Source organism: Rhinatrema bivittatum, unplaced genomic scaffold (assembly GCF_901001135.1).
Source record: "Rhinatrema bivittatum unplaced genomic scaffold, aRhiBiv1.1, whole genome shotgun sequence".
Classification (NCBI taxonomy): domain Eukaryota; kingdom Metazoa; phylum Chordata; class Amphibia; order Gymnophiona; family Rhinatrematidae; genus Rhinatrema; species Rhinatrema bivittatum.
Window position 1 is genome coordinate 1 of NW_021820259.1, and position 53,754 is coordinate 53,754.

Below are 53,754 nucleotides of genomic sequence, written 5' to 3' on the forward strand. Positions count from 1 at the left end.
AACATTGTAAAGAGCAAGATGAAATAGTCACGGTGGATCGGTATTTTGAAAGCATGCTCATACTTTAGCAATGTTATAAAGGAAGAACTGCCATGCTTTAAATGTGCGAAGAGAAGGAAATAGAGGCATCAACAGGAGGATGAAAACACCATCCACAGAAATAGAAATGAGTCTTTGTAGAATACCCTATTGTGTTTCGAAGTCTTTTGAGTTTTGCCCTTTGCACCATCACCACTGTTTTGTTGTTTTTTTTTTGGAACAATTACTGTTCTTGAAAATAAACAGGATAGTAACAATTAACAGTAGCTTTTGAAGTCTGACCAAACTTACGGCAGAAAGATTCACTCCTCCAAGGTTGGATGGTGATGTCTGCAGCCTGGCATGCAGTCACATAGCTCTGGATGTTATGGCACAGTATTTTGTTGTCTCCATTGCCCATGCAGAGATCATAGATGCAGTTGTTGTAATAGAAATCAGGGCTAACTGTGGCGTAGCAGGCACTGAAGGAGCCATTCGATCTTTTAAGAATGCCGCAAAAGTTGTCATTCCGGAAGACTTCCTTCTTCTTGTCCTCACAGACAGGGCAGGCATTGCCAGGTGCTCCACAGCCATGGTCACAGGTCACCCCGGCAATCTGGACTTTCCAGGCAGAGCCAAATGTGGTGGCATCAGCAGCCAGTGTCTTATCAGGCAGCTGAAACTCATCTTTCTTGTCCCCATCATAGTTCCCACACAAGCCACCCAACTGGTTCTTGTAGTTCCCTGGGACAGTGACCAGAACGAAGTAGATCAAGTCATAGCTCAGTTCCAGGTTAAAATTGGTTCTCACAATGATGTTGTTACCATGCTGATAAGCACGGATCTTTCCATCTTGAATGGTACGGGGGAGATTATTGAGCACCCCATTCACCTAAAACAGAGAGAACATTTTGGTTGCTATTTTTTGAGCTGTGACATGTGCTCAGTAGTGAAAAGGCATAAAGAGAGATGCTCAGTCCACTGTCGAAGCCCTGGTGAATACCCTGAGATCATCTATGGATTGTATTTCTTATTGCTCTACCAGAATAAATTGCATGTTGTTGGATATTTTTTATTATAATTATTCAGGCATGTGTTCCCAGTGATTAGGTTCTTTCTAAGATCTGCAATAGCAGAAAGATTCAGCACTACATTAATAGCAGGGGGATTTGTCACATCTAGGACTATGGAGAAAAGAAGTGGGTCACCCATTGAGCAACTGAAAAAAAAAAAGGTTTGTTAAGAGGAAAGATTTTTTTAGAGGCAATTTTAAAACTTTTAACAATGGGACAAAGATCAAATCTACTTTTTATCTGTGGGATTTGCACCAGTTCTTAAAGTGGAAATCTGAGCATACAGATACAAAGTACAGAGGATCACTTGCACCTGCTTTTAGTGAGGACAATTTTCAAAGTGTTTATGCTAATAAAAAGCATTTGGCCACATTCAGTGTTAAAAGGCCATGTGTAGTTGCAATGCACAGACCTTTAGGGCGTGTTTAGGTTGGAGATGGAAAAGCACGTGCACAGATTGCACTTTCAAATCTGTACACTTACTTTTTCAAGTCAACTTCTATTTGCATGAACAGCAAGTGCAAGGAACTGCGTGGGCTTTGTAACTGTGCCAATTTTCAGAGTGGCCATGCTTGGATAATTTATCTTTGAAAATTAGAACAAAGGCTGCGGATTGAAAATTGCCCCCTCTGTGAGACTTTCCTGCCTCTGACCTGAGCAGACTCTTCTCAATGTACAATCATTGGGGAACAACGTGCAAACCTTTAGCTGATTTAAGGAAAGGCTATCTCCAGACAGCCGAGTAACACGGCTAAAATGCTTTATTCCCAAATAAATTGCTTTGAAAATGGATGGCTTTGTGCTGGGACTGATTTAAATTATGGAATAGGCAGTTTCAGAGGCATCTTTAATATGTAATCTGGATAGGACCTTAGATCAATGCCTCACCCAAAAGCCCAGCATCCTCAGTGGACTCTATCATTATGATGGCTCTTTGGTTGAGTTCTGACTCAGCAGGAAAACTGTTCCCACTGAGTAAGCAAAAACAGCTCATAAACTCTTAGGGGCGGATTTTCAGAGCCCTGCTCGCGTAAATCCGCCCAAAACCGGACAGATTTACGCGAGCAGGGCCCTGCGCGCCGGGAAGCCTATTTTACATAGGCCTCCCGGCGCGCGCAGAGCCCCGGGACTCGCGTAAGTCCCGGGGTTCTCGGAGGGGGGCGTGTCGGGGGGCGGGCCCGGTCGTCGCGGCGTTCCGGGGGCGTGTCGGCAGCGTTTTGGGGGCGGGTACGGGGGCGTGGCTACGGCCCGGGGGCGTGGCCGCGCCCTCCGTACCCGCCCCCAGGTCGCGGCCCGGCGCGCAGCAGGCCCGCTGGCGCGCGGGGATTTACGTCTCCCTCCGGGAGGCGTAAATCCCCCGACAAAGGTAAGGGGGGGGTGTAGACAGGGCCGGGTGGGTGGGTTAGGTAGGGGAAGGGAGGGTAAGGTGAGGGGAGGGCAAAGGAAAGTTCCCTCCGAGGCCGCTCCGATTTCGGAGCGGCCTTGGAGGGAACGGGGGGAGGCAGCGCGGCTCGGCGCGCGCAGGCTATACAAAATCGATAGCCTTGCGCGCGCCGATCCAGGATTTTAGTGGATACGCGCGGCTCTGCGCGTATCTACTAAAATCCAGCGTACTCTTGCTTGAGTCTGATGCGCAAGCAAAAGTAGGCTGATCGCGCTTCTTTTAAAATCTACCCCTTAGAATAATAGGGCCAGTGGGGCACTCCAGAGGGAATTTGGTCCATAGCCCTGCCTCCAGGCAGGATCCATTTGCCTCAGCCCAAAGGGCATCCTTTTCATAGCTTACCAAGATGAACCCTTTCTTGTTCTGAAGGAGACTGATTCTGTAACCATAAACGTCAATGGATACCAGCTTGTTGACTGCTACTTGACCATTACCATACTTCTCATTTTCCACATTGATAGCAAAGGGCACCAGGTTGCTGCTCTCAGTGATTGTCTTTGTTAGCGTGTACGTACAGGTGCCTTGGAAATCATAGGCCAGACCATCGTATGTCAAGTAATGTGGGTCACCAGCAGCTTGGCACTTCGCTGAGCCAATTGGTTGGCATTTCTGGATGCCATCTATCACTTTGCACTCCTCGTTGGGTCCACAGGAGAAGGCCTTACATTCAACGACTCCACCAGCCTTGCAGGTGCATTGCTGACTGCACAAGCCATTGGGAAAGAACTGCTCTCCGGATGTGTAGTAAATACCATTGTAGGCACATCCACACTGGGCCATGGGAACACATTGGCCACCACTAAAGACAAACCCTTCGTCACATGTGCATCCTTCTTTGCAGACAGCACTGCATGCAACTGGGACCAATAAGCTGGCACATGAGGGGGCACAGCCACTTGGGCATATTTCATAATGGCTGTTTTTAGGGCAGCTTCGACCTGAAATTAAATAATAAAGACATTATACGCATGACTAAAGTACTTTCACCAGCAGATCATGGCTGTATCTTGGACAGAACATATGCTATTAGGATGCGGAAGATAAACCATGTATGTGAGTACTTTCAATTTTCAAAAACATGGCATGTAAATGTTCATATGAAGATGTACACCTGCTTCCTAGCCTTTGCCGCACAAGCCTATGCACAGTCCTCTCATTTTCAGCTCACGTAAGGTCTGCTTTGAACGTTTGGGCTGAAGTCCGCTTGTACTTTATATGCGGGGACCTTCGGCCCTAAGCTTGCTGTTATAAATTGGCCTCTAATTGTGTAGCTATGGTAGAGATGTTGGGCGTCTGGTTTCCATATAAATAAACTGAATTATAATCTAGATTAACATCTGGCACCAGTGTGATCGATGCCTCTTTCTCAAAACAGTGTTTTTGTGCATTTTTAGTAATTGCTCTGTGAGCAATAAATTGTGGATATTTTTGTGAGTGGTCATATAATTGTGATTGGCTATACGTTGATAGAAACTGACAAACCATATTTTCTTATTATAAAAGGGCTTTTCATGATGCATACTTTTATTGGTTACCTGGCTAAATCAAATCCATTTGAAAAATGTCCTTCTTATGTATCTTGGTAAAAATAAGATCTTTGGGTTAACTATGTGTGGGTAAGCACTGACTTCCATGTCAAATCTCTTAAGTGCACTGAATATAATTTTAATTTTAATCAAATTAAAATTAAAAAAATTAAAAAATTAAAAAAATTAAAAAATAAATAAATAAATAAATCTATTTTGAAAATACACAGCTATGTCATATTCACATTTGAAAATTGCATAACTGCCCTTCCAAATTCTAGCCCTCAAAAAGGACTGTGACTGTATCAACACCAAAGCAAAAGAGTAAAACAACAGAAGTCACCTGCTAATTGATAGGCTAGTCTATTATATACCATGAGAATGTACCTTCCAGCTTTTCTTTCATTATGGGAATCCTATGATATCACAGAAGGAAAAATGCAACAAAGAAATTATGGTTTAAAACCAGAAGGGAGCTTGCAAAATATCTGTGGACCTGCAAGCAAATTTGTAAACTTTGTGTCTGCTTTATAGCAGGTGTAAAATATGCATGGAATATTATGGGTGAAGTTTCAAAATGAAAGCCTCTATCTCCCCGACCTCTCCCACAGCTTTTACTGTACTAAATTTAGCTTCATTGTGAAATTTGGTGGCTGTATTTAGCTGCTGAGAGGAGAGAAAATTTCATTGAAAATGGTCTTTTCCCATGGCGTCTTATCAAAAATGTTTTTTATTACAAAGCACTTTAACAGCAGAAGGTGTAATTAATATTAGGCTGAAGCTCTTGTTCACTGAAGATTTCTCTCCTCTAAACTAATATTGTTTGACACAGCGAATATAAAGAAAGCTATCATAATAGACTACTCACTGCAAAGTTTGGCAGACCTCCATGCATAGACAGTGGCACCAGCGTCTTGGCAAGCTGCGGAATAGCTGGAAATGACTTTGCATATAGCATCTTGACGACCTTTGTAGAAGCAATAGTCATACACACAGTCTTTGAAAGAGCCCTGGGGATTAATTTTGGCATGACACTCCCTAAAGGGGCCATCCTTGTCCAAGAGGATTCCACACTCTCCTTTGCTTTCTCTCTGGCGGCTTTCGACTGAGGCCCTATCAGAGCAGTCTCCCTTGTCTTCCTCTGAGCATCCACGGACATCTTTCATCTTCCAGCTCTTCCCAAAGACAGTCGCATCTGTTGTGGTCATGCCGTTCTTCATGATCAGGTCATTGCCTGGGTCTCCATTGAAGTCTCCACAGAGACCACCAACAGCCCCGGCGTAAGTGCTTGGGATGGTTACTGAAACTCGAGAATCATAGTTGAAGGTTGTTCTGAATCCAAAGTTAGTCAGGATTATTGCATCAAAGCCTTGTTTGTAGATCATGATTTCCCCATTGTTGATGCTGTATGGCAGATTAATCAGCAGCCCTTTCACCTGTAGAAAATAGCATTGAAAAACGAAGTCAATCATCATATAGGGCTGTGCAATGACATACTAAGGACGTTTTCCAGAATCCAGAAATAGCAAAAAACTGTTCTTTTTTTTCAGACTAGTGATTTTCGTGTTTGTGATGTTGTGTGTATTGGTTTTATGTTGTTTTAAATTGTGAATGTTCTTTGTTTTGTAAGCTGCCTTTAGACGTGTGAAGAGCGGCATATCAATAAGAGAAATAAAATCAATTGGGGAATAAACACTCTTTTATGTTTATGGTTTTCTAATTCATAGACTGGCGGGGTAATTTTGTATTTCTAAAAAGGGAGCAATGGCTGAACAAATTTTGTTATACTGATATATCTCAATGTATCTTATTTCTTATTTCAGACTTCAAACAAATGTCATACACAAAACTGTTTACCACAAAAACTCTTGTCACTTAGATTTTTTAATTTAAATTTTTTTGTGGTAAGGGCATCAAACGGACCAGTCCAAGGACTACTTCAAACCTTTGACTTCCTGTCCTGACCATCATCACAAGCCCTTATGTCCCAATTTTCTTTGTATCTTTTCTTCAATGATACTTCAAATTTTTCAAAAGCAATATGTGCCCAACACTTCTGTGGAATCATTCTGAAATCAATGTATAATGTCTTGAAACAACCGAATAGAAAGCTGTACCTATCGGGTTTTTCTTGTTTCTTGCACAATTCGCTACGTTGCAAACACCTTCGGTGTTTCAGCTGGAGCTGCATTAGGGGACATTTAAGCGGAACACATTGCAAGAAACCTGGATGGCCCATCCCTGCCCCCCGGCCCTCCCATTTGTCAGGGTCCAGGCACTTATGCACGTATGGCTACTTCCACGTGTGGCTGGGCCTTTTTTAAAATGCGTGCAGCGTGTGCAGGGCCCGGCGGTGTGCGTAAGAGGCAATGTCTACGCACGTGGTCGATTTAAAATCCGGCCGTATGTGCATAGATCTGTTTTGCAAATTATCCTGGCAAAACTATGCTTACACATTTGATAGCAATGACTTATGTTCCACATTAGCTCTATCATTCAATGTTAAACCATTGGACAGGCTCATTCAGCACGCATTTTTAGGTTATATAACTGTATCATTCCAGCCACGTTAAGAAAATTGTCCGGAGCTCCTTTTATAAATTTCGCCTATTATTAGATTAAAACCTAATGATTTTTGAACCAGGATAAATGTGCTTGTTAACAATGGTATTGCTTATTGTAGTTTGGTATGTATTAGTGGCCTAATTTATCTCTAGAAGCGCTACAATTATTTCAAAATGCAGCAGTGCAGTTACTAGTAGGGGCTTCTTTCCATGAGTATATTACACCGATTTGAAATCTCTGCACTGGCTTCCAATTGTTTGGTAGTGTTGCATTTGGTGGTCCATAGGCTCCTTCCACGAACCGTCACACTCACCCTTCAGGCTGGGCTTTTCCCCTTATGCCAGGGTGCGGCCAAGCTGCTTGAGCTTTCAAAGCAGCAGGATGCAGCTGGAGATCCTCGCAGCAGGATGCCACTGTCACAGCCGGGTTCCGCTCTTATTCTTAAAAGACCAGAGGCAGGAAAATCCACTTGGCACCCTCTGATGACATCACACTCCCTGATCTATATAAGGCCCCTGCAGACATCACTTAATGCCTCAGAAGCAGGTCTCCCTATTGCCTAGTAGTGTGAGTTGCCTCAGCGGTTTTGTTCCTGTGTTGTCCAGTTCCTAAGCCTCTGTCCTTGAGTTCCAGTGTCCTTCAGTTTCAGTGTGCTTCTTGGTATTCCTCCGCAGTACACGGACTTCAAGGATATTTTCTCCAAACGAAAAGCTTAGACTGCTCCCTCACCGGTCATTTAACTGGGAGATTAAGCTCCTTCCAGATGCTATGCCCCTTCCAGATGTCACTTTCCAAGGCTCAAGCCATGACTGACTATCAGAGAAAACTTACAGCTTGGTTTCATCTGCCCGTGTTCCTCCCTGGCTAGAGCTGGATTCTTCTTTGCTGGCAAAGAAGGACATCTCCCGTAGGCCATGTATTGATTATCAGTGCTTGAACATGATCACAATGATGGACCCCTTTCTCTTACCATTGATATCAGAGTTCTTCGACCACCTCCAAGGCGTGAAAATCTTCACCAAATTGGATCTCAGAGGTGCATACAACTTCGTACGAATCAAGGTGGGTGACAAGTGGAAAATGGCTTTTAACACTCAGGATGGCCACTCCGAGTATTTAGTCATGCCCTTTGGCTTTTGCAATGCTCCAGGAGTTTCAAAAAGATGGTTAGCATCATCTAGGTTCACTATACATGTGTAGTCGTGTAACTAGATGACACACTAATATTCTCTCAAGACCTCCGCACAGTCCTGCAACACCTGCAAGAGAACAACTTGTTTGCTAAGCTGGAGAAATGTGTTTTCTTGTGTACATCGTCTCACATAACAGATTCCACATAGATCCTGACAAAGTAAAAGCAGAGATTGGCCTCGTCCAGTAGGTGACCGAGATCTCTTGGCCGTGAAACTGGCTCTTGAAGACTGTTGGCATTTACTTAAAAGATCTCAACACTCTTTCACAATATAGACAGACCATAAAAACTTCAAACATCTTCACCAAACTCAACAATTAAATGCCTGCTTTGACTTCAAACTACGGTACCGCCCCATGCTCAAGAACCAACGTGCAACTGCTCTCTCTCACTCCTTCCAGGCTGAGGATACTTCAGAACATTCCAGGCATATAATTCACCCTGCCAAGATACTCCTAGCTACCTCCATGACCATCCCTATAGGGAAGACGGTAATTTGTAAAATGGGACTCTTGTCTCTCAGATCACCCTGGATGTCTTGGACCTTTGAGATGCTTCAGCACTACTACTGGTGACCTCAAATGAAGCAAAACATCAAAGCCTATGTTGATTCATGCCTAACCTGTCTGCAACGAAGAGACTGGATTGCTGACGCTGGGGGCTGTTACAGTTGTTGCCAGCCCCCAGGGAACCCTGGATCCACTTGTCATGGATTTTCATTATAGACCTTCCCCTCTCAAATGGTGCCACCATGATCTGTGTAGTCATAGATCATTTCTCTACTTTATCCCACTACCAGGCCTCCCATCTGCACTCAAGTTTGCATGCATCTTTACTCTTCATGTCTTCTATCTGCATGGCATAAACAAGCATATCCTGTCACAGAGGAGTACAATTTACGGAAAAATACTGGCGTTGCCTATGCAAGAAATTTGGCCTTATGCTAGATTTCATGATTACATAAGGAAATGGGCAAGTGCAGTGTACCAACCGTACTCTCAAGGCATTTTTTCATTCATCCATCAATGAGCACCAGGAAAATTGGGCCACTGTCTTACTCTGGACTGAGTTTGCCCACAATTCCCATAGAAACATAGAATCATAGAAATGACGGCAGAAGAAGACCAAACGGCCCATCCAGTCTGCCCAGCAAGCTTCACATTTTTTTCTCATACTTATCTGTTTCTCTTAGCTCTTTGGTTCTATTTCCCTTCCACCCCCACCATTAATGTAGAGAGCAGTGATGGAGCTGCAACCAAGTGAAATATCAAGCTTGATTAGTTATGGGTAGTAGGGGAAGTAGGGGAAGTAACCGCCGCAATAAGCAAGCTACACCCATGCCCATCTGCTTTACCCAGACCGTGCCATTCAGCCCTTATTGGTTGTTTTTCTTCTCCCCTGCCGTTGAAGCAGGGAGCTATGCTGGATATGTGTGAAGTATCAATTTTTCTTCTCCCCTGCCGTTGAAGCAGGATATGCATTGAAAGTGAAGTATCAGGCTTATTTGGTTTGGGGTAGTAACCGCCGTAACAAGCCAGCTACTCCCCGCTTTGTGAGTGCGAATCCTTTTTTCTTCTCCCCTGCTGTTGAAGCAGAGAGCTATGCTGGATATGCGTGAAGTATCAGTTTTTCTTCTCCCCTGCCGTTGAAGCAGAGAGCTATGCTATCGGATCCTCTCTCTCTTTGCTGGTCTACAGGAAACAACCACTGCCTCTGCTTCCACTGCTGGAAACCGTGCCTTTGCCAGCGGGCCAATGGTCGGCCCACTGATTGCAAGAACTATGGGTATGAGCCACCCTCCTAATCCAGAAGGTTGGCAGGTGCCCACAGAAGACCAGCTCTGCAGTTTAAAACAGGAGAGAAAGTGTGCCTCAGTACATATCATCTATACTTGCGAGTACCCTCCATGAGCCTTGCTCCATGCTACATTAGCCCCGTCCAGTACTGCAAGAATTACTAATCAATTGAAGCTGCCAGCAACTCTCAAAATGAACAATGTATTCCATTTCCCATTACTTATGCCCTTGATACTCTCTTGGCTCTTTAGGAATTTACCAGAACCTCAAGAGCTAACCATTGATCGGGAAACAATATACGAGGTCAAGGAGATCCTGGACTCCCACCGCAAGGGTAAGAAACTTGAATATCTCATCATTTGGAAGGATTACGGCCCAGAGGAGAACTCCTAGAAGCCATTTCCAACATTCTGGACCGTAACCTACTGAAGGAGTTCCATCTACACTACCCCAAGAAATCCCGAGCCTCAACGGGGGTCTTAAGAAGGGAGAAACTATTGCATTTGTCAGTCTGTAGGCTCCTAATGTGAACCGTCACACTCGCTTTTCAGGCTGGACCTTTCCACTTATGCTAGGATACCGGCAAGCCGCCTCAGCTTCCAGTATGGCAGGATGCTGCTAGAGATCCCCACAGCAAGACGCCGAAGACAAAGTCGGGCTCCGCTCCTCCTAAGGCACACGCACGTCCACTCTAGGAAACAGAGGGTGCCAGTATGGCCATTTTACTAGGGCCTACAATGTTCAAGGGGCCTACTTTTGTTGGGAAAAACTTTAAAAAAAGCTAAATATATCTATTTCTAACATGAATGAATAAAAATTTCAATTGTAATTGAAGAATTTGCTAACAAAAAAGCTCGTAAAGCCTTTTTAAATAAATAAAATTTATTTGGGAAATTTAGAAAACGATTTCTCTTATTAAGTATCACATCAGAACCTTACATAGGGGCCTACTTTTCTTAGCTGGCACGGGCCTAATTCCAGCTATGTTCGGCCCTGCGTGCAACCGACGCCCCTATTCTTAAAGGGTCAGCAATGGGAAAACCCAGCAGGCGCCCTCTGATAACATCACATTCCTTGGATTATATAACGCCACGGAAGACATCTTTCCGTTGCCTCTGCATCAGATCTCCCTACAGCCTATTAGGGTGAGTTGCCTTAGTGGTCCTGTTCCTGTATTCTCCAGTTTCTGAACCTCTGTCCTTCAGTTCCAGTGTCTTTGGTCCCAGTGTCTTCGTTATCCTGCTCTTGTGGTCCTCGTCTCATTCATCAGCCCCCATGCTCAGTTCTCCAGTATGCCTTGCCTCCTGTGCTGTTTCTTGCTTTCCTGTCTTGCCTCTCTGCCCTGCTTTTTCTATGGACAGACTCCCAGTATTGACCTTGGCCTTTCCTCTGTACCTCCTCGAATGCCACCTGCCTCTGACCATTGCTTGCCTCCTGGACCTCTTTGCATGCTGTCTGACACTGACCCCAACCTGCTTCTAGATTCACCTGCAATATCCATCAACCTTGATGGATCCTCCAATCAGCAGCAGAGGCCCCTACCTAAGACCTGCTGACTTGGCACCCAAAGGCTCAACTCAAGGGGATTGTGGGCTGGTATAGGTGAAGCTCCAGTTAGGGGCCTGCCTCCTCCAACTCCGCATGCCGATGGTGGGGACCTGCAGGGTTCCTCCCTGTAATTTGTGCCAACTCCACCTGAGTCCAAGGGTCCACGATTCCAACAGGTAGATAAAGTTAAAATCTTACTGTTTAAATTTCTATACTGTAAAGTCCTCTCTGTATTTATTTATTTAGTTATCTAGAGCTTTTTTATACCGGTATTGGTAGTTACATCATACCGGTTTACATCATAACTGCAGGTTGAAATTACATTAAATAGGTGCAGGGTATGGGACTAGAAGGAACAAGAGTGATAGCGAGGAGCTAACAAACAAGTGCAGAAACAAATGCAAAGACAAGTGATTTACGAGCCTGCTCATCAATTAAGATCACATCTTTCTGGGGATCTTGCCTATGTGAGACGAGAGGTGTGTTCACAGTAGCAAGTTAAACAATTTGCAGCTCATTGCTGGAAGAACTGCGACTAGAAGTATGCATCAAAACGTTCAGGAAAAAAGTGAAGTTCTGATTTATGCAGGCATATAAAGAGTAGTGGAATGAAAAGGATATTTGATTAATAGACATTTGCAAATTAGAGCACAATGTTGGAAGGCCGCTTGAATAATTTTGCTATGTCTTTTGTTGCTTTACATTTTTGGTTAAGGAGCCAACTCATCCTCATATAGGAGTGGGGAAGCCACAACCAGGGAGTGCTCCAGCTCTAAATCTCAAGGCTGGGTCAGGGAGAGACAGGTTAGGCTAAGGGTTGGCTGTTATCACAATATAAGTGTGGGTCAGCCCACCCAGCAGCCTCTTCTTTGGGGCACGGTAGGGCACGGGTAGGGCACAGTGGCAGTGGCAGAATACCAAACAGTCGTAGCTACTGCGGTGGGGTTGACTATGTCCAGGGGCACAGCAAGGAATGAAAAGTGTTAAAAGCTGGTCGGGCAGGAAATAGCAAGTAACCAGACTTCCTGTCCTTACGTTGCATGGGTGGGTGAGAGCTGAGTCTAGTTACCTGTCACGTCTTTGGCTTTGACAGGTGGAAATGGTCTAATCACCACCTGGAGATCATGTTGCATATTCATAAATGACTCCTGCGATGTCATTGCACTGCAAATAATGTTTTACCTGGTAATCAAGGATCAAAATGCAGGATAACTTGAGATTCAAGGTTTTGATGGCTCTGCATCCCAGACAGCGAAATGCTGGAATGGGGGTTGGCTTCAACGGTCAACCCTGTGGCAGCATGATGCTTATTGTTTGTGAAGTGAAATTTCAGCAGATGAGGGTGTGGTCACCCTATGGTTATTTGAGACGTTGCTGGAATATTTGATTATATTCAGTGATTAGTATCACAGTAACATAGTGAATGACGGCAGATAAAGACCACAACGATCCATCTACTCTGCCCAGCAAGTTTTTTATTTTATTTTTAATTTAATTTTGTTTTTTAAGGATAGTTGCAACTGCTGCTCTTTGCAGGGTAACCCCAAGCCTTCTGTTAAGGGTAGCAGCAACAAAAACATTTCACCAAATTATTGAATTATTGTATGTAATTGACCTATGCTGCGACCATATATCTCCAATAAAAATCATCTTTCACGAATAGTGGTGCAATATAGAGATCTTTCCTAGGACCATTTGAAAACAGAGGTAGAGGGGGGAGGAAGACTGGGAGAGGATGCAAGTAGTACCTGTCATAGCAATCTCACCTAGGATCAGAGATAGCATCGGTTAAAATTATTTAAATAAACGAGAAAATTAATACATACAACTACACAACAATTGATATTTCTAACTTACCATCACTTTGTCAGGATTCGCTCTGCTGAGTATGAAGTCATAATTGAAAACTTGAATTTGAACAAGAGTGGTATAGGACACAGCTTTATTGCCTCGGTTGTCATTCTGGACATAGACTTGAAAGTCATTCAAGTCTTCACTCTTTCTCAATAGCCCAGTAAGAAGGTAGATGCATGTACCTTGAAAGTCATATTTACGATTGTCAAAGGTGACATAGTGAGGGTCTCCTGAAGCTGAGCAGGGGTACCGTAGGTCATAGGATAACAATCTTGGATGCCTTTAACCACATCACATTTCTGGTTGGCTTTGCATTTGGTGGCCATGCATTCGACTTGCCTGGTCGATGGGTTACAGATGCATTGTTTCTCACACTTCTTATCTCCCCAGAATTTCTCATTGGCTTCATAGAGTCGGCCCTCAAAGATGCAGCCGCAGATGCTCTTAGGAGCACATTTCCCCTCATCCAGCACAAAGCCATCGTTGCATTCACAGGTTTCCACACAAGGCTCAGTGCATTTGACTGCATCATCATTACAAGTGGTCGGGCATGCACTACCACAGATCTTGTACTGGCTGTTCTCAGGACATTGCATTGCTAGGAAAGAAGAATCAAAAGAGGTTCTTGTGAACAAGATGTCTTCTCAATCATTTTAGACAGGGCAAAACTAACCAGATTAATACATCTCCATCAGTTTCACTACCTTTGACTATATCCCCAGAAGAATCTTAAGTCAGAATTCTTACTTATGTACAGCAAGGCTGAACAAAAAAACCATAAATTCATTGTGAGATTTCCCCATTCTATTCACCAAAGTTTACACAGCTGGGTGTGAATGGTGATATGCTTGGGAGGAACAAGTCTTGGTTTCCCACACATTTCTCCATGTCTTACAATCTCCCTTAGCTGTGGTGTCATGAGAAGACTAGACCTCACACAAGGTGAAAAGATTGGAATATAACCTATCAGAAAATGCAGAAAGATACATCCATGCTTTATGCCTTCAGACTGCGTTAGAATAGCATATCTGAGTGGAGAAAAGGTAGACACAATTTTATATGACTGAACGCTACCATTTAGTCTTTGCCTTGTGCAGCAAGTAATCATACATTTAAAATGCTTGAAGAAATTAAAGTACAGGAATTTTGAATTCATTTCTTCTATCCCTAATTCATTGTGGTCTGCACTGTTTTTATTTACCAGTGCCATTTTGTATTATTGGACCAAATTAAAAGGAACTATTTCAAAAGCTACAAATCTCTGTAAGAAAATTATTCAAGAGAAGAGGAAAAGGGAACCGATCTGATTCTCAAAGCAGTTGGCGAATAAAATAAAAGCAAAAAGAATGGCATCTGGTGAAACTGAGAGAAACAAGGAAAGCAAAAGGACAAGTGGAATAAAGGATTGCGAAAGAGGTAAAGTGAGGTGACATAACAGTTTTCAGATATATTAGTAAAAGGAGGAAGACCCAAGGTGGTCGAGTAAAACTGAAAGGACACAAGGAGCAATGTGTGAAGAAAGATGATGAAATGGAAATATGGGCCAGGTCACTGCTGAGAGATGGCAGCGTGAGACGGGCTCCCTGACCTTATTCAGAATCCAGTTGTTTCTTCACATATTCCCTGTTTAGAACTGTAGGAAAATGTCTAAAGATGGGTGTAAGAAATCGCTGCCTGATTGTAGGCTGATAAACCTTCAAAAAGTCCAAGGTTGAACTGTTCTCAAATGCTGGGTAAAAATTCTCAAGGAGGAGACTCCATTTTGGAGGAGGATTGGCCCATACCAGCGACTCCTTTAGAAACTACAAAGATCAATCAAGACATGTTTGAGAAGTTTTCTACCAAGCTTACCTCAGACATCACCACTAAATTAGCAGTGGTGGTGGAGAAAGTGGATCAACTCGTTGCTACAGCACAGGATAATTTGGCGCGCATTTCAGAGACTGCCGGCCTCGTGGAGGAGGTGGAGCTCTCCCTGAGGCCAACAAAAAATAGATGGACTTGAGCGCAATCTTAATGGTTTTTAGGAAAAATGACATAAAAAAACAGTCAGTGAAAAAATGTGCGCATAGTGGTCCTCCTGGTGTTATCATAGGTTAAAGATGCAGTTTCCTTCTTCTCCACTTCGATTCCAAAAGAGCTGAATTTAAATGGTAAGGGAGGCCACATAAGAATTGAACAAGCATATTGGGTCTTGGCTCCTCTGCCTATTTCAGGAGGTAGGCACCGCAAGTTAATCCTTAAATTACACATCTATCTAGACAAAGCTTGGGTCATAGATAGGGCAAGGCAAGTATCCACAATATTCTACGATCAACAGCAAGTTATTTTCTTCCAAGAGTTTTCACAAGTTGTTCAGAAGAGGTGCCCAAGTTATGCAGAGGTCAAACAAGTGTCGAAACAGTGAGGCATACCGTGTAACTTGCTAAATTCAGCTCGTCTCAAGATTACTATCAACAATAAAAATCATGTATTTGGCCAGAATTTCTACAATGAGAGGAGAGGGTCACCTTGCTGGTGGCTGAAAGGAATCAGTAAGTCTTTGCTTTGGACATTGTCTTTTTAAAAGTATTCGGGCAAAGTTAACTATTTGAGAATATTATTTAGTGCGTTTGTGTGCGTGTGCTTTTAATAGTCAGAAAGGCAGGGAATAAACAAGTTAGACTGTTTGTATTTTTAAATAGTCAGTCAATAAGCTAGCTAGTAAGCAGTAGGTAGTGTCTTAAGTTTTAAAAGTCTGCAGAACTGAGTGCTCTGCAGACTTTTAAAGAACTGAGTGTTTGTATTTAAAAAAAAAAAAAAAAAACCCCCCCCCCCCCCCAAAAAAAAACAAAACAAAAAACCCCAAAAAGTAGCCAGAAGCTAGAAATAAGCTAGGAGCAGTGTATATCTAAAAAGGTTGAAAGATTCAGCTCAGTTACTCACCTGTTAAAGGTGTTGAGATAGTGTGATTGGGTGAATAGGTATCAACATTTGTTAATCAAGAGAGCAGTAAGTCACACTGGCTAACTAACTGAAGTTAGACTGTTTGTATTTCCCAATCCTCCCACCCCTAGCTCATCCCTTAATTTATAGGCAGGTGCCACTTTCACAAAAAAAAGAAACCCATCAACAAAAACTTTATTGAGAATTCGATCAGACCCCGGTAGGCCACTACCAGACATATAGTTAATTAATTAATACATTTAAAGGACGTTAGACACATTCCTACTCCCATAGCATCCTAAAACTTTAGGAACTGATCAAAATTGAGATGAAGGCAGCAGTCCTGCAGCAAGAGGGGGGCTTCCCAGTCTTTTGCATCGAGTGTCACATGTATGATTTTTTACCCACCGGTGAGAAGTTGTACATGTGCATGCGATGCAAAGAGCTCCTGGTTCTCAGAGAACGAGTCCGATCTCTGGAGGCTAGAGTGGCAGACCTGGAGGAGCTGAGGCAGACAGAGAGGTATATAGATGAGACCTTCAGGGACATAGTAGCCAAGTCCCAACTTCAGACTGGCAGCTCTGGTGCTGCCTTGGAGGAAGAAGGTCTCATGATGGGAAAGCATCAACCGGGTGCTGCAGGAAAGGATCCTGCAGTGAGGACCTCCTTTCCAGGTGATGCATTGTCCTTTCGCACTGAGGATATCTCCCCAAGGCCTACTGCCCAGGAGGGAAGGGTTAGGTCGGCCGTCATAGTTGGTGATTCAATTATTAGGAATGTAGATAGCTGGGTGGCTGGTGGGCATGAGGATCGCCTGGTAACATGCCTACCTTGTGTGAAGGTGGCGGACCTCACGTGTCACCTAGATAGGATTTTAGACAGTGCTGGGGAGGAGCCGGCTGTCGTGGTACACGTGGGCACCAACGACATAGGAAAATGTGGGAGGGAGGTTCTGGAAGCCAAATTTAGGTTCTTAGGTAGAAAGCTTAAATCCAGAACCTCCAGGGTAGCATTCTCTGAAATGCTCCCTGTTCCACGCGCAGGTCTCCAGAGGCAGGCAGAGCTCCGGAGTCTCAATGCATGGATGAGACAATGGTGCAAGGAAGAGGGATTCAGTTTTGTTAGGAACTGGGGAGCCTTTTGGGGAAGGGGGAGTCTCTTCCGAAGGGATGGGCTCCTCCGTAACCAGGGTGGAACCAGACTGCTGGCGCTAACCTTTAAAAAGGAGAGCAGCTTTTAAACTAGAACAAAGGGGAAAGCCGACAGTCGCTCAGCAGTGCATGGTGCGGAGAGAGGTATCTTCAAAGGATACTAATGATGTATTAGAATTAGGGCATCCCGACAGTGAGGTTCAAATAATAAGAAAAGTAGTCCAAGTGCCTGTAACTGAAAACTCGCCCGAGCTAAAAAATTCTAACTTATCCCTATCAATTAAAAAGCAGAATGAAAATACAAACAAAAAACAAACTTTGAAATGTTTGTATGCTAATCCCAGAAGTCTAAGAAGTAAGATGGGAGAATTAGAATGTATAGCAGTAAATGATGACATAGACTTAATTGGCATCTCAGAGACATGGTGGAAAGAGGATAACCAATGGGACAGTGCTGTACCGGGGTACAAATTATATCGCAATTACAGAGAGGAGCACCCGGGAGGAGGTGTGGCGCTTTATGTCTGGGATGGCATAGAGTCCAACAGGATAAACATCCTGCATGAGACTAAATACAAAATTGTATATGAGTAGAAATCCCTTGTGTGTCAGGGAAGACTATAGTGATAGGAGTATACTACTGTCCACCTGGTCAAGATGGTGAGACGGACAGTGAAATGCTAAGGGAAATTAGGGAAGCTAATCAAATTGGTAGTGTGGTAATAATGGGAGACTTCAATTACCCCAATATTGACTGGGTAAATGTATCATCGGGACATGCTAGAGAGATAACGTTCCTGGATGGAACTCGATCCCAAATACACTAAGATCAATTACTGATCACAATGAATTCAAGAAGGTTTTGAAAACCTATCTATTTAAAATGGCCTTTGCAGGAATTGAGGAAACAAATATCTTTCCTCAAAGATCTTCATATTAATAGTGGATGTATATTATACATACATAGAACTTATAGCTTGTTTTTGCTAACCGTGTGATAACACTGGTCTCTGGTTTCTTAACCTTTTCTGGCTTTTCTCGTTTTTTAGTTATAAATTTTAGTATAAGTTATTTTAAAGAATTAGGGATTATAATTATACATTGTACTTTTTTTCCATCTTTTTTACTTATTTTATTTATTGATTTTGTTTTTATTATGTAGTTTTTTTGTTTAATTATCTTCTTCAGTTTTTCTTATATTTTGAAGTTGTGAACCGTCTTGGTCAGACTTTGTCTGTGAAAGTCGGTATATAAAATGTTTTAAATAAATAAAATAAATAAATACATGATAGCTTTATGGAGCAATTGGTTCAGGAACCAACAAGAGAGGGAGCAATTATAGATCTAATTCTCAGTGGAGCACAGGACTTGGTGAGAGAGGTAACGGTGGTGGGGCCGCTTGGCAATAGTGATCATTATATGATCAAATTTGAATTAATGACTGGAAGAGGAACAGTGTGCAAATCCATGGCTCTCGTGCTAAACTTTCAAAAGGGAAACTTTGATAAAATGAGAAAAATTGTTAGAAAAAAAGTGAAAGGAGCAGCTACAAAAGTAAAAAATGTCCAAGAGGCGTGGTCATTGTTAAAAAATACCATTCTAAAAGCACAGTCCAGATGTATTCCACACATTAAGAAAGGTGGAAAGAAGGCAAAACAATTACCGGCATGGTTAAAAGGGGAGGTGAAAGAAGCTATTTTAGCCAAAAGATCTTCATTCAAAAATTGGAAGAAAGATCCAACAGAAGAAAATAGGATAAAGCATAAACGTTGGCAAGTTAAATGTAAGACATTGATAAGACAGGCTAAGAGAGAATTTGAAAAGAAGTTGGCTGTAGAGGCAAAAACTCACAGTAAAAACTTTTTAAAATCTATCCGAAGCAGAAAGCCTGTGAGGGAGTCATTTGGACCGTTAGATGATCGAGGGGTTAAAGGGGCACTTAGAGAAGATAAGGCCATCGCAGAAAGATTAAATTATTTCTTTGCTTCGGTGTTTACTGAAGAGGATGTTGGGGAGGTACCCATGATGGAGAAGGTTTTCATGGGTAATGATTCAGATGGACTGAATCAAATCACAGTGAACCTAGAAGATGTGGTAGACCTGATTGACAAACTGAAGAGTAGTAAATCACCTGGACCGGATGGTATACACCCCAGAGTATACACAGTCCAGATGTATTCCACACATTAAGAAAGGTGGAAAGAAGGCAAAACAATTACCGGCATGGTTAAAAGGGGAGGTGAAAGAAGCTATTTTAACCAAAAGATCTTCATTCAAAAATTGGAAGAATTTCATAGTGGATAACACATTGAAATCGTCGGTACAGTGTGCTGCGGCAGTCAAAAAAGCAAACAGAATGTTGGGAATTATTAGAAAGGGAATGGTGAATAAAACGGAAAATGTCATAATGCCTCTGTATCGCTCCATGGTGAGACCGCACCTTGAATATTGTGTACAATTCTGGTCGCCGCATCTCAAAAAAGATATAATTGCGATGGAGAAGGTACAGAGAAGGGCTACCAAAATAAGGGGAATGGAACAACTCCCCTATGAGGAAAGACTAAAGAGGTTAGGACTTTTCAGCTTGGAGAAGAGACGACTGAGGGGGGATATGATAGAGGTGTTTAAAATCATGAGAGGGCTAGAACGGGTAGATGTGAATCGGTTATTTACTCTTTCGGATAGTAGAAAGACTAGGGGGCACTCCATGAAGTTAGTATGGGACACATTTAAAACTAATCGGAGAAAGTTCTTTTTTACTCAACGCACAATAAAGCTCTGGAATTTGTTGCCAGAGGATGCGGTTAGTGCAGTTAGTGTAGCTGAGTTCAAAAAAGGTTTGGATAAGTTCTTGGAGGAGAAGTCCATTAATGGCTATTAATCAAGTTTACTTAGGGAATAGCCACTGCTATTAATTGCATCAGTAGCATGGGATCTTTTTAGTGTATGGATAATTGCCAGGTTCTTGTGGCCTGGATTGGCCACTGTTGGAAACAGGATGCTGGGCTTGATGGACCCTTTGTCTGACCCAGCATGGCAATTTCTTATGTTCTTATGCCTGAGTTACTGAGTCATTTTCTCATATAAAATGCCTGCTATTGTACACTATATTTAATGCTTTACTCACGGCATCCAGCTGTTTTCCTCCATTCATAGATGGCAACATTCTTCCTCTGGCAGGCTTCCCCATATGTCTTCAAAGCCTGGCACAGGCTTTGCTTGTAGCCATCAGTCATGCACATGTCGTACACACAGTTATCCAGGAAGATTTTGGGGTCAATCACAGGATGGCCCTGCCTGAAAGGGCCATCCACCTGCTTGGTGATTAAGCCACAGAGGAGCTCGTTCTCATACTTCTTCTGCAAATCCTGGCTGCACGTTTTGCACACTCCATTGCAGTTGTGCCAGCAAAACCTGTCACCATCTTCTACCTTCCAGCTTTTTCCAAAATCAATAGCATCGGGAGCTGCCACCCCCTGTGGAGTCATAAAATCGTCATTAGGGTTCCCGTTGAAGTTGCCACACATGCCGCAGATACTCTCAAAGTAGCTGCTGGATATCTGCAGTTTTAAGTGGAAGTACCAGTCAAAGTATACTTTCAGAGTGAAGTCAGTCTGGATGAGAAGAGAGCCCCCTGTCTGGTAAAGTTGGAGTTTCCCGCCATTCAAAGTGATAGGCAAACGCAACAGCTGATTGTCCACCTACAAGAAGAAGAACATACCAATGGCCATTGTCAGCTTCTGCATTATCATCACTAGGGCCACATTTACTATAGTGTCACAAAGGTGATAGACTGCATGAAAACTTGCATGCATTGCACATAGCCATTATTTGGTTATGAACAGCATTTTAATCCTTTGCCATGATGCCACTGGTGCCACTGCAAATATCTTCACTAGTATCTTTTTTTTTATCCCCCAAACAACTATTACCATTATCATTATTATAGATATCAGATATCCAATATAACTGTTATTCACTGAAAGGGGTAATTTCGTAACAGTCTGTATAAAACGTTGGGACAAATACACACAAGATACACCAATTTTCAAAGCCAACTTACATGCACATTGTTGCTTTGAAAATGTCCACCAAAATTGCTAATTTGAATGCTGAAAGTTTTCATGAAAATGTAAACTAGGGATGTGAATCGTGTCCTCGATCGTCTTAACGATCGATTTCGGCTGGGAGGGGGAGGGAATCGTATTGTTGCCGTTTGGGGGGGTAAAATATCGTGAAAAATCGTGAAAAATCGAAAAATCAAAAAATCGCAAAACCGGCACATTAAAACCCCCTAAAACCCACCCCCGACCCTTTAAATTAAATCCCCCACCCTCCCGAACCCCCCCAAATGACTTAAATAACCTGCGGGTCCAGCGGCGGTCCGGAACGGCAGCGGTCCAGAACGGGCTCCTGCTCCTGAATCTTGTTGACTTCAGCCGGCGCCATTTTCCAAAATGGCGCCGAAAAATGGCGGCGGCCATAGACGAACACGATTGGATGGCAGGAGGTCCTTTCGGACCCCCGCTGGACTTTTGGCAAGTCTCGTGGGGGTCAGGAGGCCCCCCACAAGCTGGCCAAAAGTTCCTGGAGGTCCAGCGGGGGTCAGGGAGCGATTTCCCGCCGCGAATCGTTTTCGTACGGAAAATGGCGCCGGCAGGAGATCGACTGCAGGAGGTCGTTCAGCGAGGGTTCCGGCGCCTCGCTGAACAACCTCCTGCAGTCGATCTCCTGCCGGCGCCAATGATGAATAAAACGGAAAATGTCATAATGCCTCTGTATCGCTCCATGGTGAGACCGCACCTTGAATACTGTGTACAATTCTGGTCGCCGCATCTCAAAAAAGATATAATTGCGATGGAGAAGGTACAGAGAAGGGCTACCAAAATGATAAGGGGAATGGAACAACTCCCCTATGAGGAAAGACTAAAGAGATTAGGACTTTTCAGCTTGGAGAAGAGACGACTGAGGGGGGATATGATAGAGGTGTTTAAAATCATGAGAGGTCTAGAACGGGTAGATGTGAATCGGTTATTTACTCTTTCAGATAGTAGAAGGACTAGGGGACACTCCATGAAGTTAGCATGGGGCACATTTAAAACTAATCGGAGAAAGTTCTTTTTTACTCAACGCACAATTAAACTCTGGAATTTGTTGCCAGAGAATGTGGTTCGTGCAGGTAGTATAGCTGTGTTTAAAAAAGGATTGGATAAGTTCTTGGAGGAGAAGTCCATTACCTGCTATTAGGTTCACTTAGAGAATAGCCACTGCCATTAGCAATGGTTACATGGAATAGACTTAGTTTTTGGGTACTTGCCAGGTTCTTATGGCCTGGATTGGCCACTGTTGGAAACAGGATGCTGGGCTTGATGGACCCTTGGTCTGACCCAGTATGGCATTTTCTTATGTTCTTATGTTCTTTCTTAAATCGTTAGAATCTCTATTGTATTGTGTTCCATAACGGTTTAAGACGATATTAAAATTATCGGACGATAATTTTAATCGTCCTAAAACGATTCACATCCCTAATGTAAACATCTTTTGAAATATGCAAAAGTATGCATGTAAATGCAAACCCCTCCCCAACCTTGCCCCCAGGGAATTCCTCTGCTGAGTCTGGGTAAATGTCCATGCATACAGGACATTTGAGACCATGTTTACCCATGTATATGGCAGGAAATTTTATAACAGGCAAAGCCTAGGAATTGCCAGATATCTTTTACACACTGGGGTTCTGGCCAAGTATTCAGAGCAATAGTTTTGGACGTGTCTAAGCTATTCCTTCCTTAGAAACTATGTATCCTAAATAATTCACTTCCTGACATTTTTTATTTATTTATTTATTTGCAAATTTTTGTATACCGACTTTCCTCCCAAGAAAATCAAGACGGTTAACAGAACGTCTAAACAGATCTAAAAGATCATAAAGACGCAAACATTTCCATACATAATGCCATTTCCAAAATAACAACAATACATAACAATAATAAAATAAATCATATAATGACTATCTAAAACACATTTCCAATTGTCAATCTAAAACAATACTCAGATTATAAAATACAATCTAAAAATAACTAATAGTAATTAATAATTAATTAAAATAAAACATAATAAAATACAGTACTGCTAAATCTTAAACATAAAATCTTACTAAAATTAAATCATAATAGTAACTTAATGTAATAACACTGGGCTTATTTCTTATTGTCTAGTGGATCTAAGATGTTAAATATATCAGCTTGTCTCTAAAAAGGCCTGTTCAAATAGCCAAGTTTTTATCAATTTCTTAAATTTCTGAATACAAGTTTCTGTTCTAATATCCACAGGAAGGGAATTCCAGATTTTTGGACCAGCCAAAGACAAAGTCCTGTCCCTGACTGAGTTCAGATGTGCCAATTTTGGAGAGGGAATTGTGAGCAGTTTTGCATTTAGTAGGTTTTAATTTCAGCCCTGTTTTTGTCAATCATTAGAAGACCTGGTCTGTGATCTCAATGGTTCTCAACGTTTTTGGTGAATACAAGGATATCATCTAGGTAGAGAAGAAGTATATTAAACATACAGTCATTCAGGTAAGTTCCATCAACCTCTGAAATATCGTAGGAGCATTAGTCAAGCCAAATGGCATTTGAGTCCACTCAACTGTCTGAAAGGAGTGGTCATCACTGTCTTTGTCTGATCTTGTGGGTCCATTGCCACCTAGAATATCCGGATGTCAAATCCAGGGAAGAGAACCATGTGGCTTGATGTAGGCCATCTAGGGTTTCATTGATCCATGGGAAAGGATAGGCATCTCCGATTATGATCTGATTTAGCTTCCGATAATAACTGCAAAAGTGTATAGAGCCATCCTTTTCTTAATAATAACAGCAGGTGAGGCCCATGGACTGTTATTCTTTTGTAGAATTATTTGGGCTGCCAGATCATGTACATGCCATTTAAATTCATCGTACATGTGTGGTGAAACCCTTCTATATATCTGTTTTATTGGTACCTGATCATCGGTCTTTATTGAATTTTATTTTATTTTATTTATTGTTTTTATATACCGACATTCAACATATGTCATCACATTGGTTTATATATAAGAGTTGATAAAGAAAAACAGAAAAAGGTTACATTGGAATAGAAAGTGGTAAATAAGAAAGTAAAACAAAGGGAGAGATATTTAATTAATAGATAAGGGAAAGAAGGAAAAATAGAAGAAGCAAATAAATTAGGTAATGAAAAGATTTGAGAGGGAGGTTTATCTTATGTGCATTTAGGTGTGTAGAAGAGAGGTATTCTGTGTAATTTGATTATAAGATTGATGTAGGAGTGCATTAGACAGATTGGGATGGATTTGAGATTGGATATATTGTGGAAGAGATAGTGGTGGGTTTGGGAGAGTTGAGTGGTCATTTTTCTCATTATGTTGTGAATGCCTTTTTAAACAGCCATGTTTTTTTTTGTTTTTTTTTTGAAAGTTTGTGATGTCTGCTCAAGTCTTAGGTCACTGGGAAGGGTGTTCCATAGCAGTAGTCCGGCTATTAAGAAAGCGCACTCTCTAGTTGAGTTGAGGTGGGCTAATTTTGGGGAAAGAGTAGTGAGAAGACCAGTGTGTTACAACCGTTGCTGCCCGATGGCTTCACTCCGCCTACCTTTTGTTTTCTGCGAATCTTCCTGCTTCTTCTGGACGTCTGGCTGCAATAGCGTCTGCCCGCCGTCTTCTCCGGCATCCCTGGACCGGCTTGGGCGCTGCCTCCCGCCATGCTCCTCAGGTACCTTAGGGCACGCGCGCCGCACGGCCCTCATTCTTATTTCTACTATGGCGCGAACCTCAGGGGCGTCCCCCTGTGATGACATCACACTGCCCAGATATTTAAGCCTACTGTTTATTGCTAGCCATTGAGTTAGCAAGGGATTTCCTAAGGATGGGATTCACTCTCCGTACCCATCTACTCTGCCTCCAACTTCTATTGGACTCTTTTCTGCTAACGGGGTACCCGCTCCATGGGGACCTCTCTGCTTCTTTCAGGTCGCTATCAGGAACCGGTACTCGCTCCTCGAGGGCCCATGTTCCCTGACTCGCTGCCTGTGTCCATCTCCTCTTCTACTTGGAAGAATTCGCTACAGACACCATCTGTGAGTACTACTACCATCTACTCCTCAGAGCTGTTTCTCTGGAACCAGGTACTCGCTCCTCGAGGGCCTGCCTCCATTCCAGCACCCTGAGGAATACTAGCCCAGCCGGGCTCCATCTTCTATTCACTGCCGCCACCTCTGGTGGCTTCACAAACTGTCTAAATAAAGATATAATCTGTGTTTGTGTGTCCAGAGCTGAGCCTGACCTGTGGCCCCTCACGGGACTTCCCCCTGTGGGTGTGTTCAGCTACCACAGTCTCCAAGGGTCCACCCAAACCTTACAAAACATAATAGATTGCTAAATCCATGGATCCGGCACAGCTCAATTCTCTGCAGGCCATTCTGGGCCTGGCCTTGCACATTGCTGAACAACAAGACGCTTTGGGGAATCTCACTTTTGCGTTCCATCAACTACACGCACAGAAGAATCAAGGCGCTGCTTCCAGTAATGAAGGTCAGTTACCTGAAGTAACTATAAAGACTACTGTACCTCTGGCTGCTCCAGTTTGTTTCTCTGGAGAGATTCAAAGGACTAGAGGTTTTCTAAATCAGTACTGCATGCATTTTGCATTACAGCCTTCTCGCTTCCCCACGGCCTACACCAAGACTACTTATATTCTATCTTATCTTGATGGAAGGGCCGTGTCTTGGGCCTCAATGCTGTGGGAACATAAGGATCCAATTCTGCAGCATATTGACGGATTTTTGGATTTGTTTAAGTCTGTTTTTGACGATCCTGCTCGAGTGACTGTTGCTGGTTCTACTGTGGTGAACCTGAAGCAAGACAACCAACCACTGGTTGATTTTGCAATAGAGTTTAAGTCTCTTGCTACGGAACTATACTGGGATTCCAAATGCCTGAAAACCCTCTTTTTCAGAGGTCTGGATACTCACTTGAAAGACGCTAGTGAGACACCTGACTCACTGGATGAACTAGTGGCTTTGGCTACTAGAATTGACCACCAGCTCCGTGATAAGGTGAAAGAACTCAAGCCTACCACTAGACCGGTTCAGAAGGAGGTTCGTGCTAAACCTGCTCTTCAGATAGTCCCAATAATACCTGTCGCTAGTGGAGAAGAACCGATGCAACTTGCTCGCAGTGACCTGACTTCAAAAGAGAGAAGACTTCGGAAGAGGCATGGCCTGTGTATGTACTGTGGACAGACTGGTCACGATGTCCCAAGTTGCCCAACTCGTCCGGGAAATGGACAGGCCTAAGTCCTGCGGGAGGACTGTTCTTAGGCCTTAACATGACCTCTCCTCTGCTCTCTCTCCCAGTCTCCCTGATCTGCGGACCATCCAAAGTTCAAACTCTTGCCCTGGTGTATTCAGGGGCAGGAGGCAATTTTATACTTCGCCTAGTGAAACATTTGAGGATTCCCCTCGTAACTTTGGAAGTTCCACTGCTCATATCATCTATCCATGGAGAGCCTTTGCTGGGTGATGTGACCTCGCATACCAAACCGATAACCCTTCACACCGAAGCCCTTCATAGTGAATCAATTTCGTTCTTTGTGTTAGAGAAGGCTATGCACCCTATCGTTCTGGGGTTACCTTGGTTGCAGTCGCATCAGCCTCAATTCGACTGGAACCAGTCTACTCTCCCACTGGAGCCCTGGTTGTCATGGTCTGCGGAGGCCACTTCTGCGTTCGAGAACTTAAAGATTGCCTTTTCGAACCATGCCTGTGTCATCCAGACCCCAACAAGCCATTCATCGTGGAGGTCGACACCTCTGACGTCGGTGTGGGGGCTGTCTTGAGCCAAACAGGAGACTCTAAAGCATTACGTCCATGCTCTTTCTTCTCGCGACGTTTCTCTGGCACAGAAGAACTATGGGATCGGAGATAAAGAGCTCCAGGCTATTAAGTTGGCATTCGAGGAATGGCAGCCTTGGCTTGAAGGCGCTCAACATCAAATTACCGTGTTTACGGATCATAAGAATCTAGAGAATCTCCGCCATGCACAACGTCTTAACCATAGACAAGCCAGATGGTACTTATTTTATAGCCGTTTTGACTTTGTGCTCAAATATCGCCCCGGAGACAAGAAAACCAGCGCTGATGCCCTGTCACGCTCCTTTCTCTTGGAGGATGTTCCAGAAGAACCTCAGCATATAATCGAGTCGAAGAAAGTCATCTTGGGTGCTACCCATTCTGTGCCTGCTGGTAAAACAATCGTGCCTAAACATCTCAGGAAGAAAGTGCCCTATTGGGCTCACGATTCCAAGCTGGCTGGCCATCCTTGTCAATGTCGTACCCTGCTGAAGCTCCAGAAGTATTATTGGTGGCCAACTATCAAGGAAAATACATTCTCCTACGTAGGATCTTGTGCCAACTGTGCCAAGCACAAACCTACTTCTGGCCAACCGTGGGGATTTCTGCAACCGCTTCCAGCTCCGGAGGAGCCCTGGATGCATATCGCTACTGACTTTGTAGTTGATCTTCCCCTCTCTGAAGGTATGAATACCATTTGGGTCACAGTCAACCGTTTCAGCAAGATGGCCCATTTCGTGGTGCTGCCTGGTTACCTTCAGCCTTGGAGCTTGCGAAGCTTTTCATAACCCACATCTTTCGCCTTCACGGCCTACTGAAGCACATAGTATCGGATCGAGGATCACAATTCACGGCAAACTTCTGGAAGGATTTGTGCAAACCTTTCGTCATCTCTCTAGACTATTCATCAGCGTATCATCCTCAATCAAATAGCCACACATAACGGGTGAATAGGACCCTGAAACAGTTCATTCGGGCCTATGTGAGTTGCCGTCAGAATAACGGGGCCGAACTGTTACCATGGACTGAATTCGCCAATAATTCTCATCCAGCAACATCCACTGGATCAACACCTTTTGAAGTGGTATATGGATGGTTACCATCTCTGCCACTTCCACTGAAGCTCTCAGTGACGTCCTCAGCTGCTCAATCCACTGCTGATGATATCCATCAATTATGGATTCAGACGAAAAAATACTACTCAAAGCGAGTGATCGAGCTAAAAGATGTTATGATGCTCACCATTCAAAAGTGCCTATCTTTCAACCTGGAGACAAAGTCTGGCTTTCCACTAAGCACCTTAGACTGAAGTTACCCTCCACTTGATTTGCTCCTCGCTACGATGGACCATTTCCAATCCTCCGACACCTTGGCAACATCACTTACAGTCTGAAGCTACCACCTGGATTGAACATCCACAACACTTTTCATGTTTCACTTCTGAAACCACTCATTCTTAGTGAGTTCTCTTCCAAGTCTCAGGAACCATCTCCCATCAATACAGAAGATGACCTAGAATACAAGGTCGTAGTCGTCCTTGATGTCCGAAGATGAAGAAAGACTTGGGAATACCTTCTTTCATGGGAAGGTTTCGGCCCCAAAGAAAATTCTTGGGAGCCTCTGGAAAATATCCTTGACAAAGAGATGCTCCATCAGTTCCATCTCTCATATCCTTGGAAACCAAAACCTGGTGCCTGCAGAGGAGATCGCCCTTTGAAGGGGGGTACTGTTGCAACCGTCGCTGCCCGATGATTTAACTCCACCTACCTTTCTTTTTCTGTGATTTCTCCTGCTCCTTGTGGACGTCTGGCTGCCACGGCGTCTGCCTGCCATCTTCTCCGGCGTCCCCGGACCGGCTTGGGCGCTGCCTCCTGCCATGCTCCTCAGGTACCTTAGACGCGCGCGCTGCGTGGCCCTCAATTTATTTCCTCTATGGCGTGAACCTCAGGGGCATCCCCCTGTGATGATGTCACACTGCCCGGATATTTAAGCCTACTGTTTATTGCTAGCTGTTGAGTTAGCAAGGGATTTCCTACGGATGGGATTTGCTCTCCGTACCCAGCTAATCTGCCTCCAACTTCTATTGGACTCTTTTCTGATAACGGGGTACCCGCTCCTCGGGAGCCTCTCTGCTTCTTTCAGGTCACTCTCAGGAACTGGTACTCGCTCCTCGAGGGCCCATGTTCCCTGACTCGCTGCCTGTGTCCATCTCCTCTTCTACTTGGAAGAATTCACTACAGACACCATCTGTGAGTACTACTACCATCTACTCCTCAGAGCTGTTTCCCTTGAACCAGGTACTCGCTCCTCGAGGGCCTGCCTCCGTTCCAGCGCCCTGAGGAATACTAGCCCAGCCGGGCTCCATCTTCTACTCACTATCGCCACCTCTGGTGGCTTCACAAACTGTCTAAATAAAGATATAATCTGTGTTTGTGTGTCCAGAGCTGAGCCTGACCTGTAGCCCCTCAGGGGACTTTCCCCCGTGGGCATGGTTAGCTGCCACAGTGTCCAAGGGTCCACCCAAACCTTACAAAACATAACACAGTGTTAGTGGAGCATAGATTTCTCTGTGAAATTTGGAAATGAAGTACTACATCCATCCATTCCATTTTGTTGTTATATAATGCTTTATGGATGAGGAATAAAGCTTTATATTGAACTCTGTAGGGGATCGGTAACCAATGTAGCTCCTTGAGAATTGGAGTAATGTGGTCAGATCTTTTGCTGTTGTTGAGTGACCTTGCTGCAGCATTTTGTAGAAGTTGAAGTGGTTTAATAGTGGAAGCCGGTAGACCGTCAGGGATGCCTTCATGGAGTCCCATGTCACCTCTTGCAGCAAGCGGGAGGAGGTGTTGGGGACCCTAGAGCGTTTCCTCACCCTGGAGGCCATTGTTCTAGTGCTGCCTCAGGAACGGGGACAGAGGCGGTACTCTGTATACTTTGTGTTTCCGAAAAAGGAAGGTACATTTTGCCCCATACTTGACTTGCAGTAGGTAAATTGATTCCTGTGAGTTCCGTGCTTCCGCATGGAAACCCTGTGCACGGTAGTGGCCGCAGTACTCACTGGACAGTTCTTGGCCTCCCTGGACCTCATGGAGGCGAATATTCACATTCCTATTCAACCGTACCATCAAATGTTCCTTCATTTCATGGTACTGGGGCAACATTTTCATTTCCGAGCCCTTCCCTTTGGTCTGGCAACGGCTCCCCACATTTTCACCAATCTAGTTTGGAAAACAAAAGGGCTTGTAATGCTATACGATAGTCTTGAGGGTGTAGGAGGGGTTTGATCCTCTTTAGCACTTGAAGCTTCAAGAATCCTTCATTTATTATGTTATTAATATGCTTCTTAAAGTTATTTAGAAAGTATGTGATTACATTAGAGATAAGTTGGCACCAGGAAACATGATGTGTCTCTCAAGGGTCAGCTTGGCATGATTTTGAGAACTGTTGAAGCATGCGTTGCATAGAAAGCACACAAGATTATCAGACATACAACCCGTGGGCCTGTTCTGAAAAAATCCCCTGGGCTGATATTTTCCTACAATCTGCCCCTTTTTGCTGAAGTTAATAAATACCTTTCCATAAATTTAGATGAATACTCCCAAACTTAGATGAATTGAGTCATCATTGTAATTATAGTCCAGCATGTTTGTCTAACACTCATCGATTTCATTGACTCTCATTGTCCTATAAAATGCATTAAGACAAAAGCTAGAAAACAAGGGCTGGACCAAAATCTCATGATAACACTGAATTAGGTTGCTAACCAGGCATTCAACTGATATGAAGGCGCATCTCTTCCATATAAGGTAATGGTATGACCTTTCTAAGGACACGTTAGAAATGCAGAAATTATAATACAAAATACAATAGAACCAAAGATTTTCACCTTACCCGTACTAGACCGTTTTCAAATCTCACTAACGAGATGGTGTATCCATAGATCTTGACTGTCACAAAACTGGTATAAGAAACCTTAGTGGTACCCCGGTTCTCATTCTTGGCTTCTATGTTGAAATCTGGAAGTGTGGCATCATTCCCACAGTTCTTGGCGATGGTGTAGGTGCAGGTGCCCTGGAAATCATAATTCTTGCCATCGAAGGTGTGGTAGTGGGGGTCACCCCAGGCCCAGCAGACTGCTTGTGATTCTGGCACACACACCGGCTGACCATTCACCATCTTACATGTCTCCTTCTTTCTGCACCTCACTGTGTTGCAGGAAGGCACAGGTTTACCTAGAATAAAATGTTTAGAAAAGCAGGTGTGAAAAAGAGAAGGTAAAAAGCAATAGTATGACCATCCAGCAATAGCAGTGATTTGCAGAGGAAAATTTTTCATTTTGCTTTCTTTATTCATTTCATAGGCCATAATCATTCATTTGGTTTGTTTCAGATAAAAAATGTCTTTGTAATTATTCATTCTATTTGTTCATTTGTTTCCCATTAATGTCATTGAGGTCTCCAATATTGGGATTTTCTAAACAGTTCTAATAAAACTTATGGGTAGATATCATCAGACGTGAGAGGAGCACTCCAAGACTATGTCTAAGAGCGTGAAAAGTCTCATGAATAGCCCAAGGCATTTTAGGGGTAAAATGGCATCAAAAACGGCAAGAACATCCCAAGGTACCATGAAGAGGAACTAAAGCAGCAAAGGTGGCAGGAAAAATGCCAAGGCACTGAGACAGGGTTAAATCAGCACAAAACGTCTCATGAAGACCCCAAAGCACCATTAGAGGTGCAGGTCAGCCATTGACAGTGGTAGGAACATCCCAAGGCTTCAAAGGAGGTGCCAAGTGCACCAACCAAATTGGTACTAAAACCCTGGGTAGGAGGTTTACTTTGATCATGATGTACAAATTGGATTTCAGACCTGCATCTATATAGGACACAAGAGTAACTGAGATATCTAGAATCAGGAAGATGGGGAACTTACTATCCTTGGGCAGGAAGAAGTTAGAGAAAATCTTTCAGCAGGCCTGTGGTGCTCCTGATGTGCAAATCAGACTTCATACCTGCATATAATATATAGGGCAAGAAACTAATTGAACCATCAAGAAGCTAGAAGATGGGAACATTACTAACCCTAGGGAGGGAGAAGTGAGAGGAAATCCCTGGAGAACACCTGCTATAGTTTTCATTTGGCATCATTTGGGAAAGGGGCTAGGGGTTCAGGCTTGGGGTTGGTCTTCCATTTTCTGTGGTATAATCCATCAAAGGCTAATTTCAGGATAAGACCAATCGTAAGAACTGTGAGGGAAGGATTGAGAATAGTCCAAGAGGACATGAAACCATTAAAAATAACTCAGTAAGGTCCATGTAAAGCATTCGATTGTCACAAATACCATAGGGAAATCTGAAAAGAACCTAGAACTCAGCTGGAGCAGAGGTAGAAATACTGAAAAGTCCAAAGAGAGACTTGGAGCAGCAGCAGCACTGGCAATTTAAAGAATAAATTGTAGGTGTCGAGCAACACAGCAAGAAGAATTGCATCAAAAGACTAAGGCAGGAAGAAGACAACAGGATAAAGATCATATAAGAGATTAAATGCTCAGAAGAATCTATATGGATAGAAATCCCATGTGTGTTGGGTTAGAGTACAGTGATATGAATATACTACCGTCCACCTGGTCAAGATGGTGAGATGGACAGTGAAATGCTAAGAGAAATTGGAGAAGCTAAACAAATTGGTAGTGCGGTAATAAAGGGAGATTTCAATTACCCCAATATTAACTGGGAAAATGTATCATCAGGACATGCTAGAGAGACAAAGTTCCTGGATGGAATAAATAACAGTTTTCTGGAGCAATTGGTTCAGGAACCGGCAAGAGAGGGAGCTATTTTAGATTTAATTCTTCGTGGAATGCAGGATTTGGTGAGAGAGATAATGGTGGTGGGGCCACTTGGCAACAGTGATCATAACATGATCAAATTTAAACTAATAACTGGAAGGGGGACAATAAGTAAATCTGCAGCTCTAACACTAAACTTTCAAACGGGAAACTTTGATAAAATGAGGAAAATAGTTAAAAAAAAAAAAAAACTAAAAGGTGCAGCTGCAAAGGTTAAAAGTGTTCAACAGGCATGGACATTGTTTAAAAATACAATCCTAGAGGCGCAGTCCATATTTAAATTCCACACATTAAGAAAGGTGGAAGGATGGCAAAATGATTACTGTCATGGTTAAAAGGTGAGGTAAAAGAGGCTATTTTAGCCAAAAAAATATCCTTCAAAATTTGGAAGAAGGATCCATCTGAAGAAAATAGGATAAAACATAAGCATTGTCAAGTTAAGTGTAAAACATTGATAAGACAGGCGAAGAGAGAATTTAAAATGAAGTTGGCCATAGAGGCAACAACTCATAAAAAAACTTTTAAAAATATATCCGAAGCAAGAAACCCGTGAGGGAGTCGGTTGGACCATTAAATGACCGAGGGGTTAAAGGGGCTCTTAGGGAAGATAAGGCCATTGCAGAAAGACTAAATGAATTCTTTGCTTCTGTGTTTACTAATGAGGATGTTTAGGAGATACCAGTTCCGGAGATGGTTTTTGGGTGACTTAGTTTTTGGGTACTTGCCAGGTTCTTATGACCTGGATTGGCCACTGTTGGAAACAGGATGCTGGGCTTGATGGACCCTTGGTCTGACCCAGTATGGCATTTTCTTATGTTCTTATGGGTGATGAGTCAGACGAACTGAATGAAATCACTGTGAACCTGGAAGATGTAGTAGGCCAGATTGACAAACTAAAGAGTAGCAAATCACCTGGACCGGATGGTATGCATCCTAGGGTAATGAAGGAACTCAAAAATGAAATTTCTGATCTATTAGTTAAAATTTGTAACCTATCATTAAAATCATCCATTGTACCTGAAGAATGGAGGGTGGCCAATGTATCCCCAATATTTCAAAAAGGCTCCAGGGGCGATCTAGGTAACTATAGACCAGTAAGCCTGACTTCAGTGCTGGGAAAAATAGTGGAAACTATTCTCAAGATCAAAATCGTAGAGGATATAGAAAGACATGGTATAATGGAACACAGTCAACATGGATTTACCCAAAGGAAGTCTTGCCTAACAAATCTGCTTCATTTTTTTGAAGGGTTAATAAACATGTGGATAAAGGTGAACTGGTAGATGTAGTATATTTGGATTTTCAGAAGGCATTTGACAAAGTCCCTCATGAGAGGCTTCTAAGAAAACTAAAAAGTCATGGGACAGGAGGTGATGTCCTTTCATGGATTGCAAACTGGTTAAAAGACAGGAAACACAGCTCTTACCTGCTCCAGCGTCTCCGATCCAGCGTCTCCCATCGTGCGAGGCCTGCGCAGCCGGCGCCGAGACCCACCGGGGTAAGGCCCTGATTCGCACCCTTGCCCCCGGCAGCCCCCAGCGCCGGCCACGAGGCGCAGAGGCGCAGAGCCGCGAACCGAGGCGCCACCCACAGCCCTCCTCCGGGCCGTGAAGCGGCCAATCCGTACCCGCACAAGCCGCCAATAGCAGCAGGGCCAGGAGCCCTTTAAATCGACCGCGGCGCCGCGAAACTCCCTCTTACCTGCTCCAGCGTCTCCGATCCAGCGTCTCCCATCGTGCGAGGCCTGCGCAGCCGGCGCCGAGACCCACCGGGGTAAGGCCCTGATTCGCACCCTTGCCCCCGCTAGCCCCCAGCGTCGGCCACGAGGCGCAGAGGCGCAGAGCCGCGAACCGAGGCGCCACCCACAGCCCTCCTCCGGGCCGTGAAGCGGCCAATCCGTACCCGCACAAGCCGCCAATAGCAGCAGGGCCAGGAGCCCTTTAAATCGACCGCGGCGCCGCGAAACTCCCTCTTACCTGCTCCAGCGCCTCCGATCCAGCGTCTCCCATCGTGCGAGGCCTGCGCAGCCGGCGCCGAGACCCACCGGGGTAAGGCCCTGATTCGCACCCTTGCCCCCGGCAGCCCCCAGCGCCGGCCACGAGGCGCAGAGGCGCAGAGCCGCGAACCGAGGCGCCACCCACAGCCCTCCTCCGGGCCGTGAAGCGGCCAATCCGTACCCGCACAAGCCGCCAATAGCAGCAGGGCCAGGAGCCCTTTAAATCGACCGCGGCGCCGCGAAACTCCCTCTTACCTGCTCCAGCGTCTCCGATCCAGCGTCTCCCATCGTGCGAGGCCTGCGCAGCCAGCGCCGAGACCCACCGGGGTAAGGCCCTGATTCGCACCCTTGCCCCCGGCAGCCCCCAGCGCCGGCCACGAGGCGCAGAGGCGCAGAGCCGCGAACCGAGGCGCCACCCACAGCCCTCCTCCGGGCCGTGAAGCGGCCAATCCGTACCCGCACAAGCCGCCAATAGCAGCAGGGCCAGGAGCCCTTTAAATCGACCACAGCGCCTAGGCGTCGCACGCCGTGCGTCGCACGCCTAAGGAGCACGACAAAGGGGCCAGCCCCTTTGTCTCGCCCCTTCGTTGCAGCCCCGAGGAGCCCAGTTCTCCACCCAGGGAAGCCCAACAAACAAACAAAGGCCTCTTGCAGACGACACCACCCACCTGCGAACAACTACAGCTACGTGAAACTCCACCAATCTACAACCACATCTTGAAGCCTAGGCTCAATGAGGACCTTTTACATTCTGTTCAAATAGCCCTGAGACCAACGCAATCATCCAGCGCTCTTCCTTCCACTCCAGCAATCATCCAGCGCTCTCCCTTCCACTCCAGCAATCATCCAGCGCTCTCCCTTCCACTCCAGCAATCATCCAGCGCTCTTCCTTCCACTCCAGCAATCATCCAGCGCTCTTCCTTCCACTCCAGCAATCATCCAGCGCTCTTCCTTCCACTCCAGCAATCATCCAGCGCTCTTCCTTCCACTCCAGCAATCATCCAGCGCTCTTCCTTCCACTCCAGCAAGCATCCAGCGCTCACCCCTCCAAGCCTCAATGCATACTGGTCTCCCTATTCCAATTCTCCAACAAAGGTCATTTCTCATTAGAAACCCATCAGTGTTTTCACGGCCAACTACCTATAAATCACTCATCCCTATCATGATTTCCCCCCTTACACAGACACTAGGCCTGGCTCTTTTCTCTCTGATTTTATTCAACGCTCAATCCCTTACCAAAAAAACACTAATACTTAATGACCTTCTACTGGACACCAAACCCGACCTCTGTGCAATTACTGAAACATGGCTTAAACAGACGGACACCGCACTAATAAACCAACTTCCTACGGAATCCCATGACTTCTTCTCTATTCCCAGACAGAAAAGAAAGGGTGGGGGTATTCTCCTTGCAGCCAAAAAAGAGCTGAGACTTACTCAATTCCCAATTCATTCTCCCACAAAAATTGAAGCCGGATTTTTCAAATCTGACCAGCTACAAATCATTCTAGTCTACGCCCCTCCGGGACTGCTGGAATCAGATGCCTCCCCCATTCTAGAAATAATAGCTACTAACCTAAATCTTGCGGTTCCAGCCATCATTTTGGGAGACTTCAACTTACATGTTGATGACCCCTCTCCATCTACAAACTGTGAAACTTTCCTAAATGCAATGACCGCCATGGGATTCAAGCAGATAATCAACAACCCTACTCACAGAGCAGGACACACTTTGGATCTCATTTTTGTAAACTCAGGCATCGCGTACTCAGCACCCCCCATATGCAAAATAGTCCCCTGGTCAGACCATGCTTTAATTTCTACCACTTTTTCGCTGGCACAATCTAACATCAAACAAGATCTTCAACCTCAATTTACTTACAGAAACCTATGTTCATCAGATGAACTTCACGAACACCTTGTCCTAGAACTCCCCCACATAGACATCTCCACTCCCAACACGGCTCTCCACTCATGGTCCAACATCACAGAATCGGCAGCTAATAAACTCTGCCCACTGGCAACAAAAAAAACCTAAACATAATGCCGCCAGAAGACAACCCTGGTTTAATGACCAACTACAAAAACTCAAGCTTTCACTGAGACAAAAAGAAAATAAATGGCGTAAAGCACCATCACCGACCTCCCTCTCAGCTTACAAACTTGCTCTTCACATCTACAAGAGCGCCACACTAAAAACAAAAAGGGACTACTACGCTCACAAGATACATCACCTCATCTTCGATTCAAAAGCCCTCTTTACTTACGTCTCGAACTTAACTCAACCCAATTCTCCGGACATCCCACTCAACCAAGCGCACGAAAAAGCTGAGGAGCTGGCCATCTTCTTCAGTAACAAAATTTCCAACCTGCAATCTCAACTAAAAACGAATACCCTAGCCCCACCCAGCAATGACATGGCTATACAAGCCTTCGAACCCATTGCAATATCAGAGACCAAGTTAGTATTGAAGAGAATGAAACCATCATCCCACCCATTTGACCAGATCCCTCCCAAACTACTGCTGCTAATTCCAGATACCATCTCCAAAACCCTAACTGACATTATCAATTGTTCCTTAGCCCAAGGAATTTATCCAGACGACCTGAAAGTTGCTTCTATCAAACCCCTATTAAAAAAACCGAACCTTAATCCTAAAGATCCATCCAACTTCCGCCCAATATCCAACCTTCCTTTTATAGCCAAGGTTACAGAAAAATTAGTCAACACCAGATTATCAGAATACCTCGAAGACAACAACATATTATTCCCCACTCAATACGGCTTCCGAAAATCTTTAAGTACAGAATCACTTCTCATATCTCTGACAGATTACCTCATCATGGGCCTCGATAAAGGTCACGCCTACTTGCTGATACTCCTCGACCTATCGGCGGCCTTTGACACCGTGAATCACTCCCTTCTCCTAAATCAACTAGCGAACATCGGAATTACAGGCTCTGCTCTTGCCTGGTTCAAATCATTCTTGGGAAACAGAGGATATAAAGTCAAAATACATAACAAAGAATCACAGTTTTACCCTTCTTCGCTAGGTGTTCCACAGGGCTCCTCTCTCTCCCCCACGCTCTTTAACATTTACCTCCTACCCCTATGTCAACTATTAACTAATCTTAACCTCAAATACTTTCTATACGCAGATGACATCCAGATTGTCATCCCTATCAAAGAATCCCTTACAAAAACTATCAAAATCTGGGAAAACTGTCTTCAAAATATTGACAACCTCCTCTCCAGCCTAAATCTAATCTTAAATTCCGCTAAAAACCGAAGTCCTCATAATTTCCCCTGAAAACAGTAACCTCACCTCAAATCCTCCAACCGGCTTTCAAACTTCACATGTAAGAGACCTAGGAGCCATTATCGACAATCGGCTAAATCTAAAATCTTTTATTAATCAAACCACGAAGGACTGCTTTTATAAATTACACGTCTTAAAAAGAATCAAACCACTTTTCCATTTCCACGATTACAGAACAGTTTTGCAATCAATAATCTTCTCTAAGTTAGATTATTGCAATTCTATTCTATTAGGTCTCCCGTCTTCTCATACTAAACCTCTTCAGATGGTTCAGAACACGGCGGCCAGAATTTTGACAAACACAAGAAGAAGAGACCACATATCTCCGATTCTCAAAGACTTACATTGGCTGCCAGTGCACTATAGAATCTTATATAAATCCATTACTACCATCTACAAAGCATTCCATCAACTCTCTCCGCTTAACCTCCAAATCCCATTTAAAAAACATACCTCCATCAGACCTATCAGAGAGTCCTACAGAGACTCATTACAGGCGCCTCCTGCAAAAACCTTTAACCATAGGACTCTCAGAGACAGGGCTTTCTCTACAGCAGGACCTACCTTGTGGAATTCTATACCACCAGAACTGAGACAGGAACCTTGCCTCCCCACTTTCAGAAAAAGACTTAAAACCTGGCTATTCTTGAAAGCCTTTCCAGACACCAACTGAACCCACTCTCAACTTAAGCAACTAAGAACTCCCGTCAGAGTAATCAACAACCTTTGACAACTCAATAATGTTCTCTCTTTTTTAATGAGGCAGGTTTATTTACCTTGGTTCTATTTACCTTGGTCATTCTTTTGTTATCTCAGTGTTAATCTCTCTTTTGCCTTCTCTTCATTCCAAGTTGCATTTTATCCCTGTTTTATTGTAACTGCTACCTTATTCTTCTATCACATGTTAATGTTTTTAAGTTATTAAGTATTTATTCTGTTGTCACACCTTGTTATTTGTAAACCGGCATGATGCGACTCCCATCGCGAATGCCGGTATATAAGAAATTTAAATAAATAAATAAATAAATAAATAAATAGAGAGTAGGATTAAATGGACAATTTTCTCAGTGGAAGGAAGTGGGCAGTGGAGTGCCTCAGGGATCTGTATTGGGACCCTTACTTTTCAATATATTTATAAATGATCTGGAAAGAAATACGACGAGTGAGATAATCAAATTTGCAGATGATACAAAATTGTTCAGAGTAGTTAAATCACAAGCAGATTGTGATAAATTGCAGGAAGAACTTGTAAGACTGGAAAATTGGGCATCAAAATGGCAGATGAAATTTAATGTGGATAAGTGAAGGTGATGCATATATGGAAAAATAACCCATGCTATAGTTACACAATGTTAGGTTCCATATTAGGTGCTACAACCCAAGAAAGAGATCTAGGTGTCATAGTGGATAACACATTGAAATCGTCGGTTCAGTGTGCTGCAGCAGTCAAAAAAGCAAACAGAATGTTGGGAATTATTAGAAAGGGAATGGTGAATAAAACGGAAAATGTCATAATGCCTCTGTATCGCTCCATGGTAAGAACGCACCTTGAATACACTGTACAATTCTGGTCGCCGCATCTCAAAAAAGATATAATTGCGAGGAGAAGGTACAGAGAAGGGCTACCAAAATGATAAGGGAAATGGAACAGCTCCCCTACGAGGAAAGACTAAGGAGGTTAGGACTTTTCAGCTTGGAGAAGAGACGGCTGAGGGGGGATATGATAGAGGTGTTTAAAATCATGAGAGGTCTAGAACGGGTAGATGTGAATAGGTTATTTACTCTTTCGGATAATAGAAAGACTAGGGGGCACTCCATGAAGTTAGCATGTGGCACATTTAAAACTAATCGGAGAAAGTTCTTTTTTACTCAACGCACAATTAAACTCTGGAATTTGTTGCCAGGGGATGTGGTTAGTGAAGTTAGTATAGCTGTGTTTAAAAAAGGATTGGATAAGTTCTTGGAGGAGAAGTCCATTACCTGCTATTAAGTTCACCTAGAGAATAGCCACTGCCATTAGCAACGGTAACATGGAATAGACTTAGTTTTGGGGCACTTGCCAGGTTCTTATGGCCTGGATTGGCCACTGTTGGAAACAGGATGCTGGGCTTGATGGACCCTTGGTCTGACCCAGTATGGCATGTTCTTATGGTCTTATGTTCTTAAACTTGCCTCGACTCACTGGTGGCAACTGTGCAGAGGTTAGCGGACCAGGTGGAAGGAGCTGCCGCTTTCGGTTCCACTATACCGGTAGCCATCCCTAATGCCGGGCCGCCTGAGCCCATACAGATGCCAGCACTAGGGGTGTGCATTCGGATTGACCGCATTAGTAAAACGCAACTCATATTTTTTTTTTACTTAAAAAATTGATTCGACATAAACGATCGGATTTCCCACATATCGAACATAGATATGTTCGATATGTGGGAAATCGCGATTGTTGAGCCAAAATAAAAATATAAACCCCCTCACCCTCCTTAATCCCCCCCCCCCCCCGACTTACCACAACTCCCTGGTGATGGAGCGAGGAGTGAGGACGCCATTTCTGCAATCCTTGGCGAGAAGCATGTGACGTCGGCGGCACGTCGAGTGACGCCGGCGTCACGTGATTCCCGGCTCGTTCACGCCGGACGGCTCGTTCGGCCCAAAAAGAACTTTTGGCCAGCTTGGGGGGGCCTCCTGACCCCCCCAAGCTGGCCAAAAGTTCTTTTTGGGCCGAACGAGCCGTCCGGCGCGAACGAGCTGGGAATCACGTGGCGCCGCGTCACTCAGACGCGACGTCACGTGATTCCTGGCAAGTTCGCGCCGGACGGCTCGTTCGGCGCGAACAAGCCGGGAATCACGTGACGCCGACGTCACGTGATTCCCGGCAAGTTCGCGCCGGACGGCTCGTTCGGCCCAAAAAGAACTTTTGGCCAGCTTGAGGGGGTCAGGAGTCCCCCCCAAGCTGGCCAAAAGTTCTTTTTGGGCCGAATGAGCCGTCCGGCGCGAACTTGCCGGGAATCACGTGACGTCGCGTCTGAGTGACGCGGCGCCACGTGATTCCCGGCTCGTTCGCGCCGGACGGCTCGTTCGGCCCAAAAAGAACTTTTGGCCAGCTTGGGGGGGTCAGGAGGCCCCCCCAAGCTGGCCAAAAGTTCTTTTTGGGCCGAACGAGCCGTCCGGCGCGAACGAGCCGGGAATCACGTGACGCCGCGTCACTCGACGTGCCACCGACGTCACATGCTTCTCGCCAAGGATTGCAGAAATGACGTCCTCACTCCTCGCTCGATCACCAGGGAGTTGTGGTAAGTCTGGGGGGGGGATTAAGGAGGGTGAGGGGGTTTAATTTTTTTTTTGCACATATGTACATATACCCAACTCATTGGATTTTTTTTATGTCCATATTGGCCGCAAGTGGGACCCCCTTTCGGACATAAAAAATATGAACATAAAATTTTGCTCTGCACATCCCTAGCCAGCACCTTCGCGGTACTCAGGGGATGCAGAAATGTGTCGTGGATTCTTGAACCAATGTTATATCCGCTTCAACCTATTACCAGCGCAATTTCCCACAGACCAGATCAAAACAAGTTACCCTGTTGGATGGGAGGCCCTTGGCTTGGGCCTCTTCCCTATAGGAATGTCAGGATCCCCACTTAGCCACCTTGGTTCAGTTCATCACGTCCTTCCGACGGATCTTTGATGAACCCTCCTGCGGACCCATGGCCGTATCTGAATTATTTATTTATTTATTTATTTATAGTCTTTTTTATACCGAAGTATAGCAATCTGCCTTCACTCCGGTTTACAGTATAACAACTTGATACAGACAACGAACAATATAAATGGGTATCCAGCTACGGCAGGGTAACCGCCCCTTGGCGGAGTATGCTATGGAGTTCCAGACCCTTGCTGCCGAACTGAACTGGAGAAGCGATAGCCTGCATGGCATATTCCTGGAGGGGCTAATGATAATATTCTGGATTTAAACAGTTAAATGATGAAATTAATGAAACAGCTTTGCACAAATGAAAGAATGTGATTTGTCATTATAGGCAAGAAAAACAGTCCTTGGATAACAGGCAGAAGCAGGTTGCGTAGAAACTTGTGTAAGAAACTTGCTGACGCTTCAAGGCCTGGCTACTGAGTGGGGGAAGAAGGATTAGTGTACCAAGATAAAGGCATTGTGACATCATTAGTTTTAGTAGATGTGTATATAAGACAATGATGTATCCTGTAATAACTGAGCAGGCTAGGTAATATGTCACCATTAAGACTATTACGCTGCTCCCAAGAAACCTGTTGTACTTACTCTCACTTTCTTGCTTACTACTAATAAAGATTATTTATTTTAAAGATAAAAAGTAGTTGTTAATTATTAAGAAGGGCCTTCTCTGAACTCTCTGTGAGCATGGAGTACACTGATAATGATTTTTCGTTGAAATCTCTGCGTGCTTAAAGCATTCTGATAAAGATTTGAACTCCGAATAAAAGCAGGTAATGATACTCTTGAACTCCTGGAGCATGGCAGCCCTCCAGTAATGAACATAATGGTGACCCCGACGTGAATAAATGGATATGAGAATCGTGATCTCAGGCTGAAACTGAGGTAAGCAAAAAATTGAAGAAATCGCACTCAATCACCTTGGGGTAAGTTACAGTGGTTTTTTTTTAATATTTTATATGGTACTAACACATTTGTGCGCCCTTCTTATTGTTTATTGTTTCATTGTTTTCTATTGCGAGTTCTCTATCTCTATTGCTTTTGTAAAATGCATCAGTTTTGTAAAAAGAAGGTTTCAGCTCCGGCTGAAACACAGCTGCTTACACCAGTAGCACACGTGATTAGTTATCATAAACCTAATGAGAAGCAAATCTTGAAGTGTCATGATAAGTGGATTAATTGGTCTATTAGAGATGCTTTATTAGCGTGGCCTGCTGAGGGAATGTTCACTGATGACCAGTTGTCTCAAATCTTGACTTACATACTGCACAGATACGCTGATAACGAAATTAAAATGAATTAACACAGGCAAGTGCCTAGTTAGTTTGTTATGACCAAGATTTATTTGAATTCCGATAGTGCATGCCAGTTTCCAGATGTTTTCTCTCAGCAAGAGACTTTTAGTTTGTCTCCCCAGCTCCCGATGCTTCCCTTCCCCCACCCTACGCTGCTGCGTTTCCTGCTGTACAAACACAGCCACAGACACAGACACTGACAAAACCTAGTGAGTTTCGTGACCCGCCTTTAACGGCAGCAGGATATAATTCTATTTACCCTGATTTAACTAATTTAACTTCAGAGCGCCAACTCCCCACCCCCACAATCCCCCTGCTGAATCGCACAGGAAATTCTGCTTGGGTTGATATCACGGGGAGAGTTCAGTGTACTCCTGTTATGGAATCGAGCATAGGAATGAAGTCTGCGTCAGACCCTGAATTAGATCCCCCATATTGTGAACTGATTAATGAACTATTTGACACCTGTGGCTATCGGCATGACCACCCAGAAGCTGTGGAAGCATTCGATCAGTATCTTATGCAGATTGAGCCTCAATTAAAGTCAGAAATTGGGACAGATGGCCCACTAGGAGCGTTAACCTTACATCCTTTGAGACCCCATCCGCAATGGAGATCGCTACCATCCTCAAAAAGCTAAAACCTTCTTCTCACCCGTTGGATGCCATACCCTCTAATCTTCTACTCTCCATTCCCAACACAATTTCTCAATCGTTAGCAGACTTCATCAACTGCTCTCTAACACAAGGCAAGGTTCCAGATCAATTAAAACTAGCCATACTAAAACCCTTATTAAAAAAACCTAAGCTTCCACCAACTGACCCTGCCAACTACCGTCCAATAGCCAATCTTCCCCTGACCTCAAGAGTGATGGAAAGATTCGTAAACAAACAACTGTCCGATTATCTCGAGGAGAATAACACACTCTCTCCCTTCCAGTTTGGATTCAGAAAATCTCAAAATACTGAAGCCCTACTTTCAACTCTATCTGACACCATCCTTCTCAACCTGGAAAAAAAACAACCCTACTTTCTCGCACTTCTCGACTTATCCGCAGCCTTCGATACGGTCAATCACTCCATACTACTGGAACGCCTAGCAGATATCGGCATTCTAGGAGAGGCACATGATTGGTTCAAATCGTTCCTAGAGGATAGGTTCTATAAGGTCAGAATTAATAACAAAGAATCTCTTCCAATCAAATCAAACCAGGGAGTCCCACAAGGTTCATCCCTCTCCCCTACGCTCTTCAACATTTATCTACTACCTCTCTGCCATCTACTCTCCAACCTCAAACTAACATACTACATTTTCGCTGATGACGTCCAAATTCTTCTTCCAATCACCGAATCCCTGCAAAAAACCTGGGCACACTGGAATTGCTGTTTACAATCCATCACTAACCTGCTTACCAGCCTGAACCTCATCCTTAATTCAAATAAAACCGAAATCCTCATCATCTCTCCAGATGAAAAACACAATCTCCTCAATTCACAAAGCGCATCCCAATTCACAAATACATTCATCAACCACACATCCTCCGTCAGAGACCTTGGGGTTCGGCTCGACAACCTATTCAACTTAAAATCGTTCGTTCACAACACAACCAAGGAATGTTTCTTCAAACTACAAGTTCTGAAAAACCTGAAACCCCTTCTACATTTCAGTGACTTCCGGCTAGTAGTCCAGTCTATCATCCTTACAAAGTTAGACTACTGCAATTCTCTTCTCCTAGGCTTCCCTGCAATAACCACAAAACCTCTACAGATGGTCCAGAATGCTGCGGCCAGGTTACTCACCAATTCAAACAAAAGAGCGCACATCACACCCAAACTCCATGGGCTTCACTGGCTTTCCCATAAAATACAGGATCACCTTTAAAACACTAATGATGATTCACAAGGACATCCACGGCATTGCCCACCTCAAACTAAACTCTCAACTTCGCACTCAAACATCGGCCAGACCAATCAGAAACGCCTATAAAGGATCCCTATATGCACCCCCAACCAAAACCACCTTAAGAAAACGCGCTCTCTCCACAGCCGGGCCCAGCCTTTGGAACTCGCTACCACCCGAGCTTCGCCAAGAGCCCTCTCTCCAAATTTTTAAGAAACACCTCAAAACCTGGCTCCTTAGACAAGCCTTCCCAGATTCTCAACATTACTCAGACACTGGTCAAAAGACTTAACAGGCTACCAGGGAACCTCCAGACTTAAGACACATCAGGACTCTAAAGAGATACTTGCCCATCCATTATTTCCTTAACATAGTCCTCCGATCATGACTATATGCCCCACTTCCTTCCCCCTCCCTCCTCCCCCTTCCCTCCATCCTCTAGCCAAATTCTCATTGCTACCCCATGCCTTAAAGCCCCTGCCACGCCCTACCCATGATGCAGCCCCATAATGATACTCCATTAAACGTATTATTGTATGTTACGCCCACAGCTGCCCCAGTTGCTGCGGCTCTATATGTTATGTTATCATGTGGCTCTATTTATTATGTTATTCTCTGACAAATTATTTTACTGTTGCCTGTTATTGTTGACTTGTTATTGTTGACTTGTTCTATGTTCATTGCACAAATGTTCAATTGCTCAAATGTTCTATGTAACGCCATAGCCGCGACTGTTCTGTTCTATGGAAACCAATATGATTTGATATTTTGTTCAAGAATGTCGGTATAGAAAAATTCTAAATAAATAAATAAATGGGTCTGCCCCTACAGCAATGAATGTTAGAATTGAGGGAGAGGTATGTCATGTGCAGGATAGACAGGAATCCGGAACCTGTGGCTATCCGCATTATGGCCGAGCCTCTTTAAAAACTTTGGACAAGTGTTTAAGGGCAGTTGAGGGAGAGATTGAAAAGATTGAAAGATGTTGTGAGACAACAGCAGATGGTATGAATGCCCCAGTAGCACACCATACCCCAGTATCACACAATACCAGGTCTAGGAGAAGGAGGGTGCCTGGTAGCGCTCCAGCACATCTTGTTGCCCCAGTCACTACTTTAAAGCCAAGAGATTATGTAGCTACCAAAGAGCAGTCTTATGAATATGTGACCTCATGGATTGCTAATGTTAATAGGCGGTCTGCTGCCTTAGCTCCCCGCAAGAAGACATATTCTCCAGATGGAGACCTGACACATGAAGGGATGAATACTAGGGATGTGCAGACAAAATGTTTATGTTCATAAGTCCATAAGTCGAAGGTGAGGGTCAATTTCGGTCAATATGGACATATTTATTTATTTATTTATTTATTTAATGTCTTTTTTATACCGATAACCGTTCACACATCGTATCGGTTTACAGTTAAACAGGAACCATTGGGCAGAACCCTTACATATAACATTGCAAACCGGAACTTTTGGCCAGCTTGGGGGGGGCCTCCTGACCCCTCCAAGCTGGCCAAAAGTTCCGGTTGTGTCCAGCGGGGGTCCGGGAGTGGAGGCGCGGTGAATCACGTGACGTGGACGTCACGTCGGAGTGACGCGGATGTCACGTGATTCACCGCGCCTCCGCTCCGGGACCCCCGCTGGACACAACCGGAACTTTTGGCCAGCTTGGGGGGGGGTCAGGAGGCCCCCCCAAGCTGGCCAAAAGTTCCGGTTGGGTCCAACGAGGGGTCCCAGAGCGGAGGCGCGGTGGACCACGTGACGTCCGCGTCACTCCGACGTGACGCGGACGTCACATGGTCCAGTGCGCCTCCGCTCCCGGACCCCTCGTTGGACCACCAGGGAGTTTTGGTAAGTCTTGGGGGGGGGTCAGGAGGGTGGGGGGTTTAAGTGTTTATTTAGGATCAACGATCGCGATACCAACTTATTCAACATAGCTATGTTAAATAAGTTGGAAATCGCGATCGTTGCACCTCATCACTTTTTTAAGTTAAAAAAAAAAAAAAGTTGCGTTTTACATATGCGTTCAAAACGAATGCACACCCCTAACGAATACAGCCCACAGTTGTATCAGGAACAGCCCAGATCCCAAATAGGATCCCAAATAGGATCCCAAAAGTTGATGTATATGTTACAGGTATTGGCTGTTTGGGAAAAGTATGAAGGGACTTACCTGACCCCAACAAACACCCTAGATTCCTCCAGCCCTGATTCTACCATTTTGCCCCTCACCATAAAGGCAAAGTCTATTTTATACAGCCCTTGGTCCTTTACTGATTTACAGACCTTATTGGATAAACTGCCCAGCATCATATGTGGTGCTGGTCCTTGGATTAGTGAAGTTGAGAAACACACGAGTGGGTATCATTTAGCTATAGGAGATATCAAAGCAGTATTTGCCCAGACTGCCGGTTTAGTCCCTGTTACTGTATGGACTGCTGCAGGATTAGGGCAAGTATTATCTACCTCTTTGTATGATGGAGATGGGTTTAATCAACACCGCACTACCTTATGGGGAACCTTGAGACAATTGTTTCCATTAGAGCGAGATTTTACTCGACTCACTGCGACATGCTGGGACCATAAGTCCGTGTCCTTTGAGAAACATTTACAAAATTTTCAGACTATTTTTGAATAAGAAATGGGTGAGACATTTACAAGCCTTAATCAGTTACCCATCTTTTGTCACATGTTCCTGCAGACTTTACCTGAGAAAGTTAGACAGCCCCTGTTGAATATAGTGGGATTGCAAAATATGTCATGGGCCAAAATGAATACTCACATAATACATCACATTCAAAGATTTGAAGCGGGACAGACCAAGCCTGCAGATGATTTGGTAAAGTTACAGACTAAATTGTGTTCCCTTGAGATAGCCCAGAAGCAGCAGAGTAGTGGTATAGCTGCCGGTACGCCTAAGACGGACAGTGACTATAGCGCCATACACAGTGATCAACATGCCCCCACTGTCCTATATGAGACTGCTCAGAGTAGACCTCCTCGCGGAGCCTTTGGTCCGCGAGGCAGAGGCTTTGATCGGCGTAGAATGGAACAATGGAACCCTGCTCCTGATTGGCCATCATCTCAGAGAAGAGACCCTAATTTGATATGCTGGCGCTGCTGTAAGCGAGGACACTTTTCCCGTGACCAACCCCTACCAGGACAGGGATCTTCTGCATCCCAAGGATGGGATCCAAATCAATGGAGACCTACCCCAGCCCCACGTCGATATCCCCCGGCCCAATGACCACCACTGGGACAAGCCTTGGTGGTACATGCTCAGATAGGCTTGCCAGAACCTCATATAGAATTACTCGTTGAAAACACTCCTGTCACTTTTTGATCGATACTGGAGCATCGTACTCTGTGCTACAGACCCTGCCATCTAATGTTAAACTGTCCCGCAATACGACTGAAGTAACAGGTTTAACTGGTGTACCTGTGAAATACCCCTTTTACTGAGCCTTGTCAAATCACTTACCAGGGAATAACAGTAAGTGCTCCATTTTTGCATGTGCTGCAGTGTCCTATTAATTTACTTGGTCGAGACTTACTGCAAGCTTTTCAGTTTGAATTGCATTGTGATGCGATAGGAAAATCAGACAGTTTGGTACTAGCAGTTGCAGCTCATACCCAGTCACAGATAGACCAAATGTTAGCGGAAATTCCCACATCTTTATGGGCAATGGGAGGGAGTTCCAATTATGGACTCAGCACAACTGCAATTCCACACAAAATTACATTGAAAGATGAAGCCAGAGGTTCTATGCAAGAATAATACTCTTTGCCCTTCGATGCCCTTTCATCAGTACAGAAAGAAATTACAAAGTTAGTTGAAGCTGGTGTTCTAGAAGTTTCTAGCTCTCCATTTAATACACCCCTGTTTCCGATCAGAAAGAAAGATGACAGTTGGCGAATGGTGCAAGATTTATGATTGCTTAATGAGTTAACAGTGCCAATTCATCCCAATGTTCCCAACCCCATTACTCTTCTCCAGAACGCCACCATACATCCCTATAAAACTACGATTGATTGACATCAGACTTGAAAAGACACTGGCAGTTAAGAGGTTAGTAGTAGAATCTTAAGCGGGAGGTGGGATGAGCCAGCGTGGGGAAATGCAGCGAAGTGCTTTCTCAAGAAGAAGACGAACAGAAAGAAGAGGGGGAAAAAAAACCCCCAAAACTCCATTTTAATGAATTGCTTTGTTGGTTTAAAATCAGGAATTTGTGTGTTTAGTTTAAAAACAGATTGGTGAGGAAAAAGAAAAAAGGTTATGAATAATAATGGTAATAGCCTTGATTTAGTAAGGATGTTTAATTTCAGTTGCAGTGAATAAACTGTTTCGTTTGTTTAAACAGAGCATTATTCGATGTTATTTGAAGATGTGCATATATGAATAAAGATGGAGTTGGGTATTGTTTTTCCAAATTTTTTTTCAATTTATTTTCTTTTTCAATTTTAAACAGAATTCTGATTTTTGTTTTACCCTGGCCAATCCAAACATTTTCCAGACATTTTTTTCAAACACCTTTTTTTGGTCTAATTTTACTTTTTGATTTAATTTTTGAGCTCAAAAATATGTGTTAAGTGTTGTCTGTCTTGGTATTAAGAAGGCAATGAATGAGGGGTGGCGTCAAGATGGCGCCCTGATCGGCAGCACCGTTTGTTTGCTCCATGAGAATTTCTTGGTAAATTTGTTTTTCCTGCTTTGTAATGCCGCCAAAAAGAAAGGGTAGGGTGAGGAACTACCCCTCCATGACCACCCTACCTCCCAGGCAAAGGACCATCTTACAGTGCGCCCAAATATCCACACCACAGGGGATTAGTGTTCCGGCTGTTGGACCCGCAGTAGGAGGAGCGGAGCTAACCACGGATGAAATATCACTATCCCCACCTGATGAGAGGTCTCCACCGGAGCATAGAGGGACTTTGATCCCGCGCTCGAGGACGGACTCTGAAGAGGAGATCAATCGCTCGCAGGAGGAGGGAGCTGTGTCGCAGGACCCTCTAGCCACCAGCCTCCAAGAGACGGAGGCGGCTCAGCCCGGTGAGTGCAATCGGGATGGTGGAGAAGTGCAGGCAGGAAGTAGTGAAGGTAGGCCTGCAAGATCTCCCGTTCCTTCCACCGGAGTACTGATAGGCTTGCAAAAGCCTGAGGTGGTGACTTTAGACGCTCTCTGGCACCTAACTTCTGCCATAGCAAAATCATGTGGAGACTGTTCTGATAAAATTAACAACTTGTCTCAACAAATGGATTTGTTGAATACAAATTTTGAAACACAAAAGCAGGAGGTAACTGGGAAATTTGAAAAAGCGGAAAATGAGATCAAGCAAGTGAAATCTGTGCAAAATGTGATAATTCAAGATTGCGGTAACATCAGTAGAAAAATAGAAATGACTGAAAATGCGTTGACATCTAAATTTACGTATACTGAATTTTCCTAGGATAGTGGGGGAATTTCCTCGTGGTACAATTAAAAGATATTTCACTGAAATTTTGGAATTTCCATCTCAAGAAACCCCACCCCTAGACAAAGTATACTTTTTGCCAAGTAAGAATAGACAGAATGTACAAGAAACCCCAAGAGACTTTGCCAATTTGACGGAGTTTCCAGAATCTTCGGGATTTGAAATAACTGAAAGAAGTACTTTATTGATAACATTCTACAATGAGAAAGATCTTACAGATGTAATGAGAGCATATTTCAAAAAGATGGAATCATTATTTATGGGTGCAAAATTGAGAATATATCCGGATTTAACGAAAATTACACAGATGAAAAAGTTTTTTGGTATTGAAGCAGGAAACATTGGCGTTGGGAGCGTCATTTTTCCTGAGATTCCCCTGCAAGTGTGCAGTGAAGTATAACCGAGATAGTTATATTTTCTTCCAACCCGAACAGTTGAAGGACTTTATACAATCAAAAAGAGTCCAGTTGATGCTAGAGAATTAAGGAATACTCATTATTTGTTATTTGGGGTTATTATAGGGTAGCCTTTATTTGTTTTAGAATTTGAGATAATTACCTATATACTCCTACTGTTTCTTCCACCCCCCAATGTGATAGTGGTCTAAAAGGTAACAAAAGTGAGATTTGCTGATTTAGATATTTCTTTGTATAATTATTGCGATTATGATGCCATGTTTCTGTACAAAGTGTAATACTTTGATGTTCATTTTGAAAAAGTTAATAAAGTATAAAAAAAAAAAAAAAAAGGCAATGAATGAATATTTGTGCAATGAATGGATGTGTGTCAGTTCAGTGAAAAATGTGTTCTATGTAATGTCTTACCTGAATTGTTTGTTGTCCTGATTATTGCAAATCACCTTATAGTGAAGTTCGAACCTTATATAGATTATGATGTCTTCTAATTGATTAATTTGAATTTGTGTTGCTCTATTACATTAGGTATTTGAATCCATAAACACACACATATCACTTATGCCTCGATGAAAGAAAGAATAATACATCCTTTGCCGAGATGTTATATATATATATATTCTCTCTTTGTTTTGTTTTGTGTTGTGTTATATTTATAATTTATAACTGTTCATTGTATGAATTTGTTACACTGTAAACCGGAATGAAGGCACTCAGCTATATTTCGGTATAAAAAAAGAATATAAATAAATAAATAATAAATCCTACAGAAAGAACAGAATACGCCATTGATTTTCATTCCATCTTTTCCATCCTTTGTCTTTGCCACTGAAGTCATGCTTTTGCCACAGAATTCATCCTGCACCCGTCATTATCTGAACTGACATATCTACCCCATTTGCCTGATTTTCTCTTTGTAATTGTTTTGGTCTGCCTTACCCAGATGCAGTTTTTCTTGATTGTATGAATCAATGTACTTTTATCTGACATGTGATAATTGATTGTCATATATACCGAGTCAATATGCCTTTTTGCAGATGCCATTGTTTGGATTTTCAAGTTGATGATACAGTTTTATTAGTCCCTACATTCCAAGAGTTTTGCAGCATTTTAAAGCCAGTCTGATCACATTTAAGGTTCCAGAGGGGAATATATCATTCTTTCTCCTTATTTCTTGTTTTTATTTTCTTGAATTTCTTCACTTTCCTGTACAAAGACTCACACTGATGGTTTAGTAGCCCTACGAAGTATATTAATTTGCATTTGAACACAAAGCATGCTGACTTTCCCATAGACTGAGCTGTCACTTGTTTCAATGAAAATGTTTTTCCATACACACACATTATCTGAATTTGTCTATAGCTCCAAATGTTTATTTACTTACTCCTGGTTACAGGTTAAAGAGAGAATTGCAACAGTCATTAGATTTTCTAAATCTTAACACCTCCTTATTAGCAATTATAGGTGTCCTTACACGCCATTTTTTTTTAGTTATAGAGTCTGAGAATATGTTTTAACAGAACTATTGATGAATTATCACAGTCATATGTACAGATGATTGTTATTATCCCAAAGTGAAGTATGTGCTATTTTAAAAAAGGACAAGGTTGTATTTCCATTGAATTTGGTCTAATTGGTGGGAATAACTGTTAAATTGGCTCACATTTCTAGAGGTAATTGGCAGTGACTACTTGTGGTTTGCTCTGATCCTTTGCTTGTGAATGTGGAAGCAGTATGAATGTGTTTGCCTACCTGTTTATTGTTTTATGGACCTAAAACAACGTCTTCTATCACCATGAATACAGTCAATGCTAGAGGTCAAGTATGACACAGAACCTCTATGCTTACTTTAATACAGCAGCTTTCCTGGAAAGAGACCTCCTCAGGATGTCATGTTTAACAAGGACGGGTAAGATCTAGCTAACCAATCACTAGCAGGCCAATACAGTAAGGGCACGTAAGAAAAAGTGCGGCAGTGTCGGGCGCCCGCTCGTTTGCCGCGCACACAGTTCAGATCACATATCGCTCGATACAGTATTTAAATGGCATGCAAATGCAAGCCGCGTCCATGAAGCGCAATCCATTTTACTGTATAGAGCGCTATATAGCGCCTATACAGTATCCTGGGTGCGCTGGTACCTGTCATTTCAAATGTCATTTCAAATGACATTTGAAATGACAGGAACCAGGAAGTGGATGGTTCTCCTACGCTCAGGCATCGGGGATTGCCAGTCCTCTCTCCCCCCCTCCCGAAGCAAGGCGCAGGGCGAAAATCGACTCGACATGTTATTAAAGCAAATAGAAATTGTAACAAAAGTAAACTTACTGCATGCTTCCAGCAGCCCCAGTCCTCTCTCCCCTCCTCCCGAGGCGCCCACCGCGGCTCCCCTGCCTCCCGGGGGCAGCTGGCGGCGAAAGCGGCTTCCAGCAGCCCCAGTCCTCTCTCCCCTCCTCCCGAGGCGCCCACCGCGGCTCCCCTGCCTCCCGGGGGCAGCCGGCGGCGAAAGCGGCTTCCAGCAGCCCCGCCGGCGAAGGTGCATGAACGCACGTCCAATTTGGGCGCTCAAGCAGCGAAGGCGCATGAGGGCAAGCCGTGACCTCGGACATCCATCCGGGCCGCTCAGGTCACGGAATGCGCTCATGCGCCTTCGCTGCTTGAGCGCCCAAATTGGACGTGTGTTCATGATTCTCCCCTCCTCCCGAGGCGTCCACCTCGGCTCCCCTGCCTCCCAGGGAAAGCCGGCAGCGAAAGCGGCTTCCAGCAGCCCCGCCGGCGAAGGTGCATGAACGCACGTCCAATTTGGGCAC

General features: G+C 43.9%; 2 protein-coding genes across 2 annotated transcripts; both read right to left on the reverse strand.

Annotated features, from left to right (window-relative positions):
* Positions 1 to 4,921: 4,921 nt before the first annotated feature.
* Positions 4,922 to 13,171, reverse strand: LOC115081299 (IgGFc-binding protein-like). The gene is made up of 2 exons (XM_029585792.1): positions 13,020 to 13,171; positions 4,922 to 5,497 (listed from the first exon to the last, which is right to left on the reverse strand). The coding sequence occupies exons 1-2, from the start codon at positions 13,020 to 13,022 to the stop codon at positions 4,922 to 4,924; spliced, it is 579 nt and encodes a 192-aa protein (XP_029441652.1). The 5' UTR covers positions 13,023 to 13,171.
* Positions 13,172 to 20,372: 7,201 nt separating this feature from the next.
* Positions 20,373 to 31,221, reverse strand: LOC115081298 (IgGFc-binding protein-like). Its single transcript, XM_029585791.1, has 3 exons — positions 30,887 to 31,221; positions 20,507 to 20,793; positions 20,373 to 20,406 (listed from the first exon to the last, which is right to left on the reverse strand). The coding sequence occupies exons 1-3, from the start codon at positions 31,169 to 31,171 to the stop codon at positions 20,373 to 20,375; spliced, it is 606 nt and encodes a 201-aa protein (XP_029441651.1). The 5' UTR covers positions 31,172 to 31,221.
* Between the last annotated feature and the right edge of the window lie 22,533 nt (positions 31,222 to 53,754).

Coding starts and splice junctions, on each gene's coding strand:
- LOC115081298 (XM_029585791.1), bottom strand. CDS start 31,171: ATGGTGAATGGTCAGCCGGTGTGTGTGCCAGAATCACAAGCAGTCTGC. Junction 20,794..30,886: donor TTGAAAACGGTCTAGTACGG/GTAAGGTGAAAA, acceptor TTCTTCTTGTAG/GTGGACAATCAGCTGTTGCG. Junction 20,407..20,506: donor AAGGTAGAAGATGGTGACAG/GTTTTGCTGGCA, acceptor ATCACCAAGCAG/GTGGATGGCCCTTTCAGGCA.